At 45.6% G+C, this 72,089-nt stretch overlaps 1 pseudogene; it reads left to right on the top strand.

The window, feature by feature from the left end:
- The first annotated feature begins 52,287 nt into the window (after positions 1-52,287).
- Positions 52,288-55,297, top strand: LOC141987679 (protein FAM200C-like; annotated as a pseudogene).
- Positions 55,298-72,089: the final 16,792 nt, after the last annotated feature.

Genomic DNA, 72,089 nt, shown 5'->3' with positions numbered 1-72,089 from the left:
TACACTCAACTTGGTGCCATTTCTCTGTGCGACTAACATGACAACTTTTAAACACAGCATCTGATCAATCCCAAAACTTCAGGGAATGTTGTTGGTATCAATTGGCAGAACCTACTGATTTTTGGTGAAAATCAGAGAAACCAAAAGGGAATAATGCGGGGGACACAGAGCCCCACACATCCAGTTAGAAGAGCCAGTAGCTTCAACCACCTTTGTTATTGTCTGCAGATCAAAAATCCAGTTGATGGCAGCCATTAATACCTTCCAGAATCACAACGTCCTCCCCACACTCAGCTTTGCCCATATACCCAATATGGTTTTAAAATGCTGACACCCTCAATGATTTCTTTCTCAAACAGAAAGAAAAGACAGGAGAATGGTGGAGGTAAAGGAGGTTCAGACAGAACCCCTGGCAGGGGGAGGAGAGGGAGAATGGAGGTACACACAGAGGTGCTGGCATGGGTCGGGGGGGAAATGGTAGGGGTGGCGGGAGACATGAGGGACACAAAGAACGCCTGGAATGTGGCAAAGGTGCAAATGACAGGGTGGGACACACAGAGCCCTTGCTATGGGGGGGAAGGAGAAAATGGGGGTCCATGGAGGTAGGGGGAATAGGGCCACAGAGTGCTAGCATGAGGGGGAAGAATGGAGTACCCTGTCATGGGAGGAGAGGACAATGGGGGATACAATCCCTGGCAGGCAGGATGTGGGGGTTGTAGGGAGTCCCTGAAACAGATGGAGATGGGAGAATGGCACACAGCACAGGGAGCTTGTGGGGGAGGAAAAGGAAGAATGCCTCTCAGACCCAGGTGTGTTCAGCTCAGCTTACAGAAGCAACAAAGTGGGCAGCCATCTAGTAACTCAACCATTTGAAAATAAGAAGGGAGTGTAAAGGGTTGGGAAACTACTGGAGGGGAGAAAAGATATTCAGTATCCAAGTTCCCTTGTTGCTGGATTACTTTGAATCCACTGCTGCACGTTAGTTATGGTTGTATTTATTTGACTGTATTTTTAAGTAATGTTAAGGGTGCATAGCATTTATGGACCCATGTTCTTTTTAGAGTTTGTATAAATCCAAATAAATAAAGTTTCTATATCTGAAACAAATAGCAACGGGTAAAGCAGATACTCTATTTCCATTCCCTTATGGGTAGGCTTGGAAGGATTAGATTTTTACTAGTAAATGCCATCAGAAATTGACTTCACCATACCCACACAAACTGACGAAAAAATATTTCTTTGATAATGATTGAAATTCACAGATAGGGAAACTAAGAAAAATGATGCTTGAGAACTTATAAGCGTTTGATTTAAGGCTATTTACTTTATTTATGTTGACATGTGATGTTGACAATTTGTTTTTAATAGTGATAAAGCTTTAACTTTTTAATCTTCACATCTATTGTCGATGTCTGACCTTCCCCATAGCTTCCTGCAGCTGTGAAAATTTAAACTGAGAATTGAAAAAAATGCTTAAACCCCATAATTTTATGCATCTGTAAACATTTAAATTGATAAAAATAGGGAAAAAATGCTTTAAAATGAACATCAAAATCATATTAAAAAATTCAAATTCTGCCAGCCCCTCTATCAAGAGTAAAAGGACTGAATTCAAGCCATTGGTGTGCATCATAGCTCTGGGGGCTGAATGCATTGTGTTAACACTTTCATGATTAAGAGTTTACCCACTGGACAGAAGAACTGAAAATGAGTTCAATCTCAATCCTTCCTCTCCTCCACATAGAGCATGTAGGTTCTTCCTTACAACTCCTGATCTCTTTTCTTTCCCCAACAGAACATGACATCTCTGACTGCTCTTTTTCTACCAGAAATAAAACCTTAATTCCATGTATTAGGTTTGATATTGCCAGTGCAATAAAAGACGTGGGTTTTATTATTATTTAAAAAATTCAGTCTCCACTGGTGAAGTAGATAGAAAGCTGCTCCATGATCCTTGGTCCGAACTAGATTTTAAATTCAGAGAAACTTATCCTGATCATGGCTGTGGATAATTTACCCATGATCATGAGTTTGTTAACTTAAAATGTCAGTCTGCACATTGTGGGGGCAGGGGAGCAGAGAAGAGACAAAGGGCATCTACGCAGAGTCCTCCTACCTATTTTGCAGGACTACAGCTACAGATTTAGACAGCTTAAAACAGTTAAAATAAATTATCTGCGTGCTGGGGATGGTCTGCATGCACTGTGCTATACTACAGGTTGAGTTAAAGAGTTCAGTGCAGCCATTCTCTGTTTGGAAGCAGCCCTGGGTAAGGCATAGGTAGTTTTAAACTGCCTTTATGCCCCCTTCTCTGATTGGCTCAGTCCCTGGAATGATTTAGACCAGTCTCAGAGCTAATCGACCATACATTGGCCAGCAACAACCCTCAAGGGGGAATTCTGCCAGATGAGGATTCTCCAGAGTACAGTGAAACTCCAGTCACACCTCAATCTCCCTGACTACATTTCCAACATGCCCCGTATGACAGAGCCAGAAGGCGGGCAACATAGAGCCCCTCAGGTGAGCTAAGCAAACTTTCTGCTGTTAGGAGAGGAATGGCCATGATAGTTCACGATCCCTTATCTCTGCATTTCCATGCTTTTAAACGTTTAGAGAAAGTTGTAAGTATAGCAAACTGAATTCCCTGGTTTTCTGGTGCTTTTTTAAAACTCTGCCTTTCTTAAGTATTTCTCCCCTTTCCTATCAGTTGCCAATCCTAATGATGCTTTTTGCCCAGGCTTAAAACATAGTATGTGTATATGTAGATATGATGACAAACACTCAGATGTTTTGTATGTGGGTTGTGCAAATGCCAATCGCTGACATTTTAATAATGTTCCAGTCCTTGTTCTGGAGGAAGTTAGAGTTTTTAAGGATCAAGGTGACTACACAGAAAGAATACATGATGTGGTGTGGTACATTTAGATTTTATCTGCATGAGTTTGAGTTGGCTACATTATACACAAATGATGAATGCACTAGTGGATTATGCAGGTGCCCCCCAGCTGAGTGCCAATAAAGCCTTCATTTTATTCACTTGTTTGTTCTCTTTATACTTTACCAAACATCTGTGTTAGAAATATTTATGGATTATTTAATTGTATTGGTACTATTTTTCAGATCCCTTTAGTTATAGAACTTTAATAGTGTAACACCAACCATATTAGCCCTGGAGGAATAAAAAATTTAAAATGTGTAGAGGTTTATAAAATAGCTTTTCCATAATGTCACATTGTTACAATCCAATATGATAAAGCTGACAAAGGCTAGCAGTAAATGTTGTGTGACTCATTAGAAACCTAGGGATCTTCCCTTTCCAATGGTATAGTGCTCCCATTTGTATTTCTGATGAGTCACGAAATACTGTCTTTAAATTTCCCATCCAGGATAGAATATTGTCTATCCCAGGCCTCAGGACAGGGTAATGTTGGGGATCTCATAGGTGAAAGAAAGAAACAATTTAATGGCTTAGGAGATCCTCTGTGGGTTAGGAGCACTCACCTAGTTCTTTAGAGACTTGGGTTCAAGTCCCTGCTCCACCACAGATTTCCTCTGTCTTCCCATTCCCCATCTGCGTAATGGGGATAATAGTACTTTCCTACCTCATGGGATGCTGTGGAGATGTTACATTAAAAGATTGTGAGGTGCTGAGACATCACTGGAATGGGAGCCATATAAATACTATCGATATCTAGCATTGTTTGCAGTGTGGTTCTAGCCTTGTTGGTTCCAGGATGTGAGATAGACAAGATGGGTGAGATAATCTTTTACTTGACCAACTTCTGTTGGTGAAAGAAGCTAGCTTTCAAGCTACACAGAGCTATTCCTCAGGTAGAAGAGCAACTTCCAACTTCCTGAAGAGCTCTATGTAGTTCAAAAGCTAGTCTCTTTCGCCAACAGAATTTGGTCCAATAAAAGATATTATCTCACCCACCTTGTCTCTAAGAATATTTAGGACATTGGTGAAAGAAACAGTAATTGTGGTTCAGAGATTCCGATTGTCTATAAGCAGCGACAGCAAGAATGAATTAGTGGGCAAAGTGCCAGTGCACTAGCCAAATGCAGTTCGTTCTGTAGCTCTGTAATTAAGCACATTGCATTCAGAACCACAGATATGCAACCTTTCGGTATGTATATAAATGTTTGACCTGCTCACCAAACCTGGTCATTTTTGTGTCAGTAAATACTTTTATAAAATGGAAATTATTTCCCAAATGGGATATTATATCTGAAAAAAGTAACCAGTGCTAAGATTCTGTCCGTTTTGTAAGATACCTAATGAGCTGTTAACTTAAAACACTGTGCATACAGAATCTTCCATCCATTGACGTCAGTAATAGTATGCAGTTGCTTTTAAAGTTGCTATGAGATATAGTCTGTTGAAAGCAGTTTCTCAGATCTCTAGAGTAACTGCATCAAGCATACAATCTATGAAGCCTTTTCTGAACTACAGTGTTTTCCTCTAGCAGCAGTATAGCCTCTGGCTTCTCACTCACTTCAGCAAGAGAAAACACCTGAATAAGTAAAGCACACACCACACATGGTGCTGCATATATAACAATAACTTGAGGATTTTTGTAAGACTCCAGACACTGCAAATTCAGAATTAGACACAAATATGTTAGCAACATTTTTGGACTGGGGTGCTTTCGGAAGAGATTTCCAGGGCTTTGTTTTAATGTTCTATATTGAAATGAGAGAAGGAATATACACTGTAGTCTCCCCACTGACTAGTGTGAGCTTTGAATCAAGTCCTAAAACTCTGCTCAGTAGTTAAGTACTATCCCCAAATAGAAATCCATCGATTTTACCAGGTTTACTTTCAAAACAGAGCTCTTTCTAATTAATTTTTTTCTACTCATGTGGGGTGCTTCGTTGACCATTTGGAGACTGACATTCTTCAATTATCCACAGAAAAGGTGTAGCCCGGTACAAGCTCTGATGGTTTACTCACACTGCTCTGCCAATTAACTGTGCCACTACTCTGGCCTGAAGGGAATTCCTCTTGGAGTAAGAGTCATGGGCCATTCAGACCTTAGCTTCTCTACTGAGACTGTTAAAAGGTGCTGATTATTAATTATTATTATTATTATTATTATGTGTTTGATTATGTTAACACCTGCCTACTAATGGCCTGATTCAATAAGTCTTTCCACTCTTTTTATCAAGAGCAGGAGCAGATTTACCATGAAACAAACCGTGCGGTGGCGCAGGGCCCCCAATAACAGGGGTCCTCCAAAATGCAGGACAAATCTCATCTGACAACTTGCCTCTGAGTCCCAGCTCGCTGCTGGCATGTCTCTGCATGCCCCTGGCAGGGGCGCTGGAGGGGGGAGGTGGCTCCATGCACTCCCCCTGCCCCAGGCAGCCCACAGAGACCCTCTGCCCCCTCTCCCCAAGGGCCACGCAGAGACCTGCCAGCAGCAGGTCTAAGGTGGCTCCCTGCCTGCTCTGCCTCCCTCCCTCCACACCCCTCCCAGAAGCGTCCGGCATGTCCCTGCAGCACCAGGAGGGTAGGGGGAGAGAGGTGTGTCTCTGCGTGCTGCCCCCACCCCGAGTGCCAACTTTGCCGCTCCCATTGGCCAAGAGCTGCAAAGTTCATTGCTAGGTTTATTTTACTTCATTGCTTGGTTTTGTTTTTGTTTATTAACTATAGCATAATTAGTAGTGATCAAAACTTTTCAAAGAACCTTGGACTGACACAAAATCAGAAGGGCTTTTCAGATGTTTTGTGTTCTTGGACACTTTTACAAAGGCTTCATGAACCTGAGATGTTTTTCAATCACAGACAAAGACAGGCACTGTCACCCCAGCTGCTCAAAGCTTCAGAACTAGGCAAATCTCATATTTTTGTCTTCTGGAGGCATTGGTGGCCTGCCTCCCTTCTCCAGCTCCATCCTAGGGCTCCTCAGCTTCTTCCCTCTGTCATCAGAGGGTGTTGGGTTGCCACTTCTACTCCTTTCATTAAACGCTTTAGAGAGGAAGACCAAGTAATGCCTCTCTCAATCTGTGCAGTCTTCAGAATGATGGGACCGGAAGTTTCTGCCTCCTTCCATAAAGCAGTGAGAGAAAAGAATCACTCCTGGTTCTGCCAGCCTATCATATTGTGAAATGAGCATAGGGAGTGTCAAGGTTCCTTCCCCACTCTGAACTCTAGGGTACAGATGTGGGGACCTGCACGAAAACCTCCTAAGCTTACTTTTACCAGCTTAGGTTAAAACTTCCCCAAGGTACAAACTAATTTTACCCTTTGCCCTTGGACTTCCACTGCCACCACCAAACTTTATCTGGGTTCCTGAACAAACATAGTTTGGACACGTCTTTCCCCCCAGAATCCTCCCAACCCTTGCACCCCACTTCCTGGGGAAGGTTTGGTAAAAATTCTCACCAATTTGCATAGGTGACCACAGACCCAAACTTTTGGATCTTAGAACAATGAAAAAGCATTCAATTTCCTTACAAGAAGACTTTTAACAGAAGTAAAAAGGAATCACCTCTGTAAAATCAGGATGGTAGATACCTTACAGGGTTATTAGATTCAAAACAGAGAATCCCTCTAGGCAAAACCTTAAGTTACAAAAAGGACACACAGACAGGAATATTCATTCTATTCAGCACAGCTATTTTCTCAGCCATTTAAAGAAATCATAATCTAATGCATCTCTAGCTAGATTACTTACTAAGTTCTAAGACTCCATTCCTGTTCTGTCCCCGGCAAAAGCATCACACAGACAGACACAGACCCTTTGTTTTTCTCCCTCCTCCCAGCTTTTGAGAGTCTCTTGTCTCCTCATTGGTCATTTTGGTCAGGTGCCAGCGAGGTTACCTTTAGCTTCTTAACCCTTTACAGGTGAGAGGATTTTTCCTCTGGCCAGGAGGGATTTTAAAGGGGTTTACCCTTCCCTTTATATTTATGACAGGGAGAGAGACCTCATCATCCCTCATGGAATTGTACAGCCAGGGCCTCCACACAAAGCACATACCAGTTGGAATACTCCCAAATCCCCACTCTGGATTGCTACTGAATACCAAAATCTCTCAGGCTAGAAATTATGGGCATCTCTGCCTTATAAAACGCCCTCTAAGAACAAGTGTTAACTCTCTCCAGTCACTTGGATAGTGGGTCCAACATATTCACGTCAGTTCAATGTGACTACTGACACAGCTGCAACTATGCAGTGTGACAAAATTCCTCCTCTGCCTTGGTGGGTCCTGCACTTATTGGTGGATTTGCTCGCCTCAGAGATGCATGCCAGCCCTCAGTTGTCCACTTTTGCTAGTGGTTCAAACCCACCGTTCACTCAGCTAACCTCATCACTGGCCAGCATGGGGAAAAGGAAGGAGAACAATCCCCGCAGTCTCTGCTGGTCCACCTAGTGGATCAGGGAACAGGCCCCTCTGGTGGGACCCACAGTCCAGGTCAACTCCTCCTGTATCCAATAGGGAGTTGCGGGGATGGGGAGAACCTGGGCCCACCCTCTACTCTGGGTTCCAGCCCAAGGCCCTGTGGATCACAGCTATCCACAGTGTTTTGTGTAACAGCTGTGTGACAGCTACAACTCCCTGGGCTACTTCCCCATGGCCTCCTCCCAACACCTTCTGTATCCTCACCACAGGACCTTCCTCCTGATGCCAGATAGCATTTGTACTCCTCAGTCCTCCAGCAGCACACCCTCTCACTCTCAGCTCCTTGCACACCCCCCACTGACTGAAGTGAGATCCTTTTTAAACCAGGTGCCCTGATCAGCCTCCCTGTCTTAATTGATTCTAGCAGCTTCTTAATTGGCTCCATGTGTCCTAATTAGCCTGTCTGCCTGAATTGGTTCCAGCAAGTTCCTGATTGTTTCAAAAAACAGCCCCTGTTACCTTACCTAGGGAAAAGGGACCTGCTTAACTTGGGGCTACTATATCTGCCTCCAGTCACTCTCCTGTAGCCCTCTGGCCTGGAGGAAGAAGGAGGGAGAGGGCTCCTGCTACTACTGCTAGGCTCTGGGCTCTTCCTGCTGCTCCAGCTGCTCCCCTGGCTGGGCCAGACACCACCCCCCTTCTCTGCTACCTGGTTAGTGGCTGGCTGCTGGACCCCCCACCCTTGGGTGCTGCTACTGCTCCAACTGCAGCCCTTTTGGGCCCCTGCTGGCCCGCTCCCCAGAAGGGGGGAGTGGGGGACCCCAGCCCCAGCCATTGCTGCTGTGGACACCACCACCACCTGAGAGGGGTCCTTTCTGCCTGCCTGGACCACCACCTGGAGTTCCTGGAGCTGCTGCCTGGAGTTGCCGAAGCCCCGAGGAGGAGAAGAAGAGGACCATCTACCAGTGAGGGAGCACCTGAAGACTTTGCTGACCACCGTGGAGGGGGCCTTTTGAACTGAGTAACTTTCAAACTGTGCTCTTGTGGTGGGGGTCTTGACTGTGTTTGTAGAGACACAGGAGGTGTGGCGTGGAGCTACCCCCCGATCCATCTGTGTCCCCCCCAACCCCCAGAACTACCACAACCGCTGCCCCCTCCACCACTCCCGCTGGCTGTTTAACATCTGCCTCAGCTGCTTGCTTGCTTGCCAAACCCTATTTCCACCATTTGGGCCAGAAGCAGCAGTCAGCCCAAACTGACTTTGTGCAAGTGCATGTGGGCGCACGTACCGCCCCCCGCCCCGGACTGCCCACCTCACAGCTTTTCCCCTTGCTACCTGCCCCATTTGCCCTTTGCAGCCTTTTGCCCCCCCTTTTGTCCCAACCCCCCTTACTAGCTTCAGTTTGTTTGCCTGCCCCGCCCATTTCCCTCTGCAGCCTTTGTTTGTTTGCCCCGCCCCAGCCTCTGAAGCTAGCCCCTGGGTTTCTCTGTCCTACCTCCAGCCCACTTAGCCCCTTGCTCCGTGCGCCCATGCTCCCTCCCATGTGCTTGTGCCACTCCCCATTTTAGTTTAAACCCTCTTCACTGCACCCCCAATGCTGTTGTATCCCCCTCTCCCCTAGTGCAGCTAGAGGAGCCGGAATCCCACCCAGTGTTGGTTATTGACCCCTAACCCCTGATTGCCCCCCTGTCCAGCCCATCCCCTTTGACGCCCTCCTCCCCTGCCTGCAGCCTAGCGGGAAGGAGTGGTCGACCTGCTTCCCATTCCCCTCTTCCTTCTGGTGTCTCCCCTTCCCTCCCCACTCATGATGGCGGGGGACAAGACAGGTGGGGCCCCTCCAGAAAATCCCACTGCCCCCCCACCTGCCGCCCCGTTGCCCCCCGAGCTTCTACCTCCGCTGCCACAGCCGAACCACCTGCTACAGCCCCCGCTGGGGCACCGGCAGCGGTGGACACCAGAGCAACCTCTGCTGCTGCCACGTCCCTCGCCCCCTCCAACCCTGGGGAAGCCCCCCTAGCCGGCGGGAAGGGCCAGGGTAAAAAGAAGGGTAAGGGCCCCGCAAAAAAGACCAAGCCCTCCATGGCAGGGGCTGCCCCCACTGCCACAGCCCAACCACCGGCTGTGGCGTCGTTCCCCGCTGTTCCCTCCACCAGCTCTGTGGGTGTCCCTCCCCCGGCCCCCAGGGCATACGCCCAGGTGGCGGCAGCCCCCTCGCCTGCCTCTACGTCATCTTTCCCACCCACCGCCTCCGCTACCATCTATAGGGGCCCCTTCCCAACCTTGACCAGGAAGCATGGTGTCTGTTGTCTCCTGGTGCCCACCTCACCCCACGTGGAGACCTACGTGCGGGCGTTGACGAGGGTGGTGCGGGCGCTGGCGAGGGTGGTGCGGCCCTCGGCCATTGTGGTGGCCTCCAAAATGTATGGCAAGGTCGTCTTCTTCCTAGCATTGGAGGCCGCCGCCCAGGAGGTGGTGAAGAAGGGCCTGGCAGTGGGGGGCGTGTTTGTCCCCCTGGAGCAACTAGAGGACCTGGGCGTCCATCTGGTCCTGACCTCTGTCCCTCCCTTTCTTCCCAATGCCGCCCTGTTACCTGCCTTCTCCACCCTGGGGAAATTTATCTCCGTTGTCAGCCCTCTCCCACTGGGCTGCAAAGACTCTGCCCTCCATCACGTCCTCTCATTCCACCGGCAGGTGCAGCTTCAACTGCCGCCGGTGGCGCGGGATGGAGAGGCACTCCAGGGGTCATTCCTGGTCCCCTACCAGGGGGCCCATTACCGGGTGCACTATTCAATGGGGGAGGCCCGGTGCTACCTCTGCTGGGCAATGGGGCACATACGGAGGGACTGCTCCTTGGTCCGGCAAGAAGGGGCATCCAGGACCCCCGAGCTCCGGCAGGGCGCCGGCCCCGTCATCACCGGTGCCCCTGGCTGCCCGGCACCCAAAGCCACCCCTCCTCCTTCCCAGTCCACCACTGCTCCCGCTCAGGCACAAGGGGCACCTCCCCCACTATGCCCAGACAAGCGGGAGAGCCCCTTCTCCACTGCATGCAATCTGGCGGGGCCTGTGGAGGAGGGTGTGGCAGGGACACCACCGGGCATGGGAGAGGGCCTGCCCCAGGGGGAATCTTCCCTCCCTCGTGGTGCCCCACGGTTACCCCCCCGAGTTCCTGAGCCATCACCCCTGCTCCCTGACCTGACCCCTGCTAGCCAGCCCCCAGATGATGCCATGGAGGGCTGGGCCCTAGTACAGGGGAAGCGGGGCAAGCGGAAGGCTCGGGCTCCACTCCTCCCATCCGATGCGGAGGCCCCCAGGAAAACCAGAAAGGGAGGCACCGATGCCGAGCCTTCTGCTTTGCCCACGGGTGTATTCCATCCACCGGTGCTGGCTGGGGAAGACGTGGCAGCACTGGAAGACAGTATCTCCCATCCACGGGAGTCCCTCCCCTCCAAGGCCCCCGAGGGAGCCCCTCCTGCCCTGGTACCATCTGAAGCCCCTGTGAGCCCCGAGGCGACCGTTGCATTGGGTGCTAGTGGGGAGAACCCAGGGGTGGCGGTAAGCGATCTCCCCTCCATTTATGAGGAGATCGAGGCCCTGGGTCTGACCCCGGTCAACCAGGGGGAGGACGACCCTTTGACAGCAGGCCTCACTCTTGGCGACCTCACTCAGGCCCCCCTTTCCCCATGCTCCTTCCCCCTAACCGTTGCTTCCGCTCCAACCTCCAAGGAGCCCCATGACTCCTCCATCAACCCGGCCACAGAAGGCACCCCGCTGATCGCCGCCGAGCCTGTTGAGGTGACTGCCAGTGCCACGCGGCCGGGACCCGAGCCACCAGGGGCACCCCTCATTGGTGTGGAGCAATCAACCTCCTTCCCAGGCGGGGGCCCTACAGACGATAGTCCACCTCCTGATGCCGTGGCTGCCAAACCCACCATAGAGCCTGCACCCGGCATCACTGAGAGCCCCCTCCCCACCCCCTCAACCTTTGAGCCTGATCGGGAGGTGCCACCACCCAGCTGCTTGGCTTCTGAAGCCCAGAATCTCACCTCTGCCCCTGCCCCTGTCCCTGATCCTGGCCCTGCCCTTGATGCTGACCCTGTCCCTATCCCATCCACCTCCCGCGATGTTATTGCCGCCCCTGGGGCTGTCTCCTTCCCTTTTTCGACAAATGACCCCCAGGGAGCGGCCTTTGTGTTTCCCCGTCCCGACCCACTAGGGGCTGCTATCTTCCCTCCACCGCCCCCTATTGCCCCAGGATTTGAGGCAGGCCACGTGGCGCCAGCCCATCAGGCGCCCCATCGGGGGTCTGCACCTTGCCTGCCCATCTCGGTGGGCCATGGGGCTGTGCCAGGGGCCCCATCAAGAGACAGTAACCCCACCCCCCCATGTGCTGTGAGAGGAGCTGCGGGAGTTTTTAGAAGACATCCGTGGCTCCCACAACAAGGTACAGCTTGCTCCCCAGCAATGGGGAGACTTTCATCAGATCTTCCGGGACACAAGGGCCCTTATGGGGAAGGGTAAAAGGACCGGGAAGCAGGCCGCTGCAGCCTACCAGCGGGTCCGCGGCTTCTGTGACTCTTTGCTCACCTACAGGGTAGGTCATGGTTTGCTGCATGGCCCAATGGGGGCCGCAAGCGTCCCTGCCAGCGAGGATTCCCCCCAGCTCTCCTCATGGCACCACTCATCATCGCAACATTGAACACCTGGGGCTGTAGGATGGGTCTCCACAGGTCCCAGATGCTCTCCTTCCTTAGGGAGGGGGGTACTCTGTGGTTTTCCTGCAGGAGACCCATACGGATCCGGCCGCCGAAGACAGCTGGCGGCTGGACTCAGGGGACAGGGTCTACTTTAGCCATGTCACAGTTCGTACGGCTGGAGTGGCGACCCTGTTCTCCCCTGACTTATGGCCCGAGGTGCTGGGGGTTGCTGAGGCTGTGCCAGGCCGCCTGCTGCACCTCCGGGTCTGTATGGAGGGGCTCGTGGTCAACCTCGTTAACGTCTATGCCCCGACATCGGGCCTGGAACAGCTGCAATTCTATCAGCAGGTGTCTGCCTTCCTCAGCACCTTGGATCCTCATGAGTGCCTGGTCCTGGGCGGGGACTTCAACACCACCCTCGAGGAGCGGGACCACTCGGGAACCGAGCAGTGCCCGGCTGCCGCAGACGTCCTCCGGGAAATAGTACACCATCACTCCCTGGTGGACATCTGGCGCAACCACCACCTGGATGACATTTCAACGTTCACCTTTGTCCGGGTGGAGGCCCATCGGTCACACCACTCCCGGTTGGACTATATTTATTTATCACGCTTCCACCTTTCACGAGCCCACTCCTCCAGCATCCGGCCGGCCCCATTTTCTGACTATCATTTAGCCACTGTGACGGCCTCCCTCTGCGCGGAGAGGCCGGGGCCAGCCTATTGGCATTTCAACAACAGCTTGTTGGAGGATGTGGGCTTCATGACATCCTTCCGGGAGTTCTGGCTGGCCTGGCTAGGGCAGCGGCGTGCCTTTCCCTCGGAGCGGCAGTGGTGGGACCTGGGGAAGGTGCGCACCCGGCTCTTCTGCCGTGACTACACCCAGGGCACCAACCGACGGAGGGATGCGGTGATAGAGCAGTTGGAACGGGAGGTCTTAGAGCTGGAGAGGCGTCTGGCCACCAGCCCTGAGGATCCGCCCCTCTGCGGAGCATGCCGGGAGAAGCGGGAGGAGCTCTGGGCCCTTGAAGACCATCGGGCCCGGGGTGCCTTTGTTCGATCCCGCATCCTCCTTCAGGAGATGGATCGCGGCTCCTGTTTCTTCTATGCCCTGGAGAAAAAGAGGGGGGCCAAGAAACACGTCACCTGCCTTCTGGCAGAAGACAGCACCCCGCTCATGGATCCGGTGGAGATGTGCGGGAGGGCAAGAGCCTTCTACGCAAGCCTTTTGTCCCCGGATCTGACCGGTCCTAATGCTTGCAGAGTGCTCTGGGAGGAGATCCCTAAGGTCAGCGCGGGTGACTGAGATCGGCTAGAGCTGCCTCTCACTCTGGCCGAGTTCTCGGAAGCCCTCCGTCATATGCCCACCAATAAATCTCCGGGCATGGACGGGCTGACCATGGAGTTCTACTGCATGTTCTGGGACGTCCTCGGCCCAGACCTAGTCACCGTCTGGGCCGAGTCTTTGTAGAGCGGGGTCCTCCCTCTTTCGTTCAGGCAAGCCACGCTCGCCTTATTGCCGAAGAAGGGGGACCTCCACGATTTACGAAATTGGTGTCCCGTCTCGCTCCTCAGCACGGACTACAAAGTCGTAGCAAAAGCCATCTCGCTGCGGTTAGGGTCTGTGCTGGTGGACGTGGTACACCGTCCCGGGCCACAGCATCTTTGACAACGTATATCTGGTCTGGGACCTTTTGGAACTCAGATGTAGGGATGGTCTGTTGTTCACCCTCCTGTCCTTGGATCAGGAGAAGGCGTTCGACAGGGTGGACCACGGGTATCTCCTGAGCACTCTGCGAGAATTTGGCTTCGGACCCCAGTTTGTGGTTTTCTCCAGGTGCTGTATGCCTCTGCAGAGTGTCTGGTCAGGTTCAACTGGACCCTGACCGAACCAGTCAGCTTCGGGCAAGGAGTACGGCAGGGGTGCCCCCTCTTGGGCCAGCTCTATGCTCTGGCAATCCAGCCCTTCCTCTGTCTCCTCCGCAGGAGGTTGACGGAGTTGGTACTGTGGGAGCCGGAGCTGCAGCTGGTCCTGTCGGCGTACGCTAATGACATGCTCCTTGTGGTCCAGGACTCGGGCGACTTGGTGTGGGTGGAGGCTTGCCAGGCCATCTATTCGGCAGCCTCCTCCGCACGGGTCAACTGGGTCAAGAGCTCTGGCTTGGTGGTAGGTGACTGGTGGTAGGCGAGCTCCCTCCCACCCACTTTTCAGGCCATCCGGTGGAGCGCGGGTCCGCTGCTCTATCTCAGCGTTTACCTTTCTGCCACGCATCCCTCTCCGCTGGAGAACTGGCACAATTTAGAGAGCGGGGTGATAGAGCGGCTCTGGAAATGGACAGGACTACTCCGGTGCTTCTCTCTTCAAGGGAGAGTGCTGGTGCTTAATCAACTAGTCCTGTCCATGCTCTGGTTCCGGCTCAACACTCTGGTCCCGGCCCCAGGTTTCCTGGCCAACCTCCGGACATCGATTCTGGAGTTCTTTTGGTCAGGACTGCACTGGGTGTCTGCAGGGGTTCTCCATCTACCCCTGGAGGGGGGGGGGGGCAGGGCCTGAAGTGTCTCCACACTCAGGTCCATGTCTTCCACCTCCAGGCCCTGCAGAGGCTCCTTTATGGTGCAGGTAGTCCGGCGTGGAGCGTACTGGTGCACGTCTTCCTGCGCCGCTTCCGAGGGCTCCGATATGACCAGCAGCTCCTTTACCTCCATCCAAGAGGTCTTCCGCGAGACCTCTCCAGGCTGCTGGTCTTCTACCAGGACCTCCTCTGGACCTGGAAACTGTTTACAGTGACCAGGTCCATGGCGGCCTCCGTGGAGGAAGATCTCTTTGCGGAGCCCCTGCTTCACAACCCCCAGCTCCATGTGCAGGTGGCGGAGTCCCCCTCGGTGCGCCAGAGGTTGGTCCTGGCACAAGTTACAAGAGTCGGCGACCTCCTGGACTACGACCGGGGAGACTGGCTGGATCCCCTGACACTCGCTCAGCGCATGGGGCTCTCCAGACCTCATACTACCCAGCGCATACTTCAGGAGGTGAAGGCTGCTTTGCCACCTGCTGCTCGGGTTTACCTCGACCGGGTCCTGCATGAGGGCGCGCCCCGCCGACCCTCCACCCCAGGCCTGCCGGACTTTTTAATTAGGTCCCTGCCCCGTGGACCAAACCAACCCTCCCACCCCTTCACCGTGAGCAGGCTGCACGAGCTGCAGCCGGTCTGCTTCCAGACCGCTCCAAGGAAATGTCTGTTCACGCTCGTGCTCCACACCCTTCATGCCCTCACCCTCATGTCCTGCCCTGATACAAAATGGCGGGACCTCCTGCCACCTTTGGAGGGTGAGGAACCCCAGTGGGCCAGCCTATATTCCACCTTGGTCCCAAGGCCCACCGGGGATATCAGTTGGAAGCTCCTTCACAGAGCCGTGAGCACAGGGGTGTACTTGGCGCAGTTCACCCCTATCCCAGACACCTGCCCCTTTTGCGGCATGAGGGAAACCCTGGCACACATATATTTGGAGTGTGCCAGGCTGCAGCCCCTATTCCAGCTCCTCACCAATATTTTATTACATTTTTGGTTGCATTTTTCCCCTCACTTTCTTATTTATGCACTCCCTATCCATGGCCCCACAAAGTCATGGGATCTCCTGGTCAACCTCCTCCTGGCCCTAGCTAAAATGGCCATCTATAAAACCAGAGTGAGGAGGTTGGCCAATGGAGTCTCCTGTGACTGTGGGGCCTATTCCAATCCCCGGTCCGTTCACGTATCCGGGCAGAGTTCCTCTGGGCAGCGTCCACTGATTCCCTTGACACCTTTGAGGAGCAGTGGGCGCTGTCCGGGGTTCTCTGCTCGGTGTCCCCATCCGGTTCCCTTCATTTGACCCTTTGACCACACTTCTGTCCCTGTTATTTCATTAGTTGTCCCCCGTATTTATTTGGTGTCCAGGTCCTGTGGATCCCCCTCTTAGGCTGGGGGGGATCCTTTAGCAGTGGGCGGGCTTTGCCCACCCACTTCCTGGATCCCAATAGGATCACTCTCCTGTAGCCATCTGGCCTGACCTGTCACAGCAGATTTACAAAAAAGGATTCTTCAAACTCTACGTAAGATTGACTGTTCCCATCACACTTCCTTCCCCCATCACTAAACAAAAGCGCCTGACGATAATGGGTAAGAGGATTCTCCAAACACAAACTGACTTTGTTTTAGGAGCTGTTACAGGGTCGGGCCAGATGGCTACAGGAGAGTAATAGAAGGCAGACACATTAGCCTCAGGTTAAGTAGGTCCCTTTTCCCTGGGTAAGGTAACAGGGAAGGTTCCAGAACAATCAGGAACCTTCTGGAGACAATTAAGACAGACAGGCTGATTAGAACACCTGCAGCCAATCAAGAAGCTGCTAGAATCAATTAAGGCAGGCTAATCAGGGCACCTGGGTTTAAAAAGGAGCTCACTTCAGTTTGTGGTGCATGTGTAAGGAGCTGGGACGAAGAGGCACTAGGAGCTGAGAGTGAGAACACATACTGTTGGAGGACTGAGGAATACAAGCATTATCAGACACCAGGAGGAAGGTCCTATGGTGAGGATAAAGAAGGTGTTGGGAGGAGGCCATGGGGAAGTAGCCCAGGGAGTTGTAGCTGTCGCACAGCTGTTCCAGGAGGCACTCTAGACAGCTGCATTCCACAGGGCCCTGGGCTGGAACCCGGAGTAGAGGGCTGGCCCGCATTCCCCCCAAACCTCCCAACTCCTGGTCAGACACAGGAGGAGTTGACCTTGGCTGTGGTTTCTCGAAAACGGCCAAACTGAGGGCTACCGTGAAGCTCCAAGGTGAGCAAATCCGCCAATAAGCGCAAGACCCACCAAGGTAGAGGAGGAACCTTGTCACAGAGCTGACTAAAGGCCTCTTCTTCACCAGCCTGCCTCCCTTGTGCTTGCTACGTATTAAGGGTGCTTTAGGAGTTACTACTAGGATACAAGATTTTTCTTTCATTTTTATCACTGTAGCCCCTCCCCCAAGGTGTGGTGCAAGCCTCCTCCCAGGTGTTTGCTACTGGACTGATTTCTCCCCTCTAATTGCATGGGATGGGCTCTGGGTTCTTTTTTGTGACACCTAGAGCCTCCACCCAATGTGACTCCTCCCTCTGCCTGAGACAGAAGGGGTGCTACTAACCCTTGGGAAAATAAATAATGCTACTGCTGGCAAAGAGTACACATCCAGGACACAAGAAACAATAAAGTACACCAACACAAACCCCAGGAAAAGAATGACACACCCAAAAATAACAGTATAACAAATGAGAGAGTTTACTGGGAGCAAGAAAATAGGATCTGGGAACAGAAAGAATTAGGGTTAACTAGTAAGTGCTAAAACATCAGCTAATTTCCCATCTCCCCACACTCACAACTCTTCTCAGCCCTCTGCTCCTTCTCTGGCACCTTCCCAGGTAGATGGCACACTGAGGATGAGTCTGGATATGAGCTCTGCAGCAATGTGAACACTGGCTGGCTTAAACAAAAAGTGTCCCCTTACTGTGTCTTCCCCCTGGGTGGGGCAGGGTCCTCTCCTCGCTTCCTGGTTCGGAGTCCTGTTGAGGTCCCAGCCAGTGCCACATCCAATCTCTGCAACTCTGGATGCTGGTCTGCACAGTGCTGGAACTGCCAGACCCATGCACAGATCCCACGACAGTTCAGACTCCCTTTATGGGAAGGGGAGTTAGTCAGAGACACATCCCTGAGCTGTTTCTGCTTCTTGCTCAGCTCCCTCCGCAGTGCAAAGCTCAAAACTGAAACGAAACCTAGTCTCTTTGTCTCTGAGTCAGGCTGTCCCCATCACTGATAGGCTCAGCAGGAGTTTCTAATCCATTCTGTCCCCATCCCTGACTCCAAGCATGCTGGGAAATAGTGTTATCCATTGAGTAGGATTCCCCCATAGGCTCAGTGTGGAGTTCAAGGAGCTGGCAAACTCCCAGTGGGGGTTCATCACCATTTCAAAATACAAGCCCAGGTTGATAAGCTGAAAGTAATTAGCATTGAAAGGTTGTTTGGCCTTCATGATCTTTGTCCATTTCACAGTAGATTTCCTTCCATCAAAAACAACCAATACAAATGGCCACTATCTCAGCAGGCAGGTGAAGAGCTGATACAGTTACTGATATAGTGGTCCACCCTCTCATCTCTAACAATGGGCTCTCCTGGTCATGGACAAGGCATGTTGGTCATGCATCCGACAAAGTGGGTATTCACTCACGAAAGCTTATGCTCCAATACGTCTGTTAGTCTATAAGGTGCCACAGGACTCTTTGCCGCTTGGTCAGGAAGAGTTAGAGCTTGAACTACTCTTGCTTAATGCTATACAAGCTGTAAAAATAAAAACAGGTACAAAGAAAGAGGTGAAGCAGACCTCCATAAAATCTCCTGAACCCCCTTAAGGATTCTCATGGGTGCCGAGATAATTGTTGTTGCCTCTCAGCTTGTTTTTACCCTATGCTTCCAACCTTGTCTAGTAAGGCAGCAACGTGTGACATTATTGTCCCCTGTTGCTGGTTGTTCATAGTTTTCTTGCTTCTCTGTTTTCTCATGGGCTCTTACCCAGATCCTTGGGACTGATTTAAAATTCTTTTTCATCTGTTCAGACTATATTGAAAACTCTGCTACTGATATTGGTGAAGTAGATAATAAAGCTCTTCTTATGTCTCTCTGTTCCTCTGCTGAGGAAATAGAAGTTTTATTTCCAGAAGAACAGACCTACTGTCTACCAAAGGGACAGTGTTTTTCATTACACTGGTAACTACTAGCAAATCATGGAGATGCTTAATTGACCTGATTTAAATTGAAAAATTGGTCTGTTTCCAATGAGGGAGGGTTTCTCAGCTGAGTATGTTTCTTACTGGAGGAGTTTTATTTTGATTATTTAAAAACACATCAGTTACAGAAAACTTCCCAGTGTTATGACTTCTGTCATAAATATAAAGGAAAGGGTAACCACCTTTCTGTATACAGTGCTATAAAATCCCTCCTGGCCAGAGGCAACATCCTGTTACCTGTAAAGGGTTAAGAAGCTCAGCTAACCTGGCTGGCACCTGACCCAAAGGACCAATAAGGGAACAAGATACTTTCAAACCTTGGGGCGGGGAAAGGCTTTTGTTTGTGCTCTTTGTTTACGTGTTTGTTCTCTCTTGGGACTGAGAGAGGCCAGACAGAAATCCATCTTCTCCAACCCATCCTAATCCAAGTCTCCAATATTGCAACCAGTATAGGTAAACCAGGCAAGGCAGATTAGTTTATCTTTTGTTTTAGGTGAATTTTCCCTGTGTTCAGAGGGAGGTTTATTCCTGTTTTCTGTAACTTTAAGGTTTTGTCCAGAGCGGGATCCTCTGTGTTTTGAATCTGAATACCCTATAAAGTATTTTCCATCCTGATTTTACAGAGGTGATTCTTTTACCTTTTCTTTAATTAAAATTCTTCTTTTAAGATCCTGATTGATTTTTGATTGTTCTTAAGATCCAAGGATTTGGGTCTGTGTTCATCTGTACAAATTGGTGAGGATTCTTATCAAGCCTTCCCCAGGAAGGGGGGTATAGGGCTTGGGGGAAAGACATCTCCAAGTGGTCTCTTTCCCTGTTCTTTGTTTAAAACACTTGGTGGAGGCAGCATACTGTTCAAGGCCAAGGCAAAGTTTGTACCTTGAGGAAGTTTTTAACCTAAGCTGGTAAGAATAAGCTTAGGGGGTCTTTCATGCTGGTCCCCACATCTGTACCCTAGAGTTCAGAGTGGGGAAGGAACCCTGACAACTTCGGTGAAACCTTGTTGTGGGTTGAGTTAAAACCTCATTCAAAATGATGTATGAACATACCCTTCACTTAAGGTAGTTGTACGTAAGAAACACTGAAAGGGGCTATATCTAAAACAAGGCCTAATAGAATCTGCTCAGAAACTAGCACCAGGTGGGCAGGGAGTTCCACTGGGTGTGACAACTGGGTGTGGGAAGGCAGAAAATACAAAAACTGAGAACAGATAAGAACAGAGGGAGATGCAGAGGAAAAGGCAAGAAAGCCATGGGATAGCCTGTGAGAATAGTGTGACCCTAGAAGAAGCTAGTGAGAGAGCTTTTGGATCTGTGGTGGGTATGTAAGATGAGAAACTGCCCCTTTTGGATTTTGATTATTTTTGCATTCAGAGGCACAGAACTTTGTACATTCTTTATAAACAACCAAAACTGCATCAAAGACATGCCTGATTATCATCAGTGCATACTCCCAAGACAGGGCCCCAAACTTTGATTAGCCACTCAGGTCAAAAAGGGGCAACACCAGAGATTAAAGCTTAGAAGCTAGATGGAGAAAGCACTGGTTTGTGAGGGAGCACTTCAATCGTTAAGGTAATTTATATTTTAAGTTAGAGTTTAAAAATCACACAGAGGAAAAAGAGTTCTAGGAAGAATTGGCAAAGGAGAGAACAATAGAACCTGGAAATACAACTTTTATATTACATGATCTTATATTTATAAAAGACCTTAAGAAGAGCAAGGTCAACTTGGCTATTCAGAGGAGTGATTCCAGTGAATCTGGATAGAATGGAGAGCAAGTGGACACAGGGTTTAGACCCGGTAGTTCTGCATTACCTGGCAATGGTTTTTCAGCACTGGTCACCCAGAGAGGGCACCAACAGCAAGCCAGGCAGACTGGTGATTGACCCTCCCCTTCCACCATTGCCCCCTGCCTGCTGTAAACATTGTTGAGACTCTTGATGGGAGAAGAATATTGAGGTTGCATAGAAATGTATTAGAGACCAGGGGATCTGTGAAAATCCTGGACAGGCTGAAACAGTATGAAGAATGTAACTCCACAATCCACTGTAATGTGGTTAGACAGCATGGGCAAAAGACAAGGAAGAGTGGTGAGCACCCAGAAAAGCTCTGTGAGAACCCCCTTAATTTTAAACAAATACATTGGTTTCAAGATGCCCAGTTTAGGGTTTCAGAGTAGCAGCCATGTTAGTCTGTATCCTCAAAAAGAAAAGGAGGGCTTGTGGCACCTTAGAGATGAATAAATTTATTTGAGCATAAGCTTTTGTGAGCTACAGCTCACTTCATTGGATGCATTCAGTGGAAAATACAGTGGGGAGATTTATATACACAGAGAACATGAAACAATGGGTGTTACCATACACACTGTAACGAGAGTGATCAGGTAAGGTGAGCTATTACCAGTAGGAGAGCGGGGGACGGGGGAGAAACCTTTTGTAGTGATAATCAAGGTGGGCCATTTCCAGCAGTTGACAAGAACGTCGGAGGAACAGTTGGGGGGGGAATAAACATGGGGAAATAGTTTTACTTTGTGTAATGACCCATCCACTCCCAGTCTTTATTCAAGCCTAAGTTAATTGTATCCAGTTTGCAAATTAATTCCAATTCAGCAGTCTCTCGTTGGAGTCTGTTTTTGAAGATTTTTTATTGAAGAATTGCCACTTTTAGGTCTGTAATCGAGTGACCAAAGAGATTGAAGTGTTCTCCAACTGGTTTTTGAATGTTATAATTCTTGACATCTGATTTGTGTCCATTTATTCTTTTACATAGAGACTGTCCAGTTTGGCCAATGTACATGGCAGAGGGGCATTGCTGGCACATGATGGCATATATCACATTGGTAGATGTGCAGGTGAACGAGCCTCTGATAGTGTGGCTGATGTGATTAGGCCCTATGATGGTGTCCCCTGAATAGATATGTGGACACAGTTGGCAACGGGCTTTGTTTCAAGGATAGGTTCCTGGGTTAGTGGTTCTGTTGTGTGGTGTTGGTTGCTGGTGAGTATTTGCTTCAGGTTGGGGGGCTGTCTGTAAGCAAGGACTGGCCTGTCTCCAAGATCTGTGAGAGTGATGGGTCATCCTTCAGGATAGGTTGTAGATCCTTGATGATGCGTTGGAGAGGTTTTAGTTGGGGGCTGAAGGTGATGGCTAGTGGCGTTCTGTTATTTTCTTTGTTGGGCCTGTCCTGTAGTAAGTAACTTCTGGGTACTCTTCTGGCTCTGTCAATCTGTTTCTTCACTTCAGCAGGTGGGTATTGTAGTTATAAGAACATTTGATAGAGATCTTGTAGGTGTTTGTCTCTGTCTGAGGGGTTGGAGCAAATGTGGTTGTATCGTAGAGCTTGGCTGTAGACAATGGATTGTGTGGTGTGGTCTGGATGAAAGCTGGAAGCGTGCAGGTAGGCATAACGGTCAGTAGGTTTCCGGTATAGGGTGGTGTTTATGTGACCATCGCTTATTAGCACCGTAGTATCCAGGAAGTGGATCTCTTGTGTGGACTGGTCCAGGCTGAGGTTGATGTTGGGTAACAATGGTAACACCCATTGTTTCATGTTCTCTGTGTATATAAATCTCCCCACTGTATTTTCCACTGAATGCATCCAATGAAGTGAGCTGTAGCTCATGAAAGCTTATGCTCAAGTAAATTTGTTAGTCTTTAAGGTGCCACAAGTACTCCTTTTCTTTTTCCAGTTTAGGGTTGAAGCTCTCTTTTTGTAACTCAACTTCACAGTCAAGGCTACTATTATAGCATAACATGGAGAATTCAAGCTGTACTTTATTTTACAGTTTTAGTATAACATAGCTAGTCTCTGTAAAGAGAAGGTTAGCACTTGATCTATTTTGTCATGAAGCGAAGGGACTAAAAGCATCATCAACCCTAAAGTCACCAGTTCTGGAACCAAGTACTATAGAATCTTCTTCACATAATCTTTTACCGCTGCAATTCATCTCTGGGCTGCTCACTTCTGATGTTTAAGGCCTGGGCTTCTCTTAAGGAGCAGAGACATGCTCTGTTATGTGGTGGTTTGAGCTTTTTAATCTCCTTAATTCAACGTTTTGTTAGCTCATCTCACCAATTAGTCTTGCCCATGTTTGCCTTGCTATCTAATTTGTTGTTATACTATTTCAAAGCCTCAAGTAATTTTAAACAAAGTTCATATGATCATGTCAGGGTTAATATTCAAGTTGTAATTCTAGCCTCCTTAAGAACTGAGCAAGGAATACTGCAGACCTGGTTTTCTTCAAAAACATTCACTTCTCTCCTGTACTACTTTTGCACATGTTGTAGGAAATTCAAAGAACTCTTCAATCTCTATTGGAACAATATAAAATGTTCACAAGAATAGGAAATATTCTAATGGTACTGGGCAAGAATAGGAAATATTTCCTATTGATGCTGATTGATCTCAGTCAGGGGAGCTATGCCAATTTACTCTAGCAGAGAATTTGACCTATGCTATTCATTAATTGTTGACCTCAGATTAACTGTACGGTACTTGCTCCAGATCCTACTGTTTCTCACTGCACACTCATCTTTTAATGTTTAAAGCATTCTTTTGCTGAGACATCCCAGAATGTAATAGGCTTGTTCCCCAATCTCACATCAAAAAGGCTTTGAAACCAAACTCAGATAACACTGATTCCTAAAATATTTGGCATAAATATGATACGCCAAGATTCTCTGCTCCAATATGAGTTTGGGGTGTTTATAAATGGACCTTGACAGGCGACCATTTTCATTAATCAAGCAACCTGAAAAACAGTGGGTGAGAAATGATCTATAAATTCATCAATTTAATGAAAAAACTCCAATAGTTTATTTATTATGTTTTTAAATAAGGACCATAAACATTATTTGTATAAATTTATTTGAGAGAGGCTGTCCAATATATTGACCATATATCAACACCTGTCTTCTACTGTGCTGTTGATGCTAAAATGTGATTACAAGCTCAGTAATTTATGTTGACAATTCAGACCATTTTAATAAACCTTCTGATCTCAACATTGTTGCCTCAGGTGATATAATAGAAATGATGTACTGGTTTACATAACCATTCCTTCTGGATTATACTGTTTTTGAACCAAGGAAAGCAAAAACAAGGAAGGAATCAAAGCATTTTATACCAAGAAAACACCATTAGAAATGCTTAGTTCTTTTGGCCAAATTTCATTTTGTTTATGAAAAACATAAATTATTTAATATAGAGTAGATGATATATACAAGGCTCTTTAAATAAAAAACTGGCTATTTATCAGAAGCTATCCAAAAGAATCTTGAAACACAATGCAGAAGATTTGATTTCATAGTAACCTAAAAAACAGCAAAAACGCCGTCTGCTTTTCCAATAGGTTTTCTTATTTACTGCTTTTTAAATGGCTTGTTTTTCTTCATTTAACTTTTCCAAACACGCAAACTGAATTGTGGAAAGGCAGCAATGCTGTTCCGTTGAATGTGTCTCTCATCTATAAAAAGGGGACCTGAACACATTTGTAAAGTTACTTGAAAGACAAATGCGTATGTTTTAATACATTCACTTTTTCTTTTTGAAAGCAAATTGTGGAAACTAGGTTTAGAGTTTCTTCTGTGTGAAGTTACTGTAGTACAGCACCAGTGGATTTTGAAGCACAGCAAAGACCAGTTTATTAAATATTGCACCTACTTGCTTCAGTATGATAGAGTAGATGTTTACAGTTTTGCCACTGGAGGAAAAAAATCAATTCTGCAATTGTTGAAAGTAATATAGTAAATGTATGTATAAGCCAGAATGAAAAAGCAAACAACTTAAATATATACGATTTTATATTTGATTATTCAAACCTTATACACTGTAGGACTCACTTGACCTGAAGAAGAGCTCTGTGCAGATCGAAAATGTATCTCTTTCACCTACAGAAATTGGTCCGATAAAAGATTTTACTTCACTGGAACTTGTCTCTAACTTGAAATAAGAAAACTGACCTAAGTAACACCTCATTTCTCAGTGGACATGTTTGGGAGGGTGAATGGAAGATTAAGTTGTAAATAAACATGTAACAACCATTAGGCTGAAGTCAGTCTAGGTAAGATGAACAGGAACACCCTGGTACTAAGGACAATGGAAAACATAAATCTGGAATGTAGAGATCGTGAACAGCACACAGACAGAGCATGCCGTACTGGGATTGGTTCCTGAAAAGTAGCCAAGCCAATCATGAAGCACATAGTCCAAAGTATAGTCAGGCATGCAGGTGTCAGTAAAGGTGTATACAAGGAAAAGTTCTGCTGTGTAACTTTGTATTTGTGATGTATTGTGCATCCACTCCCTACAACTGAGCCTTTCCAGTTTGAGCATAGGATTGCTGTATGCCAAATAAAGGTACCTAAGTCATGAATTCCAAGTTTTTGGGAACCGAGTGGAACAGGGTGTTGGAGATCCCAGCATGTGATAGTTATTAGCAGAGAATAAATAGGAATATATACTGAACCCCATTTTAGCCATTGTGACTAGTCTGATGCAGAGTGGTCCTAGCTTCTGATCCAGACTAGAACTTTAATGAACACTGTGAAAGGGAATAGACAGAGAAGAGTTGTTAAACTACCAGCCACCAATCTGGACAGAGAATGAGCAGTACCATACCAAACTGAGTCCCTGTTCTAATGAATACCTTTTCCCCTCTCACACAAGCTAGAACTGTGCTGAGATTTACAGAAAGGCCACTCTCTGCAATTGACCAGAGCGTCAACCATTCTGTGTCCAGAACATTGAAGTTGTATGTAAAGCCTGCAATGCAGCATAGAAAAAGCTGCAGTTATAATGAATATTACAAGTATTTAACATGCACCTTTTGCCTATTTCAGTGCAATTTGAACTCGGAAAAAATAAACTATTATTCGGCATACTGTATCATCTAGAGGCCTGTGAAGGAATAAGGGGTACCCATTCCTTTGGGGTCAGAGGCCTGGAACTGACCTGGCTGTCTGATTGGCCCCTCCCACTGCACCTGAAAAACAAGTAGAATTTAATTAGCTGATCTTTATATAAAGAGGGCCATAGGAAATGGCTGGGAGGGAGGTACCTGTAACACTCCCCGGGAAGTTGAGGGGACAGAGGTGGTGCCCCTATGGACTACTACTGGAGTTACTGCTGAGAGGAACTGTTCCAGAAAACCAACCAACCAAACTAGAGAGGAGACAGGGTTGGAGCTCTTTATTGCCTCAGGCTCTGAGGTAAGAGCCAGGAAATCTTGTTATTGAAATTATTGAAGACTAATTTGGGGAAAGGACTTCTCTGCTTGCTCAGACTTTGAAGTAAGAATCTGCAAGGGTTTAATTATATTTTGTTAAGAAGGCTAAATTAAAGAAACTACTGAAAAAAGTAACTTCCCTGGATTCCTTGAGAAAGCTCAGTCAAAGTAACCCTCTCAGGAGTGGACTGACCCGGCAGAACACAGTATAATCTGACAGGAAGAGGATGCTATCAAATAGGTCTAATCTTTTACAAGGCCACACCTGAGATTGGGGGCCTTGTCTTAAATTCAGTACAAACATGGAGTAAGAGTCAGTTGCTGCCTCCAGGAACTTAGACCCAGACCCTCAAAGGTATTTAGGCACATAACTCCTATTGAAATTAGTAGAAGTTAGGCACCTAAATATCTTTGAGGCCTTTATGGTCTAAATAGACCAGGCAGACAAAGAATGGAGGGGAAACAGCACCAAGAGGGGAAATGTCAGGCCCAATGTCACATATAGGGTAATGACAAAGCTGGGAACAGAAACAAGGTTTCTTGACTCCTAAGTCCAGCTCCTATCCGCTAGACCATGCTGCCTCATATTTAATTTGTAAGCTTTTTAAAAAAATCTGAGGAGAAGCTTTGAGGGATGAAACTGAAAAATTCTGGCATTTTTCTAAAATCTCTTTAGCCAGTCAGTTTTGCAGCACAATTGGGATTTTTCATGGAGCATTTACTATAGGGATCTATTACAGTGTCCACTTTCACCTTGCATGTTCCAGGGAACTGTCTTGATCTATGAAAACCCCTTTTGTATCTCTTTGTTAGGTCATCTGGTTTTGCATTGTTTGGTGGTACAGGTTCTTGGATGTCCTCCACTGGCATTACCAACCTGATCAATGTCAGACCCAGAAATACGCTGAGGTCAATCAGGGATGGTGCCTCCGTGTTTACAATGTCACATGTTTACACACTGCATCTCACCTTCACAACCAAACAATTGAAATAGTATGGCTTATTGATGATGAAAAGGCATTTGATTCAACTGAGTGGGATTTCTGTCATGAAATTATTGAGAGGAAATGGATTTTGCAGACATAATAACATTGTTTTCCCATGCCCAGCAAGAATATCATGTAGATGATTTCAGGTATGTCCCAGGAATTTGAACTTGGAAGGTGTGCCTGGCAGGGATCTTCTTTCTCTTTTTGATCACTAGAACAACTAAACCCATAGTCTCTCACTAGAAAAAAAAAAAGTATGCAATTTCAAGATGTACAAAAAACAACCATATTCCTGCAAGCACTTAATCATAGCATTATTCATGTGAGTAATCCCTCTTACTTCAGTAGGACTGCTTATGTGTGCACAGTTATACACATGCATAAGTATTTGCAGAACAGGGCCAGGAAATGTAAATCATAAAGTCTTAGTCATACAGATTGCAACCTGGTAATAGCTCTTTTTCCAGAGTGAAGGGGATCCTCTGGAATCTAAAATTCCTAGAATAACATGGATGGGTATAATAGGCCACACAACTAATTAGCACAAATCTGATCACTGGTGTAAAACAGTTTAATTCATAGCCTCCACTAGCAAATCCAGCAGAACTGCATTATCCCCTGAAGAAGGAGAAGGTCATTTGTTTTCCATTCAGGCTCAGAATGGGGTCATGCCAAAAGAGTGCTAAATAAGGCCCTGGGTTTTGCAAAGTGGTGCTTGTAAGCAAATCCCCAATTGAAATCTATAGGATTTCACTCATGAGGAACAACTGGGAGAATTGAGCCCCGCTGGGAATGGCTTTTTCTTCCTTTTCAATATGAGTATCTACCCTCGCCTTTTATCTTATTGCATTTGGAGCCTCAGCCTGACTACTTGCTCTGAGGCCCACAGATGGAAGTCATTGTTCTATCCAAACCACTCCGCATGCAAATATCAAATTTAAATAATGTAAATATCAGCAGTGTATAATTCTGAAGATAGCAGGTGAAGACGCTGCAATTGCTGGGCCAGTGCTGACTCTGGGAAAGGTCAGAACTCTCAATCTGCACTAATAGAGCTGACAGGAAGGAGAGCCTCATGATGAGAAAAGAGTGAGTGGCAAAAACCAACATTCTGTTAGGATAAATAAAGGTAAAATATGGAGGGCAGGGAAATGAGGTGATATTAGCTAAAAGTACTTTATCTTCAGCAACACACGGCTCCCTTTCTGCATGTCTGCGGAAAAAAGAAATGCTACTTTCCAAAGGCGCTAGCATTTTTAAACCACTTTTTGTTATCAGGCTGTAACGTTCTTTTCCGTAATTATTACTTTATTGTTGATGATCATTGATTTAGACCCATATAAGCCAGGTTGGTTCTACAGATCTTGGTCTCTTGTCTCCCCTTTCCCTATCAGTAAACACACAGAATGTCACTGTGGAATCAAAAGTAATAATAGATTATTCAGGAGCAAAAACAAGACTTGTTCACTGACCAGGCTTCAGATTAATTCTGTTACAGTTTAAACTGCACAGGCTGCCTGATAAAATGACCTGTAATATTTCCCAGAAGTGCAATCCTGTTTCCTAGAAGTGGCTGTCAAGTGGCTTTTAAGTGACAACTCGGGATCAGACAGATTCTCAGTGATGGCCATGTTGTACACAGCCCACATCCAGCTATGGGGAGGAAGCATTGCTTTCCTTTGCACTGCACTGATGCTGTTTCCACTATGTACAGAGCCAATCCTACTGCACCAAGATGCTATTAATGACTCCTAAACAGCAGCCAGGGACTAGCATGGTGTCCTGCTGCAGCTGATTAGCCTCTCCTCAGCTGTGCCAGCAACAGGGAGGAGGAGTGGTGTGAAAGCTTCTCTTCTGCCTGAAGATTTCCCCTTTACACTAGGTGATGCTCAAAGGGCTGGATATGCCAGCTTGATGGACAGTTTGAATTTACAGCATGGTGCAGTATGAACACACTGGAGAATGAGACCTTTGGTTGTTAACTTGAGTCCCTTTGTCTTTAATTGCAGATGTTAGGTATATGAAGCCTTCTTTTATTTTAAATCTGTCCTCATTCCATTCATGAATATATGACTACCCTAAATGGGATAACATTTTTAATTACTTTAAAAAATTCTAAGTTAATATTTCATAGAATCATAGAATCATAGAATATCAGGGTTGGAAGGGACCCCAGAAGGTCATCTAGTCCAACCCCCTGCTCGAAGCAGGACCAATTCCCAGTTAAATCATCCCAGCCAGGGCTTTGTCAAGCCTGACCTTAAAAACCTCTAAGGAAGGAGATTCTACCACCTCCCTAGGTAACGCATTCCAGTGTTTCACCACCCTCTTAGTGAAAAAGTTTTTCCTAATATCCAATCTAAACCTCCCCCATTGCAACTTGAGACCATTACTCCTCGTTCTGTCATCTGCTACCACTGAGAACAGTCTAGAGCCATCCTCTTTGGAACCCCCTTTCAGGTAGTTGAAAGCAGCTATCAAATCCCCCCTCATTCTTCTCTTCTGCAGACTAAACAATCCCAGTTCCCTCAGCCTCTCCTCATAAGTCATGTGCTCTAGACCCCTAATCATTTTTGTTGCCCTTCGCTGGACTCTCTCCAATTTATCCACATCCTTCTTGTAGTGTGGGGCCCAAAACTGGACACAGTACTCCAGATGAGGCCTCACCAGTGTCAAATAGAGGGGAACGATCATGTCCCTCGATCTGCTCGCTATGCCCCTACTTATACATCCCAAAATGCCATTGGCCTTCTTGGCAACAAGGGCACACTGCTGACTCATATCCAGCTTCTCGTCCACTGTCGCCCCTAGGTCCTTTTCCGCAGAACTGCTGCCTAGCCATTCGGTCCCTAGTCTGTAGCGGTGCATTGGATTCTTCCATCCTAAGTGTAGGACCCTGCACTTATCCTTATTGAACCTCATCAGATTTCTTTTGGCCCAATCCTCCAATTTGTCTAGGTCCTTCTGTATCCTATCCCTCCCCTCCAGCGTATCTACCACTCCTCCCAGTTTAGTATCATTCGCAAATTTGCTGAGAGTGCAATCCACACCATCCTCCAGATCATTTATGAAGATATTGAACAAAACCGGCCCCAGGACTGACCCCTGGGGCACTCCACTTGACACCGGCTGCCAACTAGACATGGAGCCATTGATCACTACCCGTTGAGCCCGACAATCTAGCCAGCTTTCTACCCACCTTATAGTGCATTCATCCAGCCCATACTTCCTTAACTTGCTGACAAGAATACTGTGGGAGACCGTGTCAAAAGCTTTGCTAAAGTCAAGAAACAATACATCCACTGCTTTCCCTTCATCCACAGAACCAGTAATCTCATCATAAAAGGCGATTAGATTAGTCAGGCATGACCTTCCCTTGGTGAATCCATGCTGACTGTTCCTGATCACTTTCCTCTCATGTAAGTGCTTCAGGATTGATTCTTTGAGGACCTGCTCCATGATTTTTCCAGGGACTGAGGTGAGGCTGACTGGCCTGTAGTTCCCAGGATCCTCCTTCTTCCCTTTTTTAAAGATGGGCACTACATTAGCCTTTTTCCAGTCATCCGGGACTTCCCCCGTTCGCCACGAGCTTTCAAAGATAATGGCCAAGGGCTCTGCAATCACAGCCGCCAATTCCTTCAGCACTCTCGGATGCAACTCGTCCGGCCCCATGGACTTGTGCACGTCCAGCTTTTCTAAATAGTCCCTAACCACCTCTATCTCCACAGAGGGCTGGCCATCTCTTCCCCATTTTGTGATGCCCAGCGCAGCAGTCTGGGAGCTGACCTTGTTAGTGAAAACAGAGGCAAAAAAAGCATTGAGTACATTAGCTTTTTCCACATCCTCTGTCACTAGGTTGCCTCCCTCATTCAGTAAGGGGCCCACACTTTCCTTGGCTTTCTTCTTGTTGCCAACATACCTGAAGAAACCCTTCTTGTTACTCTTGACATCTCTTGCTAGCTGCAGCTCCAGGTGCGATTTGGCCCTCCTGATATCTTTCCTACATGCCCGAGCAATATTTTTATACTCTTCCCTGGTCATATGTCCAAACTTCCACTTCTTGTAAGCTTCTTTTTTATGTTTAAGATCCGCTAGGATTTCACCATTAAGCCAAGCTGGTTGCCTGCCATGTTTACTATTCTTTCGACTCATCGGGATGGTTTGTCCCTGTAACCTCAACAGGGATTCCTTGAAATACAGCCAGCTCTCCTGGACTCCCTTCCCCTTCATGTTAGTCCCCCAGGGGATCCTGGCCATCTGTTCCCTGAGGGAGTCGAAGTCTGCTTTCCTGAAGTCCAGGGTCCGTATCCTGCTGCTTACCTTTCTTCCCTGCGTCAGGATCCTGAACTCAACCAACTCATGGTCACTGCCTTGTGCATGGAGTTATTAGGTGCCTCAACTCTTATTGAACACATGAATTCCTTTTTTTTTAAATTTTCCTGAAGAGCAGTAATGATTGCTGACAGTCTGTTTAACCTTTTCCGTGGCATTATTTCCCCCTTTTCCAACAAAGTTTTCAAAGCATTACAGAGCCCTTCCATTCATTTTGCATAATCTCCTTCCTGAATTCATGTGGTACATCCCTTTTCATTCTGTAACTAATAATAGGGCCTGCAGCATTAAAGCACAAAATATTCAAAGCATTTCATCTTACAAGAAGCGTCACATGCTCAAATAAAACAGCAGGGCAAAAGTGCTGGTGTCTATATCAAACTATAAAACATGGACTCCTAAGTTAGTTTTTCAGTAAGATTTGCTCATTAATTTCTTAACAAGTTGGATGCAAGCAAATAACACAAACTTCCATCAGAAACCATACAAACAAGTTTTTTTTTCTTTCTTCCTTCAAAGGAAGTGAACTCAAGAATTTCAGAAATGATAAACATTAGGAATAAGTACATAATTTGGGTGAAATTAATGACCATAACATAATAACTAAAGTGGTGAAAATATTACTGTAATACAAAAATAGAAACAAGTAATTTCTAGTGGAGGAAACCGACTAAGAATAGGTTGTGTGGAATCATCTGGTGCTATTTCTCTTTAAACTCTGACTTTAGTTTATGGTAACATTTTTATTGCTGATTATCTTATTTGATTAAACAGTCCATCTAATTAAGTGGAGGGTTAATATAAGGTTCTGGCTTTTCAGCACATTTATTCATTTTCTGAGTTTTATTCTGGGATTATGTAACCATGCATTTTATTCAAATTGACTTAAAGAAGTCAAATAACAATCTCAAGGCTGTAATGTTTTGACAGCATATAATGTTCCATTTGGCTGCTTGGCTATAACCTTTTGGTAGCAAGTCTGTAGCTAAAGAATGATTTTTAGTCAGAGAACCAATTTTACTATTGATATTCTCAGCATGAAGACTTGTACCACAAGTGCTAATAGGGATTTCTTCAAGCCCAAGCTGCTATAAATTCACATACACAGAACTAGCAAAACTATTGGCAGTCATCGGACCACCTGGTGACGCTCAATAATGTTACCAGATCAAGTGGAGATGTACCCATTTACACTAATAGTGATTGTGGACCTGAGTCTTGTCAACCAAGTCCAAATCCTCCATATTTTGGATCGAGAAACTTCATGTTTTGTTTGTGTCATTCTCCTTTCCCATACTGTAAGACAAAGGATGAGCCCTGCTAACACAGGGGAAGTCAAAAATAAAATAACCTTGTGGAGAGCTGTAAGACCTTTGAGTATATCTGCATTCAAGCTGAAGATGAATCTTATGGAGATTAAATTATTTCAAACTAGTTTATATTCAGGATGGAGTGCCTAGATGGTTAAGGGAATTAATAATAGACTTTAGAGCCCTTCACCTGTTCAAATCCAGATCAGTTAGTGTGAACCAGAAGGTTTTACTATCTGTTGACTGTTTAGAGGCCTGTGTGAAATGAGCTGAGGTAGACTCAGTCCACTGTGAGTGCATAGTTATCCATATAATGAAACCTCCATTCACATCAGTCTCAGCAGAGAAGTGAAAAATAATCAGCCCTGAAGCCATTCATGTTTAGTGGTCATTCCTCTAGGTCAGAGATGAGGATTGTGGGACTGGATGGGAGGCTTAAATGATTGCCACCCAACACGATACTTGTTCTGTGAATAAACAGAGGACTTTCATGTTGCCCAGAAACCTTGCAGAAGGAAAAGTGCCGTTTAGGAAACAGAATAAATCTTCACTAATCATGTTAGAGTAAAGTAGTTCGTGATGGTGGACTCAACCATGAGTTCAGAAGTATGTATTCTCAAATAAGTTTTTCAAGCAGGCTCTCTTGGTGGCATGGTCTGCTTTTTGCTCAATTTATTTATTTTGTTCAGGTCTGGCCATGCTGTGTAGAACTTTGAGTAGATTTAATAACAACTTACTCAAATCTCGGTATACTAGCTGTAAGGCAAATCAGATAATGGGATAATTGTCCCTTTGAAGATTAATGAGCTCCTTATGGAAGAATACACAGGGAAAAGCTGATTTCAAAAGAGTGGAGGAATTTTTTAAGCCACTTAATTATATGGGTTTTTTGCATATGGATTGTATGGGCTGCGATGGGGTGTTCTTCCCACCCCTCCCTCCCCCCCCGCGCGCGCGCACACACACACACACACTCTTGCTGCTAGGATTAATGAGGACCAAAGAGGAGGCTAATTAACCCAACAAGCCACAGGTGATGGGAGTTAAGCGGTCAAGTAATCCCCTGAGGTGAATAAGGGAGCCCAGCTGTGGAGGAATGAGCTGGGCAGGACATATAAATACAGGAAATTGAAAGCAGGGAGGGCTGCTGGGAAAGGGTGGACACTCCCAGGGGAAGAGTGCTGAGAGACTGCGGGGAGTGTTGGCTGCAGTCACTCCCAGGGAAGAAGGATAAGGAAGAAGTAGACCCAGGAAGAAAAGGGGAATCAGTGGTAGGAAGCAGCCCAGGGAAAGAGCAGTGAGGCTGGAGAGAAAAAGCCTTGACTGCTGAGCTGAGGGTCCCTGGAGAAGAGGGTTACCCCTACCAACCACTGGGGGAGTGGCACTGAGGCAGTGAATGGAAAGACTGCCTAGGACTGCTGAGGGACTATACCCCAGAAGGAGGGAACTTTAAGTGACCTAGCTGGAGGGCTGAGTCATGGAGAGGATGCTATGGTTCCTGAGCTGGAGAGAGGGGCTGCAATTTGGACAGAGAGTTGGAGTGATGGTGTGCAAACTGTGGAAGAGGGGGTTGACTGAATGAGCTAATCCCCAGAGTGACCAGCAGGAGGTGCGGCAAGCAGTGAGTAGTGTGCCCCATGACAGAGGCACAAAGAATCTATTTAATCTTTTCCTTTTTTAAAAAACAGTCCTAAAAATACCTATAAAATATTAGACATTTCCCATTATTTATTATAGCTATTGTATTTTTAATCTGTAATAGACCCCTTACAAGAATTAATGCAATAGGTTTAAGACTAAAAGTCAGCAGTTATGGTCGCTTTAGTCATGCAGCTGAAGGAAGATTATCTCTTTCTCTTAGGGTGTTATACTGCTGCACATCACCACAGTACCTGAGTGCTGAGTCTCTGGTACTTCTCTTTGTTGGGGGTACAAATCTGCTCTGGAGGTAGGGTTTTTGATTTAGAAGACTTTTGGGGGTTTACTGAGTCGAAGGGGGTGTGAGTGGCATGAGTGTCATTCTTATGCTGGAAAGACCTTTTTAAAGAAGGTTTTACAGTGTTTCCTAAAGATGGTCAGACTCAGAATTCACCTGATCTCTGGAAGCTTGTTCCACAGCCTGATCCCCCTAGACTGAGGCCTGGTCTACACTACAGAGTTAGGTCAATGGAAGCCACCGTAAGTTGACCTCTTAATGTATGCATCTACACTACTGGGCTCTTTAAATTGACCTAGTCCCCTCTGATGTCGACTTCTGTACTCCACCTCCATGAGAGGCCTGGCCTACACTACAGGGTTAGGTCGAATTTAGCCGCATTAGGTCAATTTAAAAATGACTGCGTCCACACAACCAATGCTATTCTGTTGACCTAAAGGGCTCTTAAAATAAACTTCTGTACTCCTCCCCGACGAGGGGAGTAGCACTAAAATAGACTTTGCTGGGTGGAATTTGCGGTAGTGCAGGAGCTATCCCAGAGTGCTCCATTGTGACTACTCTGAACAGCACTTTGAACTCCGATGCACTAGCCAGGTACACTGGAAAAGCCCCGGGAACTTTTGAATTTCATTTCCTATTTGGTCAGTGTGGTGAACTCAGCAGCACAGGTGACCATGCAGTCCCCCCAGAATCATAGAGAGTAGAATGTTTCTATGCTCCCCCTATCATCTCCGACCCTGAGGTTATCGCAGATTAGAAGGCGAAAAAAAACGTACTCGTGATGACATGTTTTCCAAGATCATGCAAAATACTCTTTATGTGGACTGGGGTAGTTTAGGAATCCTCCATGGAGATCTCTAGGAAACTTTCATGGAGGCACCCTGCAATCCTTTGCAGAAAATAATCATTTAAGGTTTTACCTTTTTCTTTTTCATTTTCATGCCTGTCTGTATTTTCAGATTACATTATATTATTTCTTAGACCTATGTCAAACCCCAGCTACAGATTTCAGTATTAACTTATTTCTCCTTATCTCTATCTAAAGTGTCAACTCAAAGACTCTGTCAATAACTACCACATGACATACAGCTTAGTGAGTAACAGTTATGTAAGAAATTTAGCATAATTACATAAGAGATCAATTTTAAAATATATAATTATATGATCACCTACTATCTGAATGACTCACAGTTCCTACTGTATTTATCTTCATAACATCCCTGTGAGGTAAGGGAAGTACTATTATTCCCATATTCTAGATGAGGGGAAGTGAGACTAAATGACTTGGGCAAGTTCCCACAAGAAGGAAAGCCAAGTACTGGGGCCAGGTCTCTTGAGTCCAAGGCAAGTGCCCTAAACACTGAAACATCATTCCTCTCTTTAGCTGCATATTTTTTCTAAAAAGTTGGATGTAATCAGCAGGGTCAGTCGAGTGGCACCTGCTAAGCTCTCAAAACTATAAAGGTGCAATTTGATATAAGCAATAGCGCACAACAGTCACAAATCATAGTCCAGAATGTCCAAAGGTTAATCAGAATTTAAGTTTTGGGAGGGAATAATGTCTAATGCTTGATGCTGTTCCTACCACAGACCTGTTTCCTTTAACTTCTCTGTGCTTGAGTTTGCCCTAGGGTTGCCAGGTGTCCAGTTTTCAACTGAATGCCTGGTAGAAAAGAGACCCTGGCGGCTCCAGTCAGCACTGCTGACCGGGCCATTAAAAGTCCGGTCAGCAGGGCTAAGGCAGGCTCCCTGTCTGCTGTGGCTCCGTGCGGCTCCTGGAAGCAGCGGCATGTCCCCTCTCTGTCTCCTATACATAGGGGCATCCAGGGGGCTCCACGTGCTGCCCCTGTCCCGAGCACCAGCTCCACAGATCCCATTGGCTGGGAACCACAGCCAATGGGAGCTGCAGGGGTGGAACCTGCAGATAGGGCAGCACACAGAGCAACCTAGCCGCACCTCCATGTAAGAGCCAGAGAGCGGGACATGCCGCTGCTTCCGGGAGCTGCCTGCAGTAAGCGCCTCCTGGACCCTGACACCCTCCCACACCCCAATCCCCTGCCCCAGCCCTGATCCCCTTCTGAACACTTTGATCCTAGCCTAGAGCACCCTCCTGCACGCAAAATCACTCGCCCCAAGCTGGAGCCCTCACCCCCCCCCGCGCCCCAGCCCCTTGACCTAGGCCTGATCCTCCCCACCCTCCGAACACCTTGATCCCAGCCTGGAGCACCCTCCTCTACCCCAAACTCCTCATCACCAGCCCCACCCAAGAGCCTGCACCCCCAGCCAGAGCCTTCACCCCTCCTGCACCCCTACCCCCTGAGCCAGCCCAGTGACAATAAGAGAGTGGGTGAGGGTGGGGAGAGCGAGTGACAGAGGGAAGAGGGATGGAGTAAGTGGGGGCAGGGCCTCTGAGAAGGGGCAGGGCCTCAGCTGAGAGGCAGGGCATAAGATGTTCAGTTTTGTGCAAGTAGGAAGTTGGCAACCCTAGCTTGCCCACCTGTAAAATTGGAAAAATACTACTTAGCCACTGCTTTAAATTGTTTAGAGATCCAATAAAAGGATCCTTGTTCTCATTTTATTTCATTGTAGTAAAATATCACCCTGTCTCTCAAATTATTTAAAACCTCATTTATCAACTTGGCAGTCTGGCTAGTTACAACAAATGAATGACTTCGGAATTTGAATTTTCTTAACAACTTTGGATACAACTTGTTTCTAGAGGATTTTTAAGTTAAAATGCCAAAGGAGCTTCCGAATGCATATATGGTTTCACATAGTGGCTTGGGGTTCTGAAACAGATTCCCTGGTGTCCAAGAAAGCCTATCTGTTCAAGAGGTCAAACATCTGATGACTTCTTTCTTATCTGTCTTAAATGGGTGACACATCTCTGGGTCTAATTTGTTTAAAAAGTTACACCTCACTCATCAAGAGGTTTTATGCTCTGCACAGACATTCCACAACACATTATGTCTAGCTCAGTCATACACTACAGCTCATGAAAGACCTGCATCTGCTTCCATTGAAGCCAATGGCTATGGTCCCATTAACTTCAGTTGGCGCAGGGTCAGGCTTTACAGACCTGCTTATACCCAAGTAGCTGTATTTCTGTTCCACATCAGGAGAGTGTATAGTGCAAGCAATCCAGGAGATGATTTAGCCTAGAAGTTAGTAAAAGTTGCGTCATTGCATCCTCTAACATGCAGAACACATTGGGCCAGAGCATCTGATCCAATGCGAGCTGCACTCAGTGCAAGACTGGAAGGGAAGACAAAGAGGCTTTACACCACTTTTATGCCTAAATAAGAGGCTTGACTTTGGATGATGCTGAGTACCGGCAGGTCCCTTGGATTTCACTGGGGTTGTGGCTCCTCAACATCTCTGAAAATCAGGCCAATTACTTAGGAGCTTAAATATAGATTTAGGTATCTAATTATAGATGCCCAGAACTGAAAGGCTTGGTTAATGAGCCAGTTGACATGTCTTTATTGAATCTAAAATATCTAGAAAGTTTGTGTCTAATATTTTGAGGTTATAGGTAATTGGAAAATGGGCTTTTTCCCATGGAAAATGTTAGTGAAAATGAAAAAAAGATGTTTGAAATTTGCCCACAGAAAAATTTGGCTTTTAATGAAAAATTAGAAAGCAAGACACTTTGGCTGACAACCAAAATATTTCAATTCAGAAATGCTGCCATCATGCCTTATGTGATATGTAGTTAACCGCCTCATGTGCCTGTTCTCTTGTAAAAGCTGAGTTCCCTGATCAGACTACATATCGCATGATGCATCATGGTCTCCCAGCATAGTGGGTACATTATGCAATATGTAGTCCAGCTAGGGACTAAGGCCTGAGCCAAACTAAAACTACAGCTCTCATTAGGCAGCATGGCAGGATATACAAATTTTAAAAAATCAGTTTTTAACTTACATATTTTTCAGGTGTTTGGATTTTTTAAATTTTCTGTGGAAAGCAGACCCTCTTCATGACAAATTCTGGTTTGTCAAAAAACAGATTTTTCCATTGAAAACCAGTTTGATGGAAAACTCTTTCCAGCCCTAGTCAATCTGACTAATTGGGAACTCTTTTAATTTTACAGTTTGCAGCTATATTGCCAAATCCAGCTCCCCTCACTCAGGTAACATCCCCATATAGTTTTGTTAATCCTCATCTCAATAAATTATGTCTGTTCTTGATTCCCAAAGGGTTTTAAGTAGCCTTAGTGTGCAGTTGTAACAAATCCTTGAAGTGTGAGTGAATGGAAGCATGGATATAGGAGTGGAGAATGGAGGTTACAATTAATGTGTCATTAATGATAGGGAGCCGAATTCTGTGGTCTGAGTGTAATTTGTCTGAGTAAGAACTGCGGCATCAATTCAGAACAGCACTCTTGCAGGCTGTCTTGAATAAGGATGTTTTCCTGAATCAGGGTCTACATAAGGACATCAGGATTTGACTTAGGGCTGGTTGTCATACTGCAGGGATGGGAAAGTGGGAAAGGTTATGGAAACGCGGTTCTGAGGGGAGGTGGAGAAGGAGCAAAAGACAGTGTGTTCATCACCACCACAGAAAAGCCCTAAGTCACCTTATGTAAGAATAAAAGTTATTACCCAAGTTGTCCCTCCCCTACCTTGTCTCTGCATTCAGAAAGAAAACCCCATGTATCTCAGCTCTCTTCTATTTGGTTTGTGGTTCATAATCATATTAGGACAGCAAAAGAGATGTTTTACTTCCCCCCCTCTGAAAGAAAGATTGATAATGATTTAAAATACCTTGTTTTATAGTGATGTACTACAGTTCCCCTCGGGGTATGATTCCTCTCCTCCTTCTGAAATTGAAATGCTACTACTAGAAATTAGATTTCATTGATGGCTTTCAGAATGTATCAGATTAGATCCTAATGAGGGCGGCTAACATCTAGAATGGTTTCAAAGCATGTTAATGGGACACCCTAAACCATCTTCATTGAAAATCAGGCTAGGGACAGAATCTCCCTTCACTACATAAATGCCTCAGGATTATATAAAACTTACTCGACAAGTTGCCCCTAAGGGTTGGTTGTAGCCAGGGGAGTTACTTCCACAACAGATCTTGCTCTTTCACACCAGACAGGGTTAGTCTGCTCCCCTTTTTCCCCCTATTTCTCCTGTTCACTCGTGTGTGCTCTATTGCAGCAGCTCTTCAGTGAGGGGAATATCGTTTTTCTGAGACCACAACCTTAGAAACTATACCGTTTCAGAAATTATAATAACATAATTAAAGGCATGTCTACACTAGCAGAGTTACAGTGCTGGCAGTTACAGCGCCGCTCAGAGAGCGCTGAAGGGAAACCGCTGTTGTGTGTTCACACTGACAGCTACCTGCGCAATAGCGTGTTCACACTTGTGGCACTTGCAGCGGTATTTGGAGCGGTGCACTCTGGGCAGCTATCCCACAGAGCACCTCTTCCTCTTCTGCTGCTAAGAGTTGTAGAAAGGTAGAGGGGGTCACAGGGCATCCTGGGTCCTGTCCCAATTCCCTGTGATGCATTGTTTCACATCCCAGCAATTCCTGTGCTTCCATCCGCATTTGGTGCCATCTTTCAACAGTTTGTGTACTGCGCGCCCTGCCTCTTCGGGCTGCAGGAATGGATCCCGAACTGCAGACCAGTATGCTGCTCGCTCTGACTAACACATCACGAGTGGCAGTGGAGTTATTCCTTAAACCACAAAGGCAAAAGGAATGCGACATTGATCTCATTTATAGTAGATGAACCACACATAGTAGTTACGACTCGAAATTGTCTGTGGCATTCACAGAGGTGCTGACCACACTGGAACGCCACTTTTGGGCTCAGGAAACAAGCACTGAGTGGTGGGATCACAGCGTGATGCACGTCTGGGATGATGAGCAGTGGCTGCAAAACTTTTACATGAGACAAGCCACATTCATGGGACTGTGTGATGAGCTCGCCCCAGCCCTATGGCGCAAGGACACGAAAATGAGAGTTGCCCTGACATTGGAGAAGCATGTGGTGATTGCACTGTGGAAGCTGGCTACTCCGGACTGCTACCTATCGGTCGTTAACCAGTTCGGAGTGGGGAAAGTCAACCATTGGAGTCATGTTGATGAAAGTGTGCAGGGCCATTAATCACATCCTGCGCCGGAAGACCGTGACTCTGGGCAACATGTGTGACATTGTTGATGGCTTTGCACAAATGGGCTTCCCTAACTGCGGAGGGGCGATAGATGGCATGCATATTCCAATTCTGGCACCAGACCACCTAGCCCCAGAGTACATTAATCAGAAGGGGTATTTCTCAATGGTTCTCCAGGCACTTGTGGATCACCGGGAGCGTTTCATGGACATTAATGCAGGCTGGTCCTGAAAGGTGTGTGATGGACACATCTTTCGGAACACTGTCCTGTTCAGGAAGCTGCAAGCAGGGACTTTCTTTCCAGACAGAAGATCACCGTAGGGGAAGCCGAAATGCCCAGTGTGATCCTGGGAAACCCTGCCTACTCCTTAATGCTATGGCTTATGAAGCAATACACGGGGCAACCTTACAGCAGCAAGGAGCAGTTCAACAGGCTGAGCAAGTGCAGAATGACAGTTGAGTGTGGTTTTGGCCATTTAAAGGCCCACTGGTGCTGTCTATATGGGAGGCTGGACCTGGCCGATGACAATATTCCTGTGCTTATAGCCGTGTGCTGTACGCTCCATAATATTTGTGAAGGGAAGGGTGAAAGCTTCACGCAGGGCTGGACTGCTGAGGCTCAGTGCCTGGAGGCTGAGTTTGAACAGCCAGAGAGCAGGGCTATTAGAGGGGCACAGCCTGGGGTCATAAGGATCAGGGATGCTTGGAGGCAACAATTTGAAGCTGAAAGCCACTAATATTTGTTGCTGTGCTCAGGAGTGCAGTGCTTGTAATGCTAGGAGGTGATTGTGTGATTGGTGCAGACGATGCACTATGACGGTGTAAGAAAATTGCCTGTTGCTTTGCAGGGCTTTGTTTGCTTTCAATTAATGGAATAAAGATTGATTTTGTAACCCTTCTGCCTGTCAGAGTTGGCAGCAACAAGGGCCGGGTTCAGTATCTAGGGGTTCCATTCCAATAACACAATGCAAAACCAGCTCAAGCCCCCACCCAGTGACCTGGTAAAATATATACAACCCCCACTGGGCGCCTCCAAGAGGCAATACTTCCTCTCTCGCAAGCACATAGTCTGAGTGTAACAAAAAGCCTTTTAATAACAGAGAAACAATGTGGCATTATGTTGGGGAAACACCACGAATAGGATTCATAACACAACCCATGAGCAAAAAAACCCACCCCAAGCAAATTGGGGCATGTCCTTTCCCTTTAGTTCTTGAGTCCAGCAACCCAAAATCACCCAAAGTCCCAAAAGTCCAATGACCCAAAAGTCTCTGTCCCTGGTTAGGGCAGCCCCAGAGTCCAAAAGTTTATCTGCAGAGTTCTACTCCCCAGTCTGGGTAAAAATGTGCCTGGGGGGAGAGGTAAGGGGCACCTTACGTGACCTGAAGCTGACTGCTCCACAGGGCTCCGCTCCGCTCCCTCACGAACGGCTCTGCTCCACCAGCCGCTCTGCTCGCCATCCCGCAAACTGCTCCACCATATATTTTCAGGCTCCCCTACTACTTAACACAACACTCAGTGATTTCAGCTCTTAATAAGTTTAGCTCTTTTGTGATTTCAGCTTGTAGTAGGGGAGCCTCAGTGCTGGTGCACCATTAGCCCAAAGTGAGCTCAGCAGCCTGTAACTAGACTCCTAATGGAATCAAAATTAGCTCTGATATTCCACAGTGGAGAGAGGAGGAAGTGCAATTAGCATGTAAGGCCCTCACAGGGGGGCCCATGCCACCAAGTATTAATACCTGTTCCCAGCCTCTCTCAATTCAGAGTTTTGGAACCCATGTTCCTTGCCTAGCGTGTGCTTCTTAGTTGATGGTGAGTCCCTCCATCATAAGAAAAGGCCAAGTGCAGTTCCACTGTCCTTGATTCCCATAATCAGGGTAATAACAATTTATTATTCCTGCCCCAATAACAGAGACACTGGGGATCCCACAGCAGCCAAATTGACCATTTGGGCAGCTATGGCCTCATTCTAGGCGGGGTGGGTGTGCCTATGCAAATGAGATCGGCCCCTGAAGTTCTTTTCCACAACTTGCCACACCTCACCACCAGATGTCAGGGTGGAGCTCATCCTGACTCTGCTTACATCTTCAAACCAAAACAATTACTTTATTAAAAAACAACAACCAGAGGAGCGAGACAAACAAAAAACACATCAGCACTGAGGGGAATGAGGGAAGGGAGGGTCCCAGCAGGAGGTGGGGTCCCAGGACAGTTAAAGATTGTGTATGTCCAGGTATCACATCCAACCTTCTCCTTTGGAGTACAGTGCAGTGGGTACCGTACTTCAGCAGGGCTAAACTGCAAAGGGACGGGTGTTGAGTGCAATCAGTAGTGGAAGTCCGCAGGGCTGGACTGTGGTGGGGCAGGAGTGGAATGCAGCAGGTACAGACTGGAGCCAGGAGGCTGATAAGCTTGTGGTGTCCGGGGGGGCGCATGGGAAAGAGTTTTGTGACAGCGGCTGCAGGGACGGCGGGCGGGCGTGGAGCTGCTCGGTTTGCAGTGCTAGTAGCGCCTAGAGCGTGTCTGCTTGGTGTTCCATAACCTTTAAGAGCCGCTCCATTGCTTCATTCTTGCGTGCTGCGTTTTCCTTTCGATCCCTCCTCTCACTGTCCCGCCCCACCTTCAATTCTTGGTTTTCAGCCGCAAAGTGCATCATGACATCACGCAGAAAGTCCTCTTTAGTTCTTCGTGGCCACTTTCTAGTTCTGCGCAGCCGTTCAGCTGGCGATAACAAAGAGGGAGGCTGGGCTCCCAAGGTCATCTCTGTGAAGCCAAAATGCAACATTTTACAGAAGCAGTATTGTTTGCAACACACAGACCGCTGATTTAAAACACAGCCACTATTCACATACCTATCACTAACTGGCTGACCCCAGGCAATCACACATGAGCCATAGGACCTCAAAATGGTGAGTAACCGCAAGGGCAGAGAAAATCAGTGTTCCAGGACCGTACTGTACATTGGGCACATGGCACTTGGGGAGACCCAGCACTGTAGGTGGGGCCTTATAATCATTACCGTCCCCACATTTTCCACAGGCTATGTTCATTATGGAAGATATCTTGCTGCTGAGGGTGAGCAGGGAATCAAGGGAGGGTCTTCTCCAAGACTGCGGCTTCTGCCCTGGACCTTATTCGGCTCGTCTGTGTGCAGCAATGGTCCCCACCCCCCAGTGACAGCAGAGTGGCATGCGAAGGTTACTGTTAATGGGGCAAGTAACAAAGCAGCTCTGCCAAAACCTGCAGCAGTGGATTGCCCAGTATCTCCATGAGCGTTTCCTGGAGATATCTGAGGCAGATTCCTGTGAAGTGAGGGAGTCAATCAACACCCTGGTCCACTGCTCAGACTAGGCATGTGGTGGTACGCGCATCATACAGAGACACGCCTGCTTTCTGCAACCCTCCTGCCCCCAACAACTCGCGTCAGCAATTCCCAAAATCAAAGCCACTTACCAGGGGTCTCCTCTCCTGTTTGTGCTTCACCAAGCTCTGACAGCTGTGACTGGCTAGCCTCCTGTGGGGTGGAGAAGAGCTCCTGGCTGCATGCATCTCTGACCTCCGAGTTGTCCTCTGCCTCTGGGTCCCCCTCCACATCCTCGTCCAAGATTTCTTCCTCCTGGCTCAGTCCACTCTCTACTGGCATGTGAGCCACTGAAGTATTCACAATGGCCTTCGCAGTGGCGACCCCACCTCCACTGCATATTGCATCCAGCTCTTTGTAGAACCAGCAGTTCATGGGCGCAGCTCCAGAGCGGTGGTTTGCCTCCCTTGCCTTGTGGTAGGCATTCCGCAGCTCCTTCACTTTGACCCTGCACTGCAGTGTGTCCCAGTCATGGCCCCTTTCTGTCATGCATCGTGAAATCTGTCTGTAGGTATCATAATTCCTATGGCTGGAGCGCAGCTGGGACTGGACAGCCTCCTCTCCCCAAATGCTGGGAGGTCCAGCAACTCGACATTGCTCCAAGCGGGGGGGGTTGCTTGGTGTGTGATCGCATTGCACGTGTCACCAAGCAAACAGGAAGGAGACTTTCAATATTCCCAAGGAATTTAAGGGGTGGGGCTGACGGTTGGTCACCAGAGGGCAGGGCAGTAGAGTTCAAACCGATTACCAGAGAGAGGCGAGAACAGGCACTGTGGAACACCTCCCGGAGGCCAATCACAGTGCTGTAATCGACCAGGGTGTCTACACTGGCACGCAGCACTTTAGCCCTGGTGCAGAAAGCTGTACGCCTCTCGTCGGGGTGGTTATTTTACAGCACTGCAACTCTGCAGTTTCTGCGCACTAAGTGGCTTGGCAGCGTGTACACCTCGAGAGTTACAGTGCAGAAAGCTGCTTTACTGCACAGAAATGTCTTAGTGTAGACAAGGCCTTATAAAAACATTTTCTAGAGTTTGGTTTAAAAAAAATAGAAACGTGTCAAATGAAATCTTTCTGCAAAAATTTTCATTTTCAACAAAAGCCTACTTTCCATCAGTTACTGTGATGAACATTTTTAGCCAGCTCTAATAGTGGTTACTGTTGCATTAAAAAGTAATTCGGATACTTGTGCAAACTGCTCAATAAATGTGAAATATTTGGATAATCTTTCAGCATTCCAGTCATGCTGGCCAATGTACAGTGCAGTACTTCTCCAGAGATGTCCTATGTAGATATCTTTTATCATTCCTTTCGCAAGGGTCCATTCCTCATTCCAGCTCAGTTAATGTGAATCTGGCATGCTTAAATTTCAGTTGACTATTGCTTCCTTTTTCAATTCCTCTGATCAACTGTTTGTGTAGTGTTGCTGTCCAATGTTATCACGTGCAGCGGTAGATGTACAGTACTATAGTTAAGGTTTTGTTCCGTTTTAACATGAGTTTTAAGCCTTTTGTTTTGTAAAAATCTCATTGAAATGGAAAAAACAAAATCCTAGAATATAAACTTGATTCATCTGAAAAGTGAACATAGAGAATAAAAGATCACCCCTTTTGCACGCCTGCTTCCAGCTTGACTATCTTCTCTTTGTACTGTTATTACAAGAAATCTAATACCCTTTGGGATCTGTCCTTCAACCACATTGTTGTTCCTTGCAGTGCACATTCCTCGAATATCTGTTATACACCCGTAGCATTTGTTTGTAGAGCATTTTATATCTTTTTAGCCGTAATGGAAACTGCACCAAACTGAACCCACCAACGTTTATTTGACAAAGCTGCCATAACACAAATGCCCCTCACACACTTACAAAGGTTGGGGAAAGAGAGAGAAAATCACCAAATAACTCTCTAGCCTAGGGAAAGAGGAAACCAGGAATTCAAATCTCACCTCTTCTCACTCCTGTTTAAATTTTCATGCTATACACTACCCTTATTATTGACTGAGGTCATGAACCCAAACCTAGAAGAAAGGAAAGAGCTGCTGAACACGCACTCTCAGTTTTTAAATAAGTTATCAGAGCTTATACAAGATCATTACAGGACCAGACCCATGGTTTCTAATATGACAAACCTTAATCTTATCCACTGCACCATTCACTGCCTTTTAAAAAGGCTAATCCACACAGGTTTAGTCAACCTCTAACCACTATCAACCCCACTCCTCTTGCAGAGCCAGAAATAGAATCAACCCTGAACAGTGGCCCAAAAGCAATATCCCAGCCGTGTTAAGGCAGAACAACTTCCCGAATGTGTGACCGTCAGATGTGCTGGTTTGTCGATGTAACTGAAATGAGCCTATGAGATCACTATTAAGGTTTGTCACTGGAGTGCATGTTTGCTGAAGCTGGAGAAGGTATGGTTGTTGGAAATCTGGTGGAGATAGAAGTGAAATCCTGTTGGGGGTGATGAAGTAGGTTATCGACAGCACGTAGGCAATATAAACATGGAAAGGAATGCACAAGTCTTTCCCCTTAGGGTCATGATTTTAGGCTCGGGGAGTGGAGGTGGAATTCAGCTTACCACCTTAACTGCCAAAACTGTAGTTTTTGTTTGCTAATGGGAACTGTGTTCCTCCCCAAACATGGCTGCATTCTAGCAAGGAGTTAAGTGATGTGGGGCCTGATCCAAAGCTTACTGAAGTCAATAAATGGAGTCTTTCCATTGACTTCAATGGGTGCTGGGTCAGACCCACAATTCATTGGGAGGCAAGGTGCTAAATAAACATCAAATATTATTAATTGTCAAGACTGAGGGGTTGTTTAGCCTGCAGTAGCAATAATGTAGGGACTGATGACTGGCTGAGGTTAATAGTACTGTACTGTACACAACCTAAGCCATAAGTCACCTCTTCCTCATCTGGTCATTAACCCTCAGGGCATGCCCTGTCTCATCTGACCACAGATACATTTATTTGAATTCATTTTGCCATAAATAAGCTCTCCTAGTCTAGGAGCTTATAGAATTTGGTTTTATGCTGAACCATTTTTCAAATTTGCCGTTTCGGAACTAGCCAAAAGAGTGCACACTGGATACTGAACATCCTGTGAGGAAACAGCATCAATTATACAACCAAAAAGAGCTCCCATGCTCCCTAGTCACTGGACGGTAGACAGCACATGGGAGTTAAACTTCATCTGTTTTGAAAAGTGCCATAAACTGCAACTTTCACCTGCGTAGTCACCCAAAAAGGCACCTTAGTTTCAACATCTCCCCCAGCTTCTGTAAGGCACTCCAGCCCACAAAGACACCAACAAGATTAATTTATAAATTAACCAGAATCTAAAAAACCAACACTATATCCCTCCCATCTGGGCACGTTTTCTGATGCATAACACATGCACATTGCATGGTAAATTGCTCAAAAACTAGATGGTGAAATCTAGGGTTCGTTTTAATCATCTAACTTTTGTATCTTTCCCCATAACCACAATCCTCTAACATGAGCTACACAGATTCCACCAAGGAACATTTGTGCATTGCATCTTGCCCATGCTTCGCTCTTAAAATGGTGATGCTCCGTCACTGATATGCACTTATCACGGGAATATGCTTAAGGTACTGGACTGGGAATCAGGATGTCTGGGTTCAGTTTCTAGCACTGATAACAGGAGTGCCTAACAGAACAGGATCCTGATCTCAGTTGGACTCTAGGCACGTAATAAATGATGAGAGGTAAGCCTCACTTGCCCACCAGAAAACCTTGTCACAGCCGGCTTTATAATGTAAATACAATATAGCCTTCTTGTGAGACTCGGTCATTATATTCCATTGGAGTTTGAATGCCAGTACTGAATGGCTTAAACTCAGTGGCACTGTGCTGCTTACCAACTCTTAGTTTAAAATCTGGTTTTCAGACGATGGCTTAATCTAATATGCCCTGATTATGTCAGCCAAGTAATAGATGAAGAATCCTAGCAAATGTTGGTCACACATCCATTCGAACCTCTTAAGAAAATAGGGAATGACTTATGTGGTAATATACCTTCATGCTAGCGAGGGGGAACATCAATCTGACTGTCGTTCAGCTGGTTGTTCTCAATACAGCAGTAGTAAAGGCAAAGTAGAAAACTGAGTAAACCTGCTGGAAAACCAGTCTCATTGGTGAAACGTACCTTTTGAAAAAGAAACAAGGTCATGAACTCTGAACTCCTGGATGCATAAGCTAAGTTTCTTTGTATAAGGTCACATAGTGGAAGCTTTTTAACATCTCTTTCCAGGAGGGAAATGTAAAGAGACAGGTGTTGGGTGTGAACATATGCATGCAACAGGTAGAAATATACATTTTCTGTGAAACACACACAACCCTTTACACATTGATTAAGTTTGTTTTAAAACTGTTTGTAAACAATGAGCACATAAGGAAACATCCATCCCAGGCAGAAGGAAGGGGAGGATCAGCTGCATTAATGGCACTTCCTTTCTAGGACTCCATGGAGGTATGATCAGGATCTATGTTGGAGTGTCTCAAGGTTCCTTCCCCACTCTGAACTCTAGGGTACAGATGTGGGGACCTGCATGAAAAACCCCCTAAGCTTATTTTTACCAGCTTAGGTTAAAACTTCCCCAAGGTACAAAGTATTTTACCTTTTGCCTCTGGACTTTATTGCTGCCACCACCAAGCGTCTAACAAATATATAACAGGGAAAGAGCCCGTGTGAAACGTCTTCCCCCCCCCCCCCCCCCCAGAATCCTTCCAAACCCTACACCCCCTTTCCTGGGGAAGGCTTGATTAAAAAAAAATCCTCATCAATTTGCATAGGTGAACACAGACCCAAACCCTTGGATCTTAAGAACAATGAAAAAGCAATCAGGTTCTTAAAAGAAGAATTTTAATAGAAGAAAAATTAAAAGAATCACCTCTGTAAAATCAGGATGGTAAATACCTTACAGGGTAATCAGATTCAAAACATAGAGAATCCCTCTAGGCAAAACCTTAAGTTACAAAAAGACACAAAAACAAGAATATACATTCCATTCAGCACAACTTATTTTATCAGCCATTTAAACAAAACAGAATCTAATGCATATCTAACTAGATTGCTTACTAACTCTTTACAGGAGTTCTGACCTGCATTCCTGCTCTGGTCCCGGCAAAAGCAACACACAGACGGAGAACCCTTTTTTCCCCCCACCCCTCCAGCTTTGAAAGTATCTTGTCTCCTCATTGGTCATTTTGGTCAGGTGCCAGCGAGGTTATCTTAGCTTCTTAACCCTTTACAAGTGAAAGGGTTTTTCCTCTGGCCAGGAGGGATTTAAAGGTGTTTACCCTTCCCTTTATTTATGACAGGGTGAAAGGCAACTTGGAAGGGAGGGAGCTCCCTTCAGTCCTTTAGAGGTTCCTTGGGGAAAGTTATCCAGTCTGGAGCTGCAATATCTGTTGCACGTAGCCTTTTTCATGCTAAGGATCCCCAGTTAAAGAGAACCCCAGGGGGCAGGATCAGCCAGAGGAATCCCTGGTAGCACAGTCACTGTGAGGGAGCGGAGAGCATTACGGAGGAACAAATCTGGTATAGGGCATAGATTCATGAGCATCTCTCAGGTTTGTGGGTAGGTCCCAGGGCACATTCTGCAGAGGGCAAACCCCAACTTGCCAATGGAATAACTGACGAGTTCTGCAAGGGGTTCCTGTTAGAGATTCTCTTCCCTTTAGCCCCCTCCTTTGGGTTTTAGCCTGGGGACAAGGTGATCTGATTCACTAGCTTCAAGTAAATTATTCTGATACATGAAAATAGCTAGGTTCACGCCTAGAGACGAATTCATCCAGGGTTTGTGATAGACTCATAGATTATAAGGCCAGAAGGGACAATCATGATGATCTAGTCTGAACACCTGCACTCTGCAGGCCACAGAACCTGACCCACCCACTCCTCTGGTAGAGCTGTAACCTCTAGCTGAATTACTAAAGTTCTCAAATTATGGTTTAAAGACTTCAAGGTACAGAGAATCCACCATTTACTCTAGTTTAAGCCAGCAAGTGACCTGTGCCCCATGCTGCAGAGGAAGGTGAAAACCCCACAGGATCTTTGCCAATGTGACTTTTGGAAAAATTCCTTCCTGACCCGAAATCTGGTGATCAGTTAGACCCAGAGCATGTGGGTGAGACCCACCATCCAGACACCTGGGAAAGAATTCTCTATAGTAACTCAGCACCCACCCCCTCTAGCGTCTATCTCCAACTCTTGGAGATATTTGCTGCTAGCAGTTGCAGATGGGCCACATGCCGCTGTAGGTGATCTTGTCATACCATTCCCTCCATTAACTTCTCAAGCTCAGCCTTGAAGCCAGTTAGGTTTTTTGCCCCCATTGCTCCCCTTGGAAGGCTGTTCCAGAACTTCACTCATCTGATTATTAGAAACCTACATCTAATTTCAAGCCTAAACTTATTGATGGCCAGTTTAACACATTTGTTCTTGTGCCAACATTGGCCATTAACTTAAATAACTCCTCCCCATCCCTGGTGTCTATTCCCCTGATGTATTTATATAGAGAAATCATATCTCCACTCAGTCTTTTTTTAGCTTAGCCTAAACAAAGCCAAGCTCCTTAAGTCTCCTCTTATAAGATTGGTTTTCCATTGCTTGGATAATCCTAGTAGCCTTTCTCTGCACCTGTTCCAAGTTCAATTAATCTCTCTTAAACATAGGAGACCAGAACTGCACACAGTATTCCAGATGAGGTCTCACCAGTGCCTTGTACAATGGTACTAACACTTCCCTGTCTCTACAGGAAATACCTTACCTGATGCTCTCAGGTCACACACCTGGCTGACAGCAGGAGCCATGGCCCCCATAGCAATTTCTAGGTAAAATTAATCCTGACTTATGATCTGGGGATAGAATTCTCAAATGTCATTTGAGAGTTCTATCAGGAGATCATGAGTCAGGGCTTAATTTTACTTAGAAATCATGTATCTCTCGATTAAATTTGCAAGAGTTGGCATGTCTGCAAACAGACTGCCTGAGTCACTGAGGGAGTAACATGGGGCAGTGGGCTGGAGGATTGCCCAACGCTGCTTGTGGAGACAGACTTTGAAAGATGCCCCTGGAAGAGGAAAACACAGAGCAACCTGGATGGAAGGTCAAATCACAAAGCAGCTGTACTGTGATTCTGTGAGTGGGAAGAGAGTTGCATTTTGGAAGGCGGGGGGGGAGAAAGGGGGTACTGAACCTGGTGGAGCAATCCCAGAATTGCCAGAAGGAGGCACCACCCAGTGGTGAGTAGAGCACCCCATGACACTAAGGCAAAGTGTTCACTTAGATGTTGGGCCATACCTGGATTATCTTTAATCTCCACCCCATCCCCAGTGTCTAACAGTCCCACTTCTTCTTTCATTGTTTTCTTTTTATTTATATGGCTAACGCACCTTTTACTATTGATCTGTTACATGGGTATAAATCAGGAGTCAATCCATTTAACCAAAGGGCCAAATTCTGTTCTTTGTTACACTGATATTAAATTTTGTATAAATTCTATTGAAACCAAGGGAGTTACACTGGCATAAAACCAGAGTAATAGAGCAGAATCTAGGCCATAGAGTTCAGCTGTATATCTAGTCTCCTTTCTGTGTCCTTCTCTGTTACAAAGTTTGCTCCTCTTACAAATCATTATATTTGTCCCCTGTTATAACTTATGGGGGTTGATTAACTGTTGGTTTGGGGTTTTTTGTTGGCAGCATTAACAACGTGTACATTTCATTTCTTCTTCATGAATATTGCTTTAATGGGCACCTACAAAAGCTTTGTCCCCTAGCAACAGTTCTCTGCAAGTTCCACTTATAAATCAATGCTAGCTAGACTTAGTGAGTGGAAGGGACTGAGGTATTAAATTTTCTATTGGTCAAATGTTTCTTTTTTTTATTATTCACTTGATTGTTAATTTTAAAAAAAGCTTTCATTGTCCATTTTTTTTTCTCCATCTAATACCCACTGATTCTCTATCAGTGTGCTACAAAAACCTTAACAGTGATAGATCTTGAAGTGCTCTCTGACATTATATGAATCAGCACAAGCCAAAGCCCAGGGAGACTTAGAGATGTGGGCGTTTCACTAACAACTGAAACGGCATCAAAGCACTCTAAATGTGACAGACAGCTGTCATGTCTGTATAATGCAGACGATGTCATACAACATTGATCTCCAGCTGGCCTATGTCTTTAGGGACCAGTTTTGCCCGGCGTGGTTCAGTGGTACATTGCAGCTTCCACAGGTATTGGTGTAAACGGTTTTGACCAGCTACATAAGCCTATGGCTACTATGAGAGTAGGGGAGAAACTCATTTTGCCAAATCTTTAGAACTTAAATATGATTCAAATGTTTCATTAATGATGTAAGATTATAACTCATTTCCCCTAACTCCCAGCCCAACGCTCCTTTCCTTAGGCCAAAGGGTACTGTGACAATCTATACCTCAGGGGGTGCCCTGTAATCCCTATATTTATGACTAGTGTATAATTGTGATATTGCATATAAAGCATGCCATGTGAGGTATCATGGGAAAGGTTATGATCTGCTGAAACCACTGTTCCATCTAAATATGTGTATCATTAGTGCATACAAAGTTTGAGAATTGTGTTGTATGGTTGTCATTAAAATATGCTGTCGGCTTGGGAAGTGCCCAGATACTAGCTCCCCCAAAGATAACTAGGGGGATAAGCAACTCCCGGATGGGCGGGTGTCGAGCAACCAACAGCCATTGTCTAGCAAGGGGGCTACAATACAATGACTCACCTGCACAAGGCCACACAAGTGGAATTGCTCAACCTTGCCAAGTGGTGACTCAGCAATGCCCATCAGACATGCCTGGACTTGTGTTCTCCAAGCACATGGACTAAGGCAGTGGTTTTTAACCTGGGGTGCACGCACCCGCTGGGGGAGCAAGATGCCCTTTCTGGGGATGTGAGACATGCCAGATTTTTTTAGAAGGTAAATCATCAAAAACAGAAATTAAGCACAGGCACATAAATACAACTATGTTTTATCAAACATATGTATGTATTAACATTATATATATATATATATATATATATATATATATATATATATATATATATATATATATATAAACGATTACTGTAATATACAAACAAAACATTTATTTTCAAGTTTTTAAGCTAATTGTAGTGAAATTATCTCGCTACAAAATACAGTGTACCGCCACGTTGCAGGGTATTTCTCGACGCATGCACAGATGATGATGTGGCAGCGCCCCGGCTTTGTTTGAATTCAGTTAGCCGCTAACTGTTAGCAGGTTGGTTACAGTTCACTTCCACAGCAAAACTCTGCAACATCTCTGGGTAGTACTTGCCTATTTTTGTGTGCCTACTGTACTATTATTTGTGGTGAGTAATAACATCTATTTAATATGCATTTAAAAGTGTATAGGCCCCCCATCTCCATTTCTATATTTTTTCATTTCAGTAATGCTTGCCATGTCGAAGTCGTCATTCCATTTGCGTTTGTGTTCGTTACAGGTTCACTTATATGACAGAGAAGGATGGAAATCAACGACCACAATGTGTACTGTGCAGCTCGTTATTTTCAAACACAAATCTCAAACCATCAAAGCTGTCTGAACATTTCAACAAACAGCATGGTGGTGCAGCTGTTGGACATGACATTGACACCCTGAAGTCTACGAGGGCACGATTTGATCGTAGCAGAACCTTGAGGACGTTTGGGTTTGTATCACTTGAGAAGCCCTTGTTACAAGCATCCTATCAAGTTGCGTATTTGTGTGCCAAGAAAGAAGCTTCATACAATAGCTGAGGAATTAGTGAAACCTTGTGAATTGGAAATGGCAAAAATAGTATTGGGGCTAGATGCACAAAAGAAGCTTCAGCAGGTTCCCTTGTCAAATGACGTGATCCGTTCTAGAATTCATGCAATGGGCCAGGATATTTTGCAGCAAGTTTCAGAAGATATCAAAGCTAGTCCTCTTGAAGTGGGTATTCAGCTTGACAAGAATTCTTGTTCTGTGAACCATTGCAATTAACTACAAAAGGAATCGATGTGTTCAATCTCATCAGACTTCTTTTTGAAGCATAAGATAACACTTGATGTGTGTGGATCAATTTGCACCGATGGTGCCTCTGCCATGCTAGAAAAAATTTCAGGATTTGTTGCCTATGTAAAGAAAGAAGTACCTCCTATCATGATCACACATTGTATGTTGCACCGTCATACAAGACTCTGCCTACAAAATTGAAGGATACTTTGTCTACTGAGGTGAGCACAGTAAACTTCATCAGAGGACATGCTCTAATCATTGCCTCTTCCATGCTTTTTGCAAAGAAATTGGTGCCAAGCACATGGTCCTTCTTTTCCATACAGAAGTGAGGTGGCTTTCCTGTGGTCGAATGCTACTCGTATTTTTGAAATGCACGAAGAAATAAGTCAGTTTCTTTCTAACCAAAGCAGTAATTTAGTTGATTTCAAAAATAGAGAGTTTATCCTTTGCCTAGCGGACACAGCAGATGTATTCACACGCCTCAATGAACTCAACACATCTATTGAAGGAACTGGGATGAACACAGTAATGGCCAGAGAGAAGTTATCTGCTTTTATTCAGAAACTTCCAGTTTGGATAAAGCATGTTGAGAAATGAAATTTCACTAACTTTCCTTTTCTTGAAGAAACAGTTGTTTCAGAAAATGAAGGCATGACCATCGCAACTGAAGTGACAAAGCATTTGCAACAGTTGAGTGACTCTTTCCAAGAATATTTTTCCACTGGAGATCTTGATGGGGCAAAGAAATGGATACTGGATCCATTACTTTTTAACCTGGATTCCATCAACGATAGTGATTTGATGAAAGATGATCTAATTGAATTACGAGCCAATGGCCAAAGCCGAATGGAGTTTGAGACAATGAAGCTTGAGAATTTCTGGTGTGCTCAACTAGCACTGTTTCCACAACTGGCGAAGACAGCGCTGGAGATTGTTGTGCCATTTGCTACTACATACGTATGTGAGAGGATTTTCATCACTCTTCCACATCAAAACAAAGGCCAGAAACCACCTAAATGCAAGGGAGGACATGCGTGTGGCTATTTCAAAAAAAGTTCCTCGTTTCTTGAACATCATTGGGAAAAAAAAAGCAACAGCAGAAGAGTCACCGAGCCAGTAAACTTTTAAAAAGTGTATAATTTTTCATGTATTTTACTGTGAAATTAAAATAAATATATAATTGTCTTTCATTCTATAGTTATGATAGTTCTAGGTTTAAAGAACTGACCTACTTCAATGATTTTTGTTAAGGGGTGTGAGAACATATTTTGAGAACCAAAGGGGTGCAGGCTACAGTAAAGGTTAAGAACCACTGGTCTAGATAAATGTGCAGTGAAACATGGCAGACTTCCTACTGCACACATGCAAATGATGATTAACTGCAGCTTACAACTCAGCCAAATCTGGAATGATTTACAAGGGGACAATGATAGGCAATTCTGATGCCAGGACCTCCCTCCCCACCCCTGCCAAACAAATTTCAAGTTCCTACTCCAACCCCTGAGGCACTAAAACTGTTTAAAAAAATAGCTGGAAAAATATTTTACATCAAAATGATCTATTTTTTCATTGATCTCATTCTCAAAACAGAATTAACCTCTTGGGATCCACCCCTCCAGAAAATCCTAAGAAACACATCAAGTAGGGAAATTTTCAGCCCAAAAGGTTAGTTTTGACAGTTATAAGCAACTCAAAGGAAGAGGTATGGGGAAACTGTTAAGCAACCTTAATAAATATCAAATATAATTATTTATATATTTGGCTACAATGCTTTCTGCATCAGTTACAGTATTCTGACCTGTGTTAGCACAGAAGGAACATTTAAGTCATTCACTGGTATTTTTCTTAGAAAATGTGAAAAAATCACCACAAAGATAGAAGTTTGCCATGAAAGAGAGGCAAAATCCTTTCCCACTTCCAAAAAGGAGCAGGAAATTTCCTTGCACCACAAAGGATTCCATCATTCGTTTGATAATTTGATTTTACACCCAATGCCAGGCACAAAGCTGATTACCCATTCTGCACACCCTTCAGCTGTAAATATTTCAAAGCTGACTCTTTTATGTCCCTTCTCCATAACAAAGTTACAATCTGCAGAATGTTTGTAACCTATAGTGCTCATTGTAAAGATTTAATGGCCTTGATCCCGGAAAGGAATTGTTCTCAAGAAATAAGCTTTGGTCCGTTATGGCATATTAGATTTACATTCAAAGTAAAATAAAAAATAAGTTTCTAAGCAACATATTCTTTAAAAATAAAAACAAGGAATGTGCTAATGGGGTTGGAGTCCTGGTTAATCAAAGCCAAGAAACCAAGTAGAAAATAGCTGACATTAGTTAGAACTAAATGCAACTATATGAGCAAAATGGATTGGGAGCTAGTGAGAGGGTATCTGAGATGCACTTGATACTGCTCAGGGTCAGTATACAAAGATGTCTGTAAGCTACCTTTATGCTTTACCCTGTTCCCAGAGCCAGTCAATTCCTGACATAAAGCTGGGCTTTAGGGCTGCTCTACTTTGTGGAAGCTGCAAGTGGCTTCTATGGGGCCATTCTGGCAGCCAGGGAAAACCCTTCCCCCTTGACCATCCCCCTTGCACTGAGGGGATGCCACCTGACAACTCCCCCACACAAGAGGAATCCTCAAAAGGCTATATCTAGAGGTCAATCAGAGATTTGACTCAGCCTGATGTAGTCCAGTTGCACAGAAACTCCAGTCACTCAAAGCTCTCCAGCGAAGGTATCAGTTACCAAGAACCAATGCTGAACCATACCCTGAGGACCTGGCACGATCCCCTACAAACTACTGAAATTGCTGGCTTTACTAATTAACTCCTATGGATCTCATGTTAAGCAATCCTTGCACACAGTGCTTTGAACTTTCTGTGATATAAATTATTTCTTAAGGATTGAAAAGATTCCAGGAAGGTGCAAACTTAATGTGAAATCTATTTGTATTTCCAGTATGTCGCTGGTGATTCTGCAGCTCTGGTTGCCCCATCTTAAAAAAATATATATATTGGAATTTGGAAAGGTGCAGAGAAAGATCAACAAAAATTATTAGGAGTATGGAACAGTTTCCATATGAGAGTAAAACAAAAAAACCTGGGACTGGTCAGTTTAGAAAAGCTAGGACTAAGGCGGGAAATGACAGAAGTCTCTACAATCATGACTGGTGTGGAGAAAGTGAATAGGGAAGTCTTAATTAGCCTTTCACATAACACAAGAACTAGGGGTCACCCAATGAAATGAATAGGCAGCAGGTTTAAAACAAACATAAGGAAGTATTTCTTCACACAACACAGTCAACCTGTGGAACTGATTGCCATGGGATGTTATGAAGGCCAGAAGCATAACTGGGTACAAAAAAGAATGAGGTAAGTTGATGGAGGATAGGTCCATCAAAGCCTATTTACCAAAATGGCCTGGGACGCAATCCCATGCTCTGGATGTTCCTAAACCTCCAACTGCCAAAAGCTGGGACTGGATGGATCACTTCAAATTGCTCTCTTCTGTTCATTTCCTCTGAAGCATCTGGCACTGACCATTGCCAGAGACAGGATATTGGACCAGATGGACCACTGGTCAGACCCAGTATGGTTATTCCTATGTTCCTATGCAATAGCGTAAAGGATATTGTGACAGGGTCAGGCCAGATAGCTACAGGAGAGTGATAGAAGGCAGATATATTAGCCCCAGGTTAAGTAGGTCCCTTTTCCCTGGGTAAGGTAACAGGGAAGGTTCCAGAACAATCAGGAACTTTCTGGAAACAATTAAGACAGACAGGCTGATTAGAACACCTGCAGCCAATCAAGAAGCTGCCAGAATCAATTAAGACAGGCAGGCTAATCAGGGCTCCTGGGTTTAAAAAGGAGCTCACTTCAGTTTTGTGGTGTGCATGCGAGGAGCTGGGAGCAAGAGGTGCAAGAAGCTGAGAGTGAGAAGGTGTACTACTGGCACACTGAGATGTGCAAGCGTTATCAGACATCAGGAGGAAGGTCCTGTGGTGAGATTAAAGAAGGTGTTGGGAGGAGGCCATGGGGAAGTAGCCCAGGGAGTTGTAGCTATCACACAGCTGTTACAGGAGCCACTGTAGACAGCTGCAATCCACAGGGCCCTGGGCTGGAACCTGGAGTAGAGGGCGGGCCCGGGTTCTCCCCATCCCTCCAACTCCCTACTTGATACCGGAGGAATTGACCTGGACTCTGGGTTCCACCAGAGGGGAAGGTCTCTGGCCTGTTCCCCAATCCACTAGGTGGATCAGCAGAAACTGTGGGGATTGTTCTTTCTTTCCCGATGCTGGCCAGTGATGAGGCTAACTGAGTGAGCAGCAGATTTGAGCCACGAAAGTGGCCAAACTGAAGGCTGCCGTGAACCTCTGAGGCGAGCAAATCTGCCAACAAGCACAGGACCCTCCAAGGCAGAGGAGGAACTTTGTCACAGTATCTACATTCACAGACACCTGAAGGCAAAATTCTGTTCTGTTACTCCAGAGCAACTGTAGTGGGATTGCCGCAATGTAAGCAAACAAGTGGTGGAGGGAGAAAACAAAACTTTCATGTGAGGGTGAAAGACCTGTCCTATGGAACAAAAGCTTTCCACTGGTGCTGCAGCCATCCATCTCAAGAAAAAGTATACCCCAGCCCTATCTGAGAGAAAGCAGACTCTTGGCATGTCTAAATTGGATGCAGGATTCTGCTGCACACTGTCTGACCTCTGTGTAGCCATGCCGTCAAAGCACCAAAGATCTGCCGGAGAGCTGATTCATAAGGTAAATGATGCAGCTTAGGTCAGGTCCACGGAACCATGAAACACAACTACATGGGAAGTACTGGGGAAGGACAGAGGTGGAAGGGACAGTACTGCCCACCACTCTACGAAGATTGTTTTATTGTCTGGGATCAGAGCTGAGGTTTCTGTGAACTTCTGACTTACTTGAGTGGCTTCTCTTTTATTGCATTTGCTCTGCATTAGTATTCTAGCAGGTGAGTGTACTGGTGAAGATGTTCAGGAAAACAGCAAATTTTATATGAACAGTGAGAATATTCCCAGGTTACTGTTAACTATTGGTATTGTGGTAGTGCCTAGAGATCCCAGTCTGGATCAGGGCCATATTGTATTAGGGACCGTACAAAAATGTAAGTGAGACTGCCCCTGTCCTAAAGAGCTTGCAATCTAAGTATAAGGTGAGACAACCAGGAGAGTCAACAACAGATGAGAGATGTGCCAGATAAGAGTGCTGAGCCCATTTTGAGACCCTGCAAGCTGCCATCAAGCTCTCACCCATTTCACCTCTTGTGATCACTGAGGGCATGTCTACACGGTTGGAGGTGTGACTGAAGCTTGGGTAGATATACCCAGGCCAGCTTCAATGTAGCTAGCACCGCTAAAAATGGCAGTGAAGACACAGCAGAGCAGGCTATACAAGCGAACTGGAACCTTGAGTGTGTACTCATGTGGCCGGCTTGCTCCAGGGTCCGTACCACCACATCTTCACTGGCACTCGCTTGATTTCAGCTACAGCGGGTATGTCTACCCGAGCTGTAACCACACATCCGACTACAGTGTACACACACCCTCCAAAGTACAAACGTTATGCTACTGCACAATAAACGTTGCTTCCCGTTCTCCCTGCCCCACCTGTGTAACCTTAAGGGAATTCAGTGCTTGTAAAAGGTGGGCTTGCTGGTGCCTGAAAGCCATTGTGTGTCCAGTCAGCAGCTGCCATACAGACACAAATGTGCCATACAGACACAACCCCTCTTTATAGGGATTATATTTAGTGTGGAGAAGGTGGTTGAGACTCCAATGTCCTTGGTTTCTCTGCAAACAGTAACTCAGTTCCCTAAGCCACCCATTTCTTTGTTTTATTGCATCTGAAAATGGCAGCTCCTGTTCCACTAATGGCCAGGCAATAAGATTTAAAGTTCCATAGATTTAGAGCAGAAAGTTCAAGTAAAGCTCAGACTCCAGGAAACTAGCTTTGCTACTGACATTTGTTGGGAACTGGTCTGTAAAGGGCTGGCACTGAGTGGGTAGTGCTCTTCTCAAAGAGCACTAGTTCCTCTGAAGTTGGTTCTTCCTTCAGTGTGCATGCACCAGTCCCTTTGCTGTTAGTGGGAGTTACATGTTGTCAGTCTGTTTCCTCTGTATGTGTGTAACTCATGTTAACATTAACAGCTGCACTTGCTATACACCTTGTGAGGAGAATAGGATTCTAAATGCAGCTCCTCCAGGAGTTCTACAGTAAGTTCCTATCATAAAAAGGTTGGTACTATGTACCAAATGAGACTAGGAATCTACTTGATCGGCTTCACCCAGAGCAGTAAAGAGAGGGCACAAGCGGAGGCAGCATGTAAGGAAGTGTGTACCCTGATAGCATCACTGGCAGAGGCAAAGCTATAGCAGGCGTAGTGGGAGAGTTGAAGCAGAGGTAAAAGCAACTGGGGAAGCTGGGATTGCAATAGTCTTGGGAAGGGAGGACAGGGCTGGCCTTACCATGAGGCGAACTGAGGCGGCCTTCTCAGGTGACAGACTGGGGGAGAGCGCTACTAGGACCCAGAGTTTCAAAGTTTTGGCCCAATGGGGTCATCATTTGAGCTCCCCACCTCAGGTGCCAAAATGTTGTGGGCCGGCCCTGAGGGAGGAGCATCATACCCAACAGAGCAATACAAATACTTAAGATGGTGTTGCTGTAATGGGAAACACTCCACAGGTTTAATACCAAGACATGGGTCAGGCCAGTGGCACAGGCATGCTGATGTGGTGAATTCTGTGCCTGTGAGAGTACAGGGTTTTCAGGTTGGTAGAGAGAAAAGTGAACAGCGTTAATGTCACTAAGAGCAGTTAGTTTACTATAGAATTGGCTGCCAGCATTGTCTTTGGTGTGAGATCTAGGGTACCAATTGATCTGGGGCAAGTGACTGGTCTCTTGGGACTGGAATCAACCTAAATGTGGTATGATTTTTGGTGTAAATGGCCTTTTATCACAAAGTCCAGTTTGTCTGGGTGGCAATAGAATTTAAAAGGACTGTCTGTGACTCCATGGAAAGACCGATATTGTGATCCAGGAGCTCACATTTGTGAGTGGTTTGGTGAAATCTAATTATAGAACACACTCCCAGTTTGTTGTCTGTCCTTGTTTCCTGACTGTCTGCCCAGAGGTAGGCACCCACAGCTGTGAGCCCATCCAGATAGCATGACACAGGACTTTTAAATAAAAGTTTCTAAAATATTACTCCTAGTTTTATAAATAAGTAGGGAATTTCGTACAGCAGATGAGAATGCAGAAATAGTGTGTGGAGAAAGATAAGGAAGAGCACTACTAACTGTACCTCCACTGGTTTAAGAAACTGGATGTCTATAAGCATTTAAATGCTGGCAAAGACAATTCCATCCTTTACAAATAACATCATTTAGATGCATAGGCTTTAAAGCTGGAAGGGACTATCATGATGGTTTGAGCAGGGGGTTAGACTAGATGACCTCCTGAGGTCTCTACCAACCCTAATATTCTATGATTCTATGATCATCTAGTCTGACTTTCTGCTCATTGCAGGCCACAGAACCTTACTCATATCCCTCCTATAATAGACCCATAACTGGCTGAGTTACTGAAGTCCTCACATTACGGTTTAAAGACTTCAAGTTGCAGAGAATCCACCACTTACACTAATTTAAACCTGCAAGTGACCTGTGCCCCATGCTGCAGAGGAACATGGAAAAACCCCAGGATCTGTGCCAATCTGACCTGGGGAAAACACCTTCCCAACCCCAAATATGGCGATCAGTTAGAGCCTGAGCATGTGGGCAAGACCCACCAACCAGACACTTGGGAGAGAATTCTCTGAAGTAACTCAGAGCTCTCCCCATCTAGTGTCCCATCACCAGCCACTGGAGATATTTGCAGTTGCAGATGGGCCACATGACATTGTAGGCAGCTTCATCATACCATTCCCTCCATAAACCTATCAAGCTCAGTCTTGAAGCCAATTAGGTAGTGATGTGGATGCCTATTTGATGCACATAGGCAATCAGCTGATGTGGACACAAACAAATGGTTATAAACTGGCCATCAACATGTTTAGGCTTGAAATTTAACAAAGGTCTCTAACCATCAGAGGAGTGAAGTTCTGGAACAGCCTTCCAAGGAGAGCAGTGGGGGACGGGGGGAGGAAACCTGGTATTTATCTCTCTGATGTATTTATAGAGCGCCATCATATCTCCCCTCAGCCTGCTTTTGGTTAGGCTAAACAAGCCAAGCTCTTGGAGTCTCCTCTCATAAGGTAGGTTTTCCATTCCTCTGATCATTCTAGTAGCCCTTCTCTGCACCTATTTCAGTATGAATTCATCTTTCTTAAACTTGGGAGACCAGAACTGCACACAGTATTCCAGATGAGGTCTCACCAGTGCCTTGTATAACGGTACTAACACTTCCCTGTCTCTACTGGAAATACCTCACCTGATGTATCCTAAGACCGCATTAGCCTTTTTCACAACCACATCACATTGGTAGCTCATAGTCATCCTGTGCTCAACCAATACATCCAGATCTTTCTTCTCCTCTGTCACTTCCAACTGAAATCCCCAGCTTATAGAAAACATTCTTGTTGTTAGTCCCTAAGTATATGGCCTGTCATTCTGCACTATTACATTTCATCCCATTTCTATTACTCCAGTTTTCATGGTCATCCAGATCATCTTGTCTGCTATTCCGGTCCTCCTCCATATTGGAAAGTATTGGTAACTTTGTGTCATCTGCAAATTTTATTAGCACACTCCCAATTTTTGTGTCAAGGTTGCTAATATAAATGTTAAATAAGATTGGTCCCAAGCACTGTTCCCTCTAAGCTGTGCGCGTGTGTGCGCGCACACAGATCCTAAACCCTGCGCACACAGCGAAACACTGCACGCACAAAAATTTGCACTGAAGCACAACAATTTGCACAGAAGAAATTTTTTGCGCACACGGCCTGTCAAAAATTAGAGGGAACATTGGTCCCAAGACTGATCCCTGAGGAACTCCACTGGTAACCTCCCTCCAGCCTGACAGTTCACCTTTCAGTATGACCCATTGTAGTCTCCCCTTTAACCAGTTCCTCATCCACCTTTCAATTCTCATATTAATCCCCAGGTCTCTGGGCAAATACAGCAGTTGTTGAAATAAGGGTATATTGAACCAAGAGGGCTTCCCCATAGGTGTTTAATATAGTGATTACAAAGTAGAATTTAGGGTAGTTTGGTTGCTGAGTACTGACAATGTGCTTAGTGGTACAGAGAAAAGGGAGAAGAAAATGGTGCAGGGATCAAAGAACTTACAAACTGAACAGACAATTCAGCCACACAAAGATATTGGAGTAACACTGCAGGGCTTCAAGGAAGAAATGGGTTTTGATGAGAGAGTTAAAAGGCGAAAGTGGATGTCAGCAGCACTAGGATAAGACATGAGTGGTTTACCAACATATATCTTCCCGTTTTTTCCCTGTGCTCTTCTGTCTTGGCTCAAAGACTGGTGTGATGATTCTAATAATGCATTGTACTTACTAAGCTAAATTATGTTCTCAGAACCCTCGTTGCATCAGAGTCAAGGAGACCATAATTTGCCCCACTGAGTGAAAGTTACACTGTACAGGAAATCTGAGAGCATGTTACAAGCCCCCCAGCATACCTGTGAAGTAAGCAATATTTACATCTCGAAGGGTAAATGGGATTTTGCTACAAAAGACATTTTTGACTGGAACTATATTACTGTTCTGTATAAATTCCCTTCTCTCTCCCACTCTCACCACACACACGCACTTCCCTGCTGCGGGAGCTGAGCATGGACATATAGTCACCATGTACTCCGACAGAGAGCTCGAGAATGGGCTGGTCTCATTCTGGCCCATGTTGCCTGATTGTGCCCTGTGACTCTCTTCCCATACAGAGGGCAGGGGTCAGCTGCCTAAATGGCATTTTACACCCCCTTCTCTTTTCCTAGAGCCCATGGAAGTCTCTTGGCGGGGCCTAGCAATCTGGTGGGAAGAGGGATGGGGCTGGGCAAAGGGGATGTGACTGAGACTTCACAAAACACCAAGCTGAGCTGGCTTCTTGCTGTGCAAAAGGCTTTCAAGGGGCAGGAGCATGAAGTAGATTGAGTGAAAACCATGAGTTTCAGAGGCCAAAATCCCCTTGTTCTTGCCACGGAGAAGGCAATCCCCACCCCCAGTTGGAAAAGTTCAAAGGAAACTTTTAAAAGTAATAGATCAAATTAACTTTTATTTCATTAGCCTACCTGAAGTAATACTGCTAAATTGCAAAAGCCTTTGGTATCTTACATAAGCATAAATAAAAGCTCAAGCCGCTGCTGCTTGAGAGAAGGGAATAGAATTATTTTTCGCTTTACCTCAAATAAACCCTTGGCTTGGTCTTTCTGAGCACGTAGGTAATCTGAAAGCCATTTCAGTATTCATTGGTGCCCTCTGCTGGAAAGAAGAATAAATCAACAGGTTCAGCAATCCTGGTCCTGCAGTTCTCACTCCAGCAAAACTCCCATTGACTTCAAGTTGGTGTTTTGCCGAGTGCAGACTGCAGCATTGGCACCAGATGGGGTCTAGTTACCATGCATTCATTGTTCTTCTCAAAAGAAACAGCTGTTAGGTTTCTTTAGCATATGTCTGGAATAATCAGGACAGTAAAAACTATTTGAGTATCAGTTCATTGATTAAAGGCATCAGATCATGGTTGCGTTGATCACTTAAATCTCACGCTATGTCAGATTACTTCTGAAAAGATAAGTTGCCACAAAAAGTTACTGAATGCTACTTGTTAGTGGTTTAAGTAACATTTAGATATACACTGATCACATAGCAATTTGTTTTAAGAATTAATCTGCATTTCAAGTGTGACAAATATTTTGATTTTTGGCAATAGTCATTGGGATCACTGGGAGAAATTTATCCTTGATGGAATTCCATTTAATTCAGTGGAGTGACATCAAAATGGATTTGATCTGATATGCTTAATATCTATTAAACTGAAACTAGTAGGAATAAACTGAGTTTACATTCATTATAAATCACTTTGCACTCTCAGATGATTCTATGCTGCATCTTAGGCCCCAATCCTCCAATGGAATTCCATTGGGGCAGAGCTCTGTGTCTGCTCAGAGCCCACTGACTTCCATGCAGCTCTAAATGTTCACAGGGACATTCGCTGCATTGTAAACGCTTTGCAATAAGGAAGGCATCTTACTCAGCACGTAAAAAGTGCTGTTAATTTAGCATGCGATACAAATCATTAATGACAGCAGCACCAAAACAAGGAAATCGAGAGTAAATTCATCTTCGCAAATGTGTTAAGTATTGTGAGAAGGGAAAAGACTGGAAAAAATCACCAATATTTCTTTGGCCGTGAGCTTGATTGATGCCGTGTTTGATATTCTTGTGGGAATGTCAGCATGTACTGTACATCCCAACTTGTTTCAGAAATAGCTTGTACATATTGTATGAGGCAGACTGCAATCCTAATGCTCAAGTGCTGGTACAGAAGGTACATTTTCATATGTCACTCATACGAGTGTTTTCTCACAGCATTTTTCAGATTTTGTGGCTGACATGAAACAGTTAACTTTTAAAATGTCCTATAGAAGGAAACCAAACAGTGACTTTCTCCACTATCCTTCATTTTAAGACTGTAATTTACTATTGTAAGTGGTCTGAAAATTGGTTAGTGACCCAGAAATGGGATCAACGGTCTCCGCCCACCACCTCCCAACTACAGGGGCTGTATTTGATTTCCATGCCTCCCACATTGCCCTGGTAAATGGAAATTGAGATCATTTTATTGATTAAATACCATGGGGCTGGAGCTGGGGGTGCTGCCGTACCCATTGGCTTGAAGTAGTAATAACCCAAATACATGGGTTTCCATCATCAGCTAAAAATTGTTTCAGTACCCCTAATTAAATATTTATCTTTCCCTCTTGTTCTCCCATTTCCAATTCAGACAACAAAGGAAATCTGTTTTAAAGTGGCTGCATTGTAGAGTCACTCCATGTTTGATAGTGTGCTGTTATTCTGTAAAACAAAAGAGGAAACAGATGTCCTATGCTGTTGGCATGCACCTGCCAATGGAGAAGAATGGAGGTATTGGCAAAGAAGGCTTCTTGTAGTTAAACTGTGTCCTTGTCTGTACCTTTAAAGCCCTTGTCACTTTTATTGAAGGAGCTCTTCAGAAACCTTTTCTGGGCCTTTTTTGTTCAGTTTGGACAGACTAAGCAGCTAAGTGGCAGTTCAGAGGATTACTCCTCTTTCTTACCTGGATACCTTTCTGGCCTGTTGATTTATTTTAGACCCTACTTGTAAATGTGTCTCAAATTGAGCTGCCTTTTTTACACCTGTTACAACTCGCTTTTTTCTCCCTAAAATTAGGTGTACTGACAAGCAAACATCACACAGAAAGGAAGCACAAATTGCCACATCTGGTCTTAATCCAACGTGGAATGTAACATATGGTAGCTATCCTGTCATCAGCCATCATCACTATAGCAATATCTTGTATTATAGGGGAAAACAATGCATGATCTGTAGAGACAGATGGAGGACAGAAATTCCATTTCTCAAGGGTCTGGAGATTTTGAAATTTGGCTTTTTCAAGTCTCCACAAACGAAAATTCCAAAAAGCTTTTTTCACTTCTGACCAACCAACTTATTTCAACTTTGACTTTATAGAATTTTCTATTCAAAACAAAGTGATTTCAAAACTAAAAATTGAAACCTTTCATTCTGAAAATGTTGTCATGAGACTTTTGATATGTGTCAACTTTTTTCAGTTTTTTTCAGAAACAAAATTTTGGCAAAACTGACTTTTATTTTTTCACAAAACATTTTGATTTTACTGGAACTGCATTTTCCAATGGAAAATGGTGTGAAAGGGCAATATCCTTGACAAACCCTTATTAAATTAAGTGCAAGTACCTTTAGGATCTCATTGTAGGAAAAAATGCAACAGTTTATATATTGTGGGATTATCTGTGACATCTCTAGCGAGGAGACCAGACTAATGCAAACCCTGGAAAGTATTATGAGTTTCAAATGATTCTTTGAATCTATGTGAACTTTTAAAGTTATGTGGGTTTCCCAGGAAATCTCTAGGCAGAGTTACATGCAAATGTAAACCCTCTGGTTATGCAAGAATTCAGCTCTTGGAGCTTTGCTCTGAGGGGACCTTTTGTCTGCTGCTGACCACCTGTTACATGAGGGCCAACCAAAGACCCCAACTGCATAAAGAAAAGACTCTGATTCTTTAGGCTGCTTGTTCTGAATCAGGACAGTTAGAAACTTATGATCGCAGAAGAACCCCTTTAGTGGGGTTTGAAGGACAGTTAACCTGCCAGAACCCTGGTTGGGGTTGGGGTGATCTCTGGTAAGCTTATTAGCATTGTTTGTAATATTTTCACTTTGATGCTTTTGGCTTAAGAATAAATGTGTTTGCTTAGAAAAGAGCTGTGTGGTAACTTAACTGTGGGCAATTATGGTATTTATAGCATCTGAAGAAGAAAGGCAGAGCAGGTCTACTGAGGCCGTCTGCCCAGTTTGGGAAATTCTGTGTAGGCAGGGAACTGTGCAGCCTGGAAAATACGCCAGTCAAGAGGGAAAGAGATGCAGGTCTCCACCCAGGAGAAGTGATGGCTGGGAGCTGGCAACTGAAGAGTGTGTGCCCTTCCTGGACCATGATGGGAAAATACAGGTGCAGTTGCCCTGACCAGTGACAAATGATTCAGTCAGTGTTGTTTGTTCACCCACCTCTAACGATCTTACTACAACAGAAAGCATCACCTTGTGCCCTGACTCAGTCTTTGCACATATAGACTCGATTCTGCCATCTCTACTGACATCAAGCACTTCCTCACTCATATGAACAGTGCCATTGATTCCACTGGGGCTACTGAGCATGAGCTGGGGCAACAGAATTAGTCCAAACCTGAATGCTTTATTTCTAAAATGGTTATGAAAATTATTTCACTTTAATAACAAGAGAACCTCTGTTAGACTAATATTCCGCATATATTAAAATCCCCCATTACTGTCAGATGGGGTACCAGAATAATGCATTCATGATCCTGAAATCCTCCATTTGATACTTCTATTGAAGAAAGACTTTTAAGGAGAGTAATTAAGCCAAAGCTGTCAGCCTCTCTTCTTATGGCTGCTTTGCAGCAGGGATTTTTGATACAAGAACAGTAGGACTGCAAATTAGCTTGTCTTTCATTGCGATAATCTCCAAATCAGTTACACAAGTGTATTGAATAAACAAGTCAAACACCTTTTTTATAGCGAATCCAGTTTTTGTAAAAGGCACTGGGCTGATAATTCTGGGAATGGATGTCCTTGATTTCCTGTAAAGCAAGTACAGCAGAGGCCAAAGGAACCACTCCCCCTTATAAAACACAAAACAGCTTTTAGGTTCATTCTATGCTCGAAAGCTCTGTTCCTGCAAGGTGTACAGCTGGCCAAGACATTCTTCCCCCCGCCGCCAAGAAAAGTTTCAGGTTTTTGTCAAAAATTATTTACATTTCCTTATTTTTCAATAATAATTGAAACCTGGACGGACCCTGGACTTCAGAAAAGCAGCCTTTGACAACCTCAGGGAACTGATGGACAGGATCCCCTGGGAGAATAACATGAGGGGGAAAGGAGTCCAGGAGAGCTGGCTGTATTTTAAAGAATCCTTATTGAGGTTACAGGGACAAACCATCCCGATGTGTAGAAAGAATAGATGGCAGGTGACCAGCTTGGCTTAACAGTGAAATCCTTGCTGATCTTAAACACAAAAAAGAAGCTTACAAGAAGTGGAAGACTGGCCAACTGACAAGGGAAGAGTATAAAAATATTGCTCGGGCATGCAGGAGTGAAATCAGGAAGGCCAAATCACACCTGGAGTTGCAGCTAGCAAGAGATGTTAAGAGTAACAAGAAGGGTTTCTTCAGGTATGTTAGCAACAAGAAGAAAGTCAAGGAAAGTGTGGGCCCCTTACTGAATGAGGGAGGCAACCTAGTGACAGAGGATGTGGAAAAAGCTAATGTACTCAATACTTTTTTTGCCTCTGTCTTCACGAACAAGGTCAGCTCCCAGACTGCTGCACTGGGCAGCACAGCATGGGGAGGAGGTGACCAGCCCTCTGTGAAGAAAGAAGTGGTTCAGGACTATTTAGAAAAGCTGGACGAGCACAAGTCCATGGGGCCGGATGTGCTGCATCCAAGAGTGCTAAAGGAGTTGGCGGATGTGATTGTAGAGCCATTGGCCATTATCTTTGAAAACTCATGGCAATCGGGGGAAGTCCCGGACGACTGGAAAAAGGCTAATGTAGTGCCCATCTTTTAAAAAAAGAAAGAAGGAGAATCCTGGAAACTACAGGCCAGTCAGCCTCACCTCAGTCCCTGGAAAAATCATGGAGCAGGTCCTCAGGGAATCCATTCTGAAGCACTTAGAGGAGAGGAAAGTGATCAGGAACAGTCAGCATGGATTCACCAAGGGCAAGTCATGCCTGACTAATCTAATTGCCTTCTATGATGAGATAACTGGCTCTGTGGATGAGGGGAAAGCAGTGGATGTGTTGTTCTTTGACTTTAGCAAAGCTTTTGACACTGTCTCCCACAGTATTCTTGCCAGTAAGTTAAAGAAGTATGGGCTGGATGAATGGACTATAAGGTGGATAGAAAGCTGGCTAGATTGTCGGGCTCAACAGGTAGTGATCAATGGTTCCATGTCTAACTGGCAGCCGGTATCAAGTGGAATGCCCCAAGGGTCGGTCCTGGGGCCGGTTTTGTTTAATATCTTCATTAATGATCTGGAGGATGGTGTGGATTGCACCCTCAGCAAGTTTGCAGATGACACTAAACTGGGAGGAGAGGTAGATACGCAGGAGGGTAGGGATAGGATACAGAGGGCCCTAGACAAATTAGAGGATTGGGCCAAAAGAAATCTGATGAGGTTCAACAAGGACAAGTGCAGAGTCCTGCACTTAGGACGGAAGAATCCCATGCACCGCTACGGACTAGGGACAAAATGGCTAGGCAGCAGTTCTGCAGAAAAGGACCTAGGGGTTACAGTGGACGAGAAGCTGGATATGAGTCAACAGTGTGCCCTTGTTGCCAAGAAGGCCAATGGCATTTTGGGCTGTATAAGTAGGGGCATTGCCAGCAGATCGAGGGACGTGATCGTTCCCCTCTATTCGACATTGGTGAGGCCTCATCTGGAGTACTGTGTCCAGTTTTGGGCCCCACACTACAAGAAGGATGTGGAAAAATTGGAAAATGTCCAGCAGAGGGCAACAAAAATGATTAGGGGACTGGAACACATGACTTATGAGGAGAGGCTGTGGGAACTGGGATTGTTTAGTCTGCGGAAGAGAAGAATGAGGGGGGATTTGATAGCTGCTTTCAACTACCTGAAAGGGGGTTCCAAAGAGGATGCATCTAAACTGTTCTCAGTGGTAGCAGATGACAGAACGAGGAGTAATGGTCTCAAGTTGAAGTGGGGGAGGTTTAGGTTGGATATTAGGAAAAACTTTTTCACAAGGAGGGTGGTGAAACACTGGAATGCGTTACCTATGGAAGTGGTGGAATCTCCTTCCTTAGAGGTTTTTAAGGTCAGGCTTGACAAAGCCCTGGCTGGGATGATTTAGTTGGGGATTGGTCCTGCTTTGAGCAGGGGGTTGGACTAGATGACCTCCTGAGGTCCCTTCCAACCCTGATATTCTATGATTCTATGATAGATGTAGATATAGATATATGTTTATATAGCACTCTTCCTCTGTAGATCTCAAAGTGCTTTACAAAGGAGGTCAGCATGATTATCCTCAGTTTATCATAGAGCAAACTGAGACACAGCAGTGAAGTCACTCAGCAGGCTAGCAGCAGAGCCAACAACAGAAGTCTGGCCTCCTGAGTCCCAGTCCACCGCTCTGGCCACTACCCGACAAAACTATCTTTTCTCCAAAAAAAGTATCAGTGGAAAATTTCCCACTAGGTTTAGCAATGAGCTCGAACCAGACAGACCCTCTGTCCATGCAGAGCCCCACTGAAGTTTAATGGAAGTGTTTGTGGGCCCAGGAGTGGGCCAATATGGATTGCCACTTCCAGATCAGGGCTAGTAGGGGGCGGCTGCCCCACTCCAGTAGAAGAGGGGTTAAAAGCAGCCCTGGAGAGGGCTGCAGCTAGGAAAAGAGTGAGAGCAGCTGAGTGAGTAGCTGACCAGAGGTGTGGCGAGCTCAATCAGGGCCCAGCTGGCCCTTACAAGAGAGCTGCAGGGCCAGGATGGAAGCATCTCACTCTAGCCCTAGAGTGAGAAGGGCTAGCTGCCGCAGAGCAGAGCAGAGGAAAGGAAAGGAAAGGAAGCGAAGCGAAGCAAAGCTCCAGCCTGGTAAACCCCCAGGCTGCAGGCCTTGAGGAAGGCCTTTGAAAAGGAACTGGGCCTGCAGAGGAATAGCCTGAGGACAGGCAAAGGCAGCAGGTCCTAACCCCTTGTCAATGATGAGTGGCCATTATGGACTGCAGTTTGCCCCAGTGAGAGGGAGCTAGATGACGACTGGCAGTAGCCACTGAGGCAAGGTGGTGTTAGAGTGCCAGGGGTTCCCCTGGGAGGGGAGACCCAGAGTGTGGGGGTATTACTGGGGCAGAACCCTGAGGAAAAGGACACCAGGGTCTGGGAGGGACAGGGGACAGTGGCAGGCAAGACACCAGCCTGCAGAGGGCGTGCCGAAGGCTGGAAAGAACTAATTCCCAAGACTACCACCAGGAGGCGCTGTGCTGGTGAATCTTCGCTTTGCTACAGGGCCTAAAATGGCCTATGATGTCTTTCTTATCTCAGTACTAGATTGCCCCTTCTCATAACAATACCCATGGAAAGAAACCATGTGGGGGAGAAGAACTTT

This window comes from Natator depressus, chromosome 1 (assembly GCF_965152275.1).
Source record: "Natator depressus isolate rNatDep1 chromosome 1, rNatDep2.hap1, whole genome shotgun sequence".
Lineage (NCBI taxonomy): Eukaryota > Metazoa > Chordata > Testudines > Cheloniidae > Natator > Natator depressus.
This window is presented reverse-complemented; position numbering and strand designations above follow the sequence as displayed.